Raw genomic sequence first — 72,089 nt, forward strand, 5'->3', positions numbered from 1 at the left:
TTTTACTAACTATAAATCCAGTGAGACAAAAAGATAATTACATATAGTTAATGTTAAAGACTTTTAGGCTGTGGTTTAAGTTCAAAAGATTAAGGATTTTGCAAAAAGATAACATGTGATGGTTAACTACATATAAAGAGTATTTGATTAGATACAGAAAATATTAACAAGTATGGTTGTCTTCTTTTTGAAAACTAGCTTTACAAAATACCAACTCAAGTTAAATTTTGACCTACTTTAATTCCTCATCAATGACACCATCATCTGGAACACTGCAAGTAAACCAGTTACTCTGCCACCAAATTATTTGTTTCTAAAGTAATTTATCCAGGATACAATGGAGTAGCCTATATTTAATTATTGTGTATTATTTGTGCAAACTCAAGTTTTTTTTTTTTTTTAAACAGAGTCTCACTATGTTGCCCTTGGTAGAGTGCCGTAGTGTCACAGCTCACAGCAACCTCAAACGCTTGGGCTTAAGCGATTCTCTTGCCTCATCCTCCCAAATAGATGGGATGACAGTCACCTGTCACAATGCCTGGCTATTTTTTTGTTGCTATTGTCACTGTTGTTTAGCAGGCCCAGGCTGGATTTGAACCCTCCAGCCTTGGTGTATGTGGCTGGCACTGTAATCACTGTGCTACAGGCGTCGAGCCCAAACTCAGTTTTAAAAAACATTTCCGGCTGGGTGCGGGTGGCTCATGCCTGCAATCCTAGCATTCTGGGAGGCCAAGGCAGGTGGACTGCCTGAGGTCAGGATTCCAACCCTTTTTCTAAAAATAGCTGAGTATTGTGGTGGGCACCTTTAGTTCCAGCCACGTGGGAGGCTGAGGCAAGAGGATCACTTGAGCCCAAGAGCTGGAGGTTGCTGGGAGCCATGAAACCATGGCACTCTACTAAGGGTGATAAAGTGAGACTCTGTCTCAAAAAAAATTTCCTAAATTTTTTCCAAAGTTCTGTTTCCCAGGACTTTGTTCATTAAGTATGACTACCACTGGGTTCCAAACACTATGTTTCTTATGATAACAAGTAGGGTAAAACCGTTCTCTTTCATGTGACAAGCTACATTCTAAGAGAAGATCCCAAACCTAGTATGTCAGAACAGGGTTATAGATACCATTTGAAAATCTGAGAGATGTTCGGAGGCCTGACTCCAGACAAAGAATTCAACAAGCTTTTACTTTTTTAAGAGAAACATTATGAGAAGGGAAAAAGTGTTCTATAATCTAGGATATGTTCAAGACCCCTTGTTCTCGTAGCCAAATATACGAAAACAGTTTTCCTTAAAGAAATAGCAGTCTACGAGCCAAGGCAAGCTTTGGCTAAATGATTGGTTAGCTTTGTTTGGCTCTGGAGGTTTCCATGGGAACAGCCTGAGAGACAGAAAAGGCAGCGTTATCATTTTTATCCATAATGCCATCTGATAAAACTGCACACGGATTCGTTCCTGCTGTCCAGAGAAGATGTATTACTTCTGATAAGCCTGGACAAAGACAGGTCTGAGTTCCATCTGGTCACACTTTGAATTTGTTGTCTTCCTGTTTGAAACCTTAAATTGCCGATAAAACCTCCCCTGAACATTTCCTTCAGGAGCCTCTAGTTCAAGTAATGCTTCAATAATCAGAAGTCAAATGAAGAAATTTAAAGTCCCAATGGAGCTCCACTGCCAAGTTCTAAAAATTGTATGGCACCAAGCTTTCTGTAGCTGAAAAAAATGTTGTGATGAGTATTTACAATTCCATTATATTAGATCTCAGACAGGCAAGAAATGCCATCTTAAGTGTTTATTTGGTGCATCTTCATCATTTTCCTCCTTCCTTATGTCTAGATCATAGGGGGATCGTAGTGGCAGTAGTGTGTGTGTGTGTGTGTGTGTGTGCATGTGTGTGTGTTTTAATACAGTAACTACTATACCCTCATAATTACCTAATCTTATTTCAGGTAAGTGCTTCTCAGAAAGACCACAAAAGTAGCCCTAGTTTAGAACTATGTTCTGAAATACACAAAAACAAAAACAAAAAACCTCAACAAAATATAAACACAACAAATAACATTAGGAGGCATGCAACCTTTAGCACCATATTTAAGACCACAGAGAGTTAACAGAGTTGATAGAGGTCTAAAGAGGACTCAAGCTCTGGGTCTAATCCTAGAATGCTTTCCTAACCATAGAATCTACTTGTAGAGTCCAGTACTTTTAAGACAGGAACTCCTGAGAAAGTCTATTAACAGATATATCAAAATCCATGATTTGTCAGCGAGAGATAATCAGATATTGTTCTTATTCTAAACACACCAAAGGCAACAAATTGCTCACTTATCAGGAGATAAGTTGGGAAATCACTGTCAGCCTCAACGAACTAAATAACATCTCAGTAAGTCAGTGATTTTCAACGGGTATGCTGTGGCAACAATGGTGTCCTGTGAAAGGATGTTAGGTGTGTCATGAAAATTTTTTTTTGCAGTTTTTGGCTGGGGCTGGGTCTGAACCCGCGACCTCTGGTATATGGGGCTGGCACCCTACTCCTTTGAGTCATAGGAGCTGCCCTGTCATGAAACTTTTTAAAGATTAAATTATTTTTGAAAGAAGTTCAAAGCACAGTGAACATATCCTTTTTTTTTTGTCAACATAATTTAAGTGTGCTATAGGTTCAAGTGTGCCATGAGATAAAAAAGCTTGAAAAACACTGTAGTAAGTTGAAAAGATACGATATATCCCAAGAAGGACTAATTTACTCATGGAAAGTAGTATATATAAAATAGCAGTTAGCCCTCTGATATCTGTGCTTCTGTATCAGTATAACAAGATAGATACTGAAGAGATTCAACCTAGCACATATCATTGATGTGTACCTTCCACAAGGCGAAACATCTGAAATACACTTATGCCTCTGAGCATTATGACAATGATGTGGAAACCTGTTATCACTGAATAGTCTCAGCTTGATTCTCTTCAAAAAGAGGGACTAAAAATGTAGGGAAAGGTTTACTTGGAGATTTGTTGATGATTTTGGTGGTTTAAAGCTGTTGGGTAAGAAGCTTTAGGGCTAGAAACAACTTCAGATCCCATTTAATACAAATCCCCTATCTTACTCATGGGAAAACTGAAGCCTCAAGATAAGGGTCAGACCTACCATCGGAACAATCTGTGACCAGAAACCCTGGGATTCTTAGTTCAGTACTTTTCCCATCATGTTTATCTCTTAGGTTCCTTTAAATCTTAATATGCATTGTTTAATCAAGGTGAAGGAATATGACTAAGAAATAGCAAATAGGAAAAGCACTGAATTTTTACAAAGGTTTTGGCAATTCATGTTCTGATATGCTTAATATTAACCCCAGTTATCTTTTGGTAAAAATGTTGTTTTTTTTCCCAAGAAACAAGTTTTTTATCTGGGAGCCATTTTTGTAGGTATTGGGATAGCCTATAGCTGACAGTTTTCATATGTCCCGTCTTTGTTAGATTCAGCAGATCCGATATCATCAGGTGGGCTGAAATGACTGCTGTCTTGAGAATCTGTATCAATACTTTTTGTCTCTGACTGAAGGTGGACAGAAACCTGAACTGCTATCTCCTGGCCTTGTTCATTCAGAGAGCCATCATCTGAATCTCCTCCTGGTGAATTACTCCGCCCCATCTCTGGGTTAATGACAAATATGCCACTTTGAGCATTCAAGGCAGGTCTCTCTTTAATTCTTTCTCCTATGTCATCAGGGTCATCTACTCGCACAGCCTCAAACATTTCCTCAACAAAGGCGCGGCAGTTCAGAATAAGGGGTGGAAGAGGAACGCTTCTTGCTAGTTCTTCAATATAACGTGCAAACTCCATGGTCTTAAATTGTGTGACTTTGGCGAGCTCCAGAGTTTTGGCTGAGGTGATGATGGGGATTCGTTTTGCAATCTCAAAGGCCTTCTGAAGTTTCTCAGCCCCTTCAGTTCTAAAGAATTCATTGATGGCCTTCTCGGTCTTGCGAAGATGGCTGCTCATCATGCATAGCCTTGTGACGTTCAAGATGAGAGTGATCGTAAAGGCAATCAGGCAAACAATCATGTAATAGACACTCATGTCTCCCGAGGTGAAGATAACACGTAGGGTGACAGAGTAGGAGGCACGAGTTGGAGAAGTGATGAAACACGTATAGAGCCCCCGGTCATCAAAGGCTATGTTGGTGATGTTTAGGAAGTTATCAGAAACCAACCATTTTCCACCTGATAATCCAATAGAAACAAAAAAAGAAATTACAGCATAAAGAATATTATTAATGAATATGCCAGATGCCTTGTCAATATTCTACCTTTTCATGAGAGTACCTTAACTCATGTGTTAGATTCTACTGTTTTTTTTCAATTAGGTGAAAAAGTCTAGATTGTTATAAAGGGTCAGAATTTAATTGGTCTGGAACTTAAAAAGGAAATAAAGGTCTTCTCTCCTGATGTTAATAATTACCACACCCTCCTTTTTACTGCTAGGCATAAAAAGCCTTTTCGTGAGAAAGGTATGTCTATATAATGCTAAATGACTAATCTTAAAAGAAAGTTTATATGTGTATGCATGTTTACATCAGAGTCTCTTCCTATACATTTTCATATACTAGAAAAATGTCTCAGAAATATATGACAATGGTTTAAAATAATGGTATTTTCACTTGTTATAATTTTCATTTTCTCCCTTTAACTGTGTTTGCTCACTTTCCATAGTGAACTTATATATAGCAAGAAAAAAAGCTGTTTTTTTAAAAAAAAAATCTAGTAAATGCATGCATTTGTTTAATTACTAATTGGCTAATCTCATACGCCTTGCACTTATTAATTTTGTTAGGACAGGTTAGCTGATGATGGTATCTTGATTTCCTGACCACAGTAACTGAAGCATAAGCCAAAAGATACATCTCACAAGTTAGTATAAATAAACAGCTTGGCAAAGAGAACAGAGTTGCCCTTAAGATGGCTAGGCTTATTTTGAACCTAAAACATGCTACCTCTCTTTCATATGCAAAGGTTATCTTGATTCAGGGAACACATATGTAGGACTACACTGCATTTAGGAGTATGAAAAGAACAGAATATTGACTGCTCACCTTGATTCAACATTCTTCAATAACTTGGCTCTGCCTACTTAATTCTTACCTTTGTGGCAAATTCCCAAAGCACTCTGTGCTTTAACTAGGGAGCCATCTGAGGATGGGATGGATGGGCTAACCTGGGGTGTGGGTGTGTGTTCTACTGACTAGGGGTGGTATCCTAGGAAAGGGTGAGTTACTATTAGTTAAGCATCACCTAAATGCCAACTCTTCAAAATCTCTTTCATCCTTGACAGTCTATGGTTCTGGATTATTTTAGTAGCACATAAATTGATGAGCATTGTAGACTATGACCATTTTTTATCATCAAACCTTCTGTAGCTACATTTATTTTTAAGAGCCATCACTTCCCTAATGCAAAAAGAAGAGGAAACTATGCAGTTATGAATATAGCCATTATACCCTAAGCTTCTCTTCTACAACTTAAAGCTATGAAAAGGACACCCTTTGAAACCAAGCTATGATGAACTACACAGACTCCATTCATCAACCACTGCCCTACAACCAAAATCTAAACCCTCTAGCTCACTTGCTGATAATAGCTCAAGATTTATGAACCTTATACTAGACTGACATGCTCTTTAAACTCTTCTCACTTGAGATTCATAAAATTTAATACAATTTTACAGAGCTGTTGCTGAAAGCATCAATGATAAATGTTAGTGGGTTTCAAAGCAAAGGCAAAATGGGAAAATAAAACTGCCATTCCACTTGGCTGGTCTTATCCTAACATAAGGCTTTGTTTATACAGTCAGTCCATGATGATTGCACAGACTGAATAATTCAAATCTCAGATGTGTTGGTCAGTATATCCTATAAAAGTCAGAGGAGATAGAATTTAGTTCTGTGGGTTCAAATAAGGAAGCCCAAATCATGTTGAAAATACACACTCCAGGTACCACTCTGAAGATTCTGATTCAACAGGTTTGTATTTTTACAAGCTAATTAAAAATACTTTGTTCTTTCTGATAATTCGAATTCTTTAATCCCTTGGTGACCAGTTCTACTCACTCTGTAGAAGTTAATACATTTAGCATGTTATTCTGAAGAAAATAACACCTGTGTAATTTTCTATTTTCCATTCTAATATGAATAACCATATCCTTTATATTTCAAGAGGTTACATTATCTAGCAAAAAAAAGATAAGGTAGTCTTTCCTGAAAGTAGAATTTGTGAGGATCTCAGAGTATTATCTACAGTGCTTTGGCTTCTCATGGTAATTTCTTTTTGAGATACATTATAACTAAAGAATTACTCATCAAAAAGATCTCTATAATACAACAATAGTTGAATAAATAGTACTCTGGATTAAGATGAGTTCACAGGTCCAGAAATAAAACAAAAATTAAACGAAAATCTGTCAAAAAGTAGGCCTTGATCACATTATCACTACATCTCTGTAATTTTTAAGACTGAAAAACAAAAAATAAATGCAAGAGAAACTTTCCTTTTTTTTCATATGAATTAAGGTATAGAATAGAAAAAAAATGAACTTAAGTAGTTACAGAGTTCCATAATACCCTTTTAATTCTCAAAGACCAGACATCAAAGTTTTATGCACAGATTAATACTCATTTTTAAAAATGCTGTAGATTTCCTAGTAACTCATTTCAGAACAAAACAAATTTTATTCATAACAAATTTTCTTAAGTCTAGCCAAGACCTTTCTAGATGCATTCACACAGGGCCACCACACTGTACTGTTCAATAGCAGTCTTGGTGAATGGTGCCCCTGGAGTTGTGCAGTGGACTACCTGCACAGCTGTATGAAACAGGCCTGATTTAGTCTACCGTCAGGAGAGAAGGGAACCAACTCATGAGGAGGAAAGAAAATAGCTCGCTGTCATGTAAACACTTTTAAAATTTCTAGAAGTTTCAAAAATTTTTTCCTTCTTGTTAAATAATTACTATATATTTTCTGATAGGTCTAATACTCTAGGCCTTTCAGATGTTTTAAACCATTCACCTTGACACCTTATCTTTGAGATTTCTTGTATATCTTAAAAACCAAAAAATCAGAATAGGAAATGAGTAACCTTGATTCATTACACCTCGACACAGTTACCTTTGCTTCTGCCATCCAGTTGCTGTCCTTTTGAGTTGTACCAATGGACATCTTCATAGTGACCAGCTGTGAGAAGACACTCCATTGAAACACTAGTTCCCTCTTTGGCTATGATGACATCATCACCTGAGTGGGAACTTGGTGAGGGTTCAAAGGTTGGGGGAAATGATGCATTGTAAGAACTGTGATTTTCTCCCCAGGGAGCCATTTGGTTGAAGTCCACATCTTCAAAAACAAAAGCAGCAGGCACAGTAACACTCACCACTAAAGTGAATAAACAACAATGTGGCTTCATGGGAAAATAGAAGGAAATCTTGTTTAGATTTGGAGAACTCAAAACCTTCTATACTGTAAGGACACAGTGGGTAATTTATTGCTTAGTAGAGAAACTTTCCAAAAAAGTGATAGATCCAAGTATATTTTGTCTTCAAAGTTAAAAGATGCAAGTAGAGACCAACCTAAAAGAAAGTCAGAAATAAAAGTTTAACCAGCTGAGACTCATAATGGGGTGAAACTCTGTATATTCCAGAAAAGAAGAGATGTGACAACAATTAGAATAACTGGTGCTGACATCAGGGCATAAATAAATAAAATACCACCTAAAAATCTCACATAGAGACAGCAGAAAATGCATTGAATGGGGAAATGGCCGACCTAGATTCTGGGTTAGCTTCACTACTGACTAGCTGTACGACCTTGGCAAGTAGCATTCTCTCTGGGCTTCTGTTTTCTCATCTGTCAAATGAAGCACTGGATGAGATAATCTCTAAGGACTCTTCCAGTTTGGAAATGCTATGATTCTATTTCACTCTGACAAATTCTATACAACAGGGAGCCAATGAAGGCTAAAATATTTAGCTTAATGATCTTTTATTTCAACCTGCACCATTACCATCTGTTGTTTTATCAATAATGTAAATCAGCTACTACATCATAACCATAACCATGGAGATCAAAATTTGAGTAATTCAAGTACACAGATATATAAACAATGCAGGGATGTTTAAGGTAGTTTTATTTGTCTTAATACTAGAAAGAAAACTGTACTTACTACAGATTATAAATAGAATTATTGACTTCTCAGGTTACAGACCTTCCCTCTTGGGCAAGCATGTCAGACAAAAGAATTTTCCTTTAATAGTCTCTTCAATTTCAAGAGACAAAATACAGTATATTTAACAGTTTGTAAGCATACCAAATTTCTAGCTTAAATTATGTGAAATTAGCTAAGGGAAGAAATAACATCTGAAGTGTCTAGTTGGCAGAAAGGCAAATATAAAACTAGAGGGAAAGACTGTTAGACAAATTTAAAGAAAACCCAGGAAAATATCATGAATAAAAAGCAAAGTAACATCCCAATCTAAGGAGCTGTGTGTTTATGATCATCTTCCTGGTAATGTCCCTCTTTCCTCAAAGAAAAGTTTCAATCTATGTCAATAAATAGTAAATGAAACACCTACCTTTATTTCTTGTAAAGGCCCAAGATAATTACTTTTGGAAATGACATTTACTCTCCTTTATACTTAAATGAAGGCAGCATGATTACAGAACATAAAAAGAAATGAATCATGATATTTTGCCATTAAACTTCTCAAAGTCTGAATTACAATAAGATGTAAATGTCATTTAATTTTCATTAGATCCTGAAAGGATGGTTGAATAGTGATAATAAATAATTTTCTAAATCTTTAAAATTCAAAGATGGACTATTTAAAGTAAAACCAAAAAATTCATATTTGGGCTATATATGACAGCTCAAACATGTGTATATTTCCATTTCTTCATAAAACTCCACTGAAGTCAGAGTAAAGGAAAACAAAGACATGGGCACTGATGAGGATTTTAGAAATGATGTAATCTAATCTATTCACTTCATAGTGACTTACTCCTTAACAATTATGCTAGAAGTTAGTAGTAGAATCCAGATTAAAAGTTGGTCTTTTTCAGGAGAGAGTGATGGGTGGAAACAATGAAAATAACATTGAGTGAATAACTGCCAGAAGCCAGGCATTATATTAGGGGCTTGACTTGTAAGCTTCCAAGTTTCACTATAAGATACACAACAATTAGTAGATAGGATTTTTCCTTTATTCTAGACTAGTGAGTCTGAATGGCAATAGGCTATGAGTATACTGAAAAAAATGCTCCAGGTTTCCCCCAGGTCTTTGATAAAGAGTTTCTTCATCCAACTCAGCATTTTCTACACTTCATTCATTCCTTTGCTGTCATGACTTTTTTTCTATATTCATATGTCAAATTATTATCATTTATGGTTTCCTTTAAGTCAACTCATTATTTTATCTTCATACATTTATTTTAAAACTCTGTATCACTTCTATGGATAAATGTAACTGTACACATAAACACAATGAAAACAAAGCAGTGTTGTTAATTTCCAGAGATACTGCCAATTGCTTAAGGCTCTGAGCTAGAGGCTTGCTCTTTTATACAGGGAAAGCAAAACAAAAAGCCCTTACGACTGGTTTATTCTAACATAGCCTTATCTCTTATCCTGTCACCTACTTCTCATCCCTCCCCACCACTAAGCTTTAGATTAGAAGTATACATTTTCATATTCAACAGTATCTATTGAGCACCTGCTATGTGCCAACCTACAGTTATATGGATACTGTCTGTCTTCATTTTTTTTTTTTTTGAAGACAGAATCTCACTATGCCGCCCTCAGTAGAGTGCTGTAGTGTCACAGCTCATAGCAACCTCAAACTCTTGGGCATAAGTGATTCTCTTGCCTCAGCCTCCCAGAGAGCTGGGACTACAGAAGCCTGCCACAATGCCTGGCTATTTTTTTGGTTACAGTTGTCATTGTTGTTTCAGCAGGCCCAGGCTGAGTTCAAACCCGCCAGCCTGGGTGTATATGGCTGGCGCCCTACCCACTGAGCTACTAGCACCACCTGTCTCTGCCTTCATGAAGCTATCAGGCAGAGGCTACAGATATTAACTAAATACATACAAAATACCCAATGCTATCCCAGGGAAAATACAGGATGCTACAAGAAGACGCACCCATGGGTAGCTAACCTTGTTGCAGAAAGCCTCCCTGAGAAAGTAAGGAGTGCAGCAGGACCTGAAGGATAAACAGAAATCAAAACTAGAAGGGAAATGCTCCAGGTAGAGGGCCAGAAGACAGTGAAAAAGCAAGGAAGTCACTGGTCAAGAGGCATCCAAGAAAAAGAATTGTAAGTTGTGGTAATGAGATGTGGTGGTAAGAGAATGCTGGGTTTGAGTCCTGATTCTGGATGGAATCTCCTGGGCCAGTGGAGAAATTAGAGATGGACTCTGGGAATTGTAGAGGGTGAAGTTAATGAAGTGTAAGATGAAGAGGTCAAAGAACAGAGGCTCAGGAGTGGGACAGAGCAGCTGTGGGTATGGTCATGTTCCCCCAGGAGCAGGGCAATTACTGAGATTCAGGAGCTTTGAGAGGATGGACGGCTTCCACAGAGGGTTGCAGAGCAAACAGTGTCTTTACAAACACAAGGCTTAGCATAGTTCCATACGGCTACATGGAACTTCTTCCTGCTTCCTGAGCCTCTCTTCAAGGTCTGGTGCTTCCTCCCACAGAGATCCAGATATCTCTGACCCCCTGGAGCCTGCACCACTCATTTGGCTCTGGTATATGCTGCTTTATACTGCTATGCAGTCTACCACAGTTCACCTATGAGCCCCTCAAGCATAAGGGACTATATTTTTTATTGCTATACGTTACAACTAGCACATGCTCAATAAATAATTTATTGACAAAGATTAGTTTAATTTGATAAAATATGTGATGGGTCTTTATAAACTGAATGTTATATAACAAGGATAATAATTATTCAAATTGGCATACTTTTATTAGCACCTATTACATTCTATGAGACAAAACCAGACAACGCTAATCATCTCAAAAGATCTGAAAGGTACGTACCTAAAGGAATTCATGACTTTCAACCCCTGAAGTCTTCATTTACCATTTTGTATTAGAAAATACTGTAAGAATAAAAGATTATCAAGTCCAGAATTTCCAAACCAAGTTGAATCTCACAATCACCTAGAGAGCTTCTTAAAAATACATTCGTGGGTCCAACCCCAGACCTAGAAAGGGTTTGGGTCTTGGAATTTATGGCTTTTAATTAGCTCCCTGGGTGATTCTAAGGCAGTGGGTCCATGGACCACTAATCTAATTCCTCATTTCCTCTACAAGAACCCTGGCTAATGGTGCTCCAGACTGAACACTTCCCATAAAAGAGAACTAATCACTCACATTCCATTCTGGATTTAGATCACTCTTCATCAGCATAATTGAAGGTCTCTGATAAGGAAGAGTAGCAGAGAGGTTCAAAGTATAGGCAGTGGTGCCAGAGACACAGTCTGGCAACAGTAAACACTGAATAAGCTCAAGTAATTAATTATTCTTTTAGACACTGTGCTAAACCATATACCTGATAGTTAAGCCATTATAAAACACCTTAACTTAGAACACCACACAGCCATTTAAAAATCTTAGAGGGGGGTCACCGTTATGCAATTTTAATGTTTAAAATTTCACATTTTTCTCATTGTAAATAAATATTTTATAATGCAGATCAAACAGCAAGTATAAACTGAGCTTGAATCCCAACCATGATATATCACATTGTTTTTTTGTGTCTTGAGTTTGTGGTATAGAACCACTGCTGTCATCTACTCAGCCCTGCCTTTATCTTCTTGGGCCTAGGAGGAAGTCAAAATACTGGCTGACTAAGCTACTCAGAATGTTAAGTCATGGAATTTGGAACTGAGACACTTGTGGGATAGAGCCACTTGAGGAAGAGAAGGCACATGAGGGCTTAGGCAGTCAGGTTTGGGCCACAGATAAGAAGCAGCTGTGAGAAAGCACAAGCAGGATGAAGAAAGAGCAGGAAGAGGGGAGAGAGAAGGGAAGAGGGAGAGAAGCAGGGGACAGGAGAGAAGACTGAGACATGCTGCTCTGGCTCCTGACAGAATTCTACTTCCTGGCTCCAATATGACTGTGTGTGTTTTAAAAATAAATATCTTTATTCAGTTTAATTCAAAATTAAAACCATGAAAACAAAGTCTGAACATGCAAACAAATGTAGCAAATGGGGAAATGATTAGGCAGGAGAAAAAAAGACTAAGTTCGCAACAAGTGACTGAACGGTGGCTGTGGCTCACCATCCATCTCTATTCTCCATGTCATGCGCTGGACTGTGGCAAGCAAACTGCCCACATGGCCAAAATCCATAGCTCCTGCTTTGTACAGACACAGCCATTTGTCTCTATTGGTTTAGAGAAATCTGTAAGACATGGTTGAGAAAAATACTACCAGCACCCTTAAACTGCTTGTAGGCCAAAGACGGCAGAAGTAGCCTGGCACATGATTTCACGCCAGGAGAGAAGTGTCTTATATATCCAGGCAATACCGAACACTTCATACTCATACCCTGGATATTGTGAACACAAAGGATTTCTGATCCGAGCTACGAAGAGATACAACCCATTTGTGGATAAGAGGTTGCTGAACAGTTTCTCGCTCCTGTTCAAGAAAGTGACAGAAGCAGAAAACAGAATGAGGGAGCAAATTACCCTTGGGATGGGATATACTTATTTCCTTATAGTAAATCTCCTTTTAATTAAGTCAGCTCTGATGGGTTTCTGCTACTTGCAACACAAACTGCACCAACTATGATCGTTCTCCTCATTCTCACCTAATGACTCTGAAATAGCTCATCTAAGCCAAGGGCCCATCATGTGCAAGATGAAGTAGTAGGGGCTGCAAGGGTATTTAGGTGCATTAAGGCAGAGTCTCAGGCTCTCAGGGATTTACAAACTAGCTTGAAGGCAGATGCAGAAACAGCTATTCAAATACAAGACAGTATGAAAAATACTGAAGAGAAGTACAATTATGCCATGAATGTAAAAGAGAAATTTATCAATTTTAGAAAGGCAATTCACTTGTATGTTTGAGACTTACTGTAATAATACCATGTCTGCTAATTCTCAATGAGGCAGCTGACATTTGAAGCCAAGGAACAGAGTTCAAAAAAGGAAAATCAAAGTGTTTACTTTCCTGTAAACAGTTAAAACAGCTGTAGTATGCTTGTGGCTGAAGTTACTTGGTAGAATTTTTTATTACCTTTCTCTCACCATTAATAAGAATGCAACAGATAAGAGTGATTCTCAAGCTTAATCCAACTTCTTTTTCATCTTTTAAGTATACAGAAAGTAAGCTTTGCTAGGATCATGAATAATCATAAATGTAGATGATTTTACCCTAGAAAACCATTCTGAATATCGACTATATATTTTTTTTTAAGGGAAAGAAAAGAGCCTATAGCTGTCATGCCTAACAGATTGCCCTGTTGCTGCTCCTGCCAACTTCTGAGAGAAGAAATATTTCCATTCTGTTCCATTTCTCAACATAAGTAAATAAGGAAGTAATATGGCTGATTTCCGTTCTGGTGGCTCAATATTAAGCTGGCTGAGGAAATGGCTGTTTGCAGAAATAATTCTGACATAATGAAAAGGGGGAAAAACACTGGTGCGCAGATGGCATTTTTTTCACTCTAATTATATTGGGATATTAATGCTTCATTCTCCATAATTAAATGTATTCTAGGCTGTATTTATAGCTCGTCTACTCTTCTCTGCCTGCACTGTCACATTTGGAAAATGGAGGAGTTCCTATACCCTGAACAGGAATTGATAAAGTGGCATTCTGAATTGGCAAGAGGGAGAAAAAGCAAAGGAAGAGCAGATTATTAGAATTACTCTATCCTTTGCAAAGAACAAACACAAAGTTGTTCTGCTTAAACTCAAGCATTATTATAAGGATATGCAACATAAAATAAGTCAGCAATATGTGAATAGAAATGACTATTTTGAGGGCCATTTACTTAAAAGGTTCTAATTAAATTAAATCCAGTATTGCCTGGACATATAAGGTAATTCTCTCCTGGCATGAAATCCTGTGCCAGGCTTCCAATAGTTTCTCAACGATATTACACACCTCATCACTGGCATTTGGTCAGCCTCAGTTCAAACTTTAACATATTTTCTGGCATAGTGAGAAACATTTCTGTATTTATCTTTATTGGAGCTTCGCTTTAAACTCAGGATTAGTTCAGTTATATGTACAACTTTTGTCCTTTTGCCATAAGCATTTGCTGAATAGCTACTGAATGCAAATGACAAAAACAATGACCAAATAGGCTTAGATTTATAATCCCCCCACCATTTTTTCCCTCTAGTTTAAAACATTCTTCAGTATCTTAAATGCAGTATAACTAAAAAAGAGCTCTTCACTCTCACCCACAGATATACTTGCCTAGGATATGCATTTCCAGTTTTGCAGTATCAAAATTTTAGGATTATCATGGCTTAGTGGTTAGGAGGACAGGTTCTGGAGGTAGACTGCCTGATCCTACCCCTGAGTAAACCCATGGGCTTACCAAACCTTAGTTCTCACATGTATCGAATAAGGTTATTAACAGTAACTACCTCATGGGGTAGTTGTGAGGATCAGATAACTAATGTGTGTAAATTATAAACACACGCTTCTGTTATTATTCTTCTACCACTTGGCTATTTTCCAATTAAGTCCTATTGTCCCTAAGTCATAGTCCTTTTATTTCACTGGGGTCTCACACTATCCTTCTAATTTCTAAATGGGTATCCTTACCTCCAATCCTACCCCTTGGATATATCCAAACACTGCCTCTTTCAGACTTAGTCCTAACCATAAACCCATCTCTTGGTGATTTTTCCACTGACTATTAGATAAGCTTAAAATTCCAGGGTGGCATCCATAATTCTCCAAGAACAGATTCAGGTGGTTAGAGCAGAAGTCATGAGAAGGAGCCCAGCAGTGCCTATATGTACAATAATTGCTAGTTGAAGGAATGAATGGATTTAGAAGTTAAGTCTGGTTTTAGTTGTACCTCTATCACTAATTAGCTATCATGTACTCTAGTGGTCTCAGTTTCCTCATTTGTAGGCTGATTATTGTTATCACTCCTTTTTTTAAAAAAAATAGGCCAAATGAGAGATTATAGCTAATTATCACTCCTTTCTTTGCTCATTTCCTATATACCTTCCCAGCTTTCCTGACATGGGACAAAGCCTCAATTATGCTTGTTTCACTCTTAATTCTCTCCAAATAACTTTTCACCTTGAAGTTCTAGTTCTAATTGTTCCTTCTGCTTAAAACTTTCTGCCCCATCCCCATCATTATATTCCTCTGGAAATTCTACCCTCTCTGTAATATCCGACTATATTTCACCTTATTCAGGAAGCTCTCTCAACTCTCAAACCTCTTAATTTCAGATGAAGTTCTTTCGCTTTGTTAGTCCCCTAGTACAATGAGAATACTCTATGTAAGATTCAGCAGTGCCCCTCTTACCAGTTAGCTATCTGTTCAAAGGACTGTAAGCTTATGAATAATAGTCTAAAAACCTTCTCAGTCCTTGGCATAGAGACACTTCATCAACTTGGTAGTGAGAAAGTTGCCTACTACAAACTTTTTATTAAGTTTCTAGAGTGTCAGTCTCAGGAAACTGTTAATGGAGAGATTTGAAGGTAAGCAAACAGGCCTATTTTGATTTTAGTAGGCATAATACTCAAGAGTGGAGAATTTTAACTGGTCAAATTATACAACAGGTTTTCTCAAACTGTAACTCTCAGACCTTTTTACATCAAACTAATCTGTGGTGCTTGCTAAAGAGTCAGATTTCTTGGCGCCACTCAGACTTCCTGACTGGGCATCTTTGGGGGAAGGCCTGGACATCTATATTTTTAGTGTGCTTAATTTTGCTATTTACAAATAAAGCCCACATTCCTCGATTGTCATGACAATATTGTAGTTCAGTGATTCTCCAAGTGTGGTGCAGGAATTCCTGGTTGTCCCTGAGACTTTTCCAAAACTATCTTTACGTTAATACTAGGATGTCTGCCTTTTTCACTCTCATTCTCACACAATATTGTGCGATTTTCTACAGGCTATATGATGAGAATGATATAGTAATGAATTAATGCAAGAGATATGAGAATCTAGATGTCTTCTATTAAGTGGGACATTAAAGATATTTATAAAAATGAAAAACAACGCCATTCTCAATAATTTTTTGTTTGGAAAACATTCTTTATGAAAATGCTATTTATGTTAATATATAATGAGTTTATTACTATCTTTTAAAATGAATAACTTCTTTGACATTACTTCTAAAATAGCAAATATTGATAGCAATAACCCACAAAAACTCTGAAATCTTCAGTAAGTCTTAAAAAGCATAAAAGGATTAAGACCAAAAGTGTGCTGCTATGATTATCAGCAACATTTAAAAAATCAGATTAAAATAGTTAACTGATTTAACAAGATTTTATACTTAAGCCTTAAATTTTATTCTTATTACAAAAGAAAATCACAGAAAACTATTCATTTTATATAGGTTTTAAAAAATTTTTTCTTGGAGTAGACATTTTTAACAAGCTCCCAAGTTATATTAATACACCTAAATTTAAAGAATGACAATTGATAGCAAAGGAACATATCTGGAGGGTTATGAAAGTGACAATTACTACATCTGGGCATTAAGATGGTAATTCTGATGGCATTAAATGTAGACGGAAGGCCTGGGTTCTTAAAGGACCAAGTCCCTTCACCTCTCTGGGATTTCTTCAAATCTATGCAATAAGGTTGTGTTTAATGCCTTTCTGGCTCTGGGTTTCACTCATTCCCACTGCTCAAGAGCAACAAAAGGGATTCATCTTTCTGGGTAAACTTAAAGTCATAAACCAGAGCATGTTACTCATTGACTTAGAAGCCTTCAAACGTTTTCCACCGAGTTCGAATTAAAAATCCTTACCCTGGCTCACAAGGCTTAACAGAATTGGTACTTAAGTCCCTGGCTTCCCCTCCTTCTATTTCCACCTTGCCTTTTTAGCTGCAACCACGGTGGAACTTTTTTCTTTTTCTTGACCTTGTTAAATTTGTTCCCACTATACATGGCCTTTGCACTTGCTATCCCCTCTGCCTGGAATACTCTCTTCCAGATCTTCCTAAGGCTTATTACACCCTCAGTTCCTTCTCCCACATTATCCTGTCCAAATTCCTTTAAAGCACGTACTATCACCTTAGAGGATGCCATCTGTTTACTTGACTACCACCTTACAGGATGCCATCTGTTTACCTGATTATGGTCTGCTTCGCACACCAGAATGTCAGCTACTTAGAAAGCAGGACCTTTGGGTGCTAATTCAGATACGTTCCTGGAGCCCCCGGTAGTGCTTAGCAAGTATTTGTCACTCGGTAAATATTCTACGACAGCGAAGTCCTGTACCCTGGCCAGGGCTCCAAAAGGATGGCGGACATTGTACCTCCCACTACCCACGCCTCGGCGGCCTCTAACCTCCCTAGCTGAGACCCCAGCCGAGCCCTCACTCACCCAACTGGGACCAAGCAGCTTCTTCCGGCCCAAGAGGATGCTTGACCCGGAAGTTTTTTCCGGCAGGCGAGCCCGACTCCGCGTTGACGGAGTGCTTCCGGGACAGCGGGCGCCGCGAGTCGGCGGCAGTGGCTGTGGTGAGATTCGCGGCCAGCTGGGTGCGGGGCTTCTTGGGACCAAGCAGGCGGGGTGCTAGGCCTGTCCGACAGCCGGGGTCTCGGAGGAGGGGAAGGAGGCGACCTGACAGTGGGCGGCGGGCACCTCACGGCAGGGCTGGGATAGCGCTTTCATTAGTGGAGCGCTACGTTTGTGTGAGGAATTCGCGTTGTCGTCAGCGCCCCGGAATTTAGGAGCGCATGGTTTACACCCCATCTCCCGTTTGGGACCTGTTCTTGGATATGGGAAGATTTGGGAGTGCACGTTTGTCTGCTTGGGGACAGCATGTTAATAACGATCGCAGGGACACAAACCACCGCCGCCACAAGTACTGTAATAATTGCGGCTGTTAACCTGGGAGCACTTAACGTGCTGGTCACCGTCCCACGTCCTCACTTATGTCACTTACTGGATCTTTACAGGAACCCATAGTCCCGTTTACTATTCCTGCGGGACAGAAAGAGGTCTGACTCCAGAGCTGCTGCTTTCTGGACAAAGCGTACTGCTCTCCATTTTGGTAAATGAGGGAAAGTATTTGTTTGTATGTAAGCGTATGTGTTTTTATTTCTTAAAAATATGGGTCAGCCATTTAGGTCTATTGATCCAGTTGTTAGAGTCTTTCTCTTGCAGTTATGAAAATAACAGGCACCACAGAATATCTAGAAAACTTACAAAAACATTAAATAGCGCAATACCAAGTATCTGATATTTATTCCCCACCCTCCCTTTTGTGTCTTCTTGCTAGATATGAATCCATCGAGAACAGAGGTGGTATAGCCATTCCAATAATGATGATGCGGTAATGACAGTGTAAATAGCCTTTACCACAAAAAGTTATGTTCCTACTTAGCTCAGATGTGTAACAGATTTTGGCTGCTCATTAAATCTTTGAACCTATGTTTCATTTGTTGCATAAATAAAAATAGTAATAACCAGGATAACGAATGTTTAATCTTTTGGAGTATGTCCTTCCAATCTTTTATAGGCTTATATGAATTATATTTAGGTAATGTGTATTTTCTATATGCCATACTACATATAGTATGCTATGTATAATATTTGTGGTGGTAGTGATGGTGATGTGTTGTAACCTGGAGAGGGCATAAGGAACTGATAGTGGAAAAGTATTTATTCATATATGAGAGCTGTCCAGAAAGTATCCAGCTATGTAATAGGAAAATTAGAGACATACGTGGCTGAATATGTTCCAGACAGTCTGTTACACAAACATTAATTGAACTTTGTACAAGAACTGTCTAGTCTTTCCTAATAGATAGTACCTTGGAGTGAGTGGGACAGAAATCATGTCTTACATTAGTTCTCTGTCTCCAGAAGTACAAGATACCTCTGTGTATGTAATAGGTACTCAGAAAATCTTTGCAAACTTCATAAATGAATACTTGTAAGTTGATTTGTGCATCAGTGAGTGGGTGGTTGTATCTGGATTTTTTTTCTCTGTGTTTTGGGAATGTACAATGTATGTATATCATACACCCATATAGTCTAGGCTCAATGGTATGTCTTAATTTGCCTTCCTGGCCTGACCTCAGGCCCCCCCATCATTCTTCTCTCTACTTTATTAACTACTGTTAACTTTCCATATTCCCTACTGTCACTCTTCAGTCCTTTGAACATTCCCCTGTATTGTTTCCATATCATTAAATTTTCTCGTTGGCATCTTTATCTGTCCACATTCTAAGTACTTTTAAAGGCAGATGTTGCAGACTCAAATGGCTGCAGGGGTTAATTAGGTAACATAAATGAGTGAAGTGGATTTGGGTGGAGATTATAGGGAACCGGAGCACTGCTCTTTCTAACCAGTAACTAACCAAGTCAAATGTGGGTCCAGCATTGCCATATCTTTCAATTTTACAAGAGAGAGTGTTGGAAAGTTTTTTATGAAGTCTGATTTTTAAATGTTAATAACTAATTTCTGAAAAAAAGCTTAAATACTGTGAGAAAAGTAAACACGTAGATGGGATTTGGCTCCCACATTCCCAATTTGTGAACCCTGCTCTAGGCTTATTTAAGGTACCTTTTTTATAAATTATGTTGTCTCATGATTCTGATGGACGTCTTCCTTTCTGTTCTTTTATCATTTTGAATGTACTTCTATTATAATGCTGCATCCATCCATCAGCCTTAGTCTCTCTAATACATTAGAAACATTTAGATGAAATGGATTGGGTCTAATTCTGCTCTTAGTACATAACTATAAAAATGTGTTTACATATCTAAAACATGCCCACATGTATCTAAAGTATATTTATTTGTCCCTTGATGATACTTGGTTATTCTGGAAACAGAAATACCAATAGTATCTTGGTTTTATTGGCCAAAGAGCTCTACTTCAGAAGGAATTAAATTGGGTAACGTTGGTATTCAAAAGTTGATCTGACATAAATCCAATCTGATATCTTAAATTTCATGATGTTTCTCAAAAACTGAGGTAGAAATGATTAATAACTAAAACAATTTTAAGATCAATAAAAGAACAGATCAATAAATTGGCCCTTTTTGAAATGAAAATCTTTTGCTTGTGAAAGATTCTGTGAAGACCTTTAAAAGATAAGCTGCAGACTGATTTGCAAGTTTGTAAGTCACAGATTCCACAGGGGACTGGAATCTAGAATACATAAAGAGAAGCAGGCACAGTGGCATGTGCCTTTAGTCCCACCTACTCTGGAAGCTGAGGGGGGAGAATCACTTGAGCCCAGGCATTCGAGGCTGCACATGAGCTATGATTGTGCTTGTGACTAGTCACTGTACTCTAGCCTGGGACACATGGGAGAACTCATCTTTAAAAAATACATATATATATTTTTAGGTGTTACAGATTCAAATGGCTGCATATATACATATATATGTACATATATGCATGTATGCATATATATTAATATTTCAATTAAGTTTTAAAAAGTCTTTACATGTGTACATATATGCATATGTACATTTATAAAATCTTTACATATGTAAAGACTTCGCAAAACTTAATAGAAAAAACTCATTAGAAAAATGGGCAAAAGATACAAAGATATTTCACTGAGGCGATAGATAGCAAATAAGCACATGAAAAGAAAAAATAAGCACAGCATCATTAGCTGTTAGAGAAATGCAACTTAAAGCCACCCAGCCATCAGAATGGTGCAAGTAAAATGCAGAGACAATACCAAATGCTGGTGAGAATGCAGAACAACTTGATCACTCCATTGCTTGTAGGAATGTAAAATGGCACAGCTACTTTGGAATAGAATATGGTAGTTTCTTATGAAACAGAATAGATACTTACTATATGCCCCAGCAATTGTACTTTTGGTCATTTATCCCAGAGACACGAAAGCTTATGTTCCCACAAAAACGTGTATTTGAACTTTTATAGTACTTCAGTCCCAAACTGAATACAGCCCAGATAATCTTCAGTGGGTAAATAGATACATTTTGATACATGCATAACATGGAATACAACTCAGAAATAAAAAGGGAGGGACTATCCATGCACACAACTTAAATGGATCTCCAGGGACTTATGCTGAGTTAAAGTCAGTCTCAAAATTAACATAGCCTATCATTCCATTATATATCAGTGGCTATTGCAAAAAAAGGATAGCACGGGATTCCTCAGATTGAACCATTCTATATACTAATTGCGGTGATGATCACACAAATCTACACATGTGATAAAATTTACAAAACTAAGTACACACAGATGAGTGAGTGCATGTAACATTGGTGTGAAATCTTAAGACTAGTAGATTGATATCAATTGTGATATTATACTATAGTTATGCAAATTATTAGTATTGGGAGAAATTAGGTGAAGATGTATGGGATCTGTATATTATTCCTTATACTTCATGTGAATCTATCATAATTCCAACCTAAAAAGTATAAATAAATAATTTATACCAAAAAGCCTATATAATTTTTTCTTGGGCTTTTATTTTACCAGGCAATGTTCTAATCATGTCAGATAAAGATGACACTGAGACTCCAGTGCTAACTGAAACTGTCCCCGATGGAAACTGTGAGCCGGCCAAGAATTCTGAGTGTGTTGACCAAAATGCCAAGCCAGGGAGTAAATCAGAACCTGTAGGTTCCACTCGGAAAAGACCAGAGGCCAAACCTTCCAGTGACCTTGAGACTTCAAAAGTTCTCCCTGTTCAGGTATCACAGGCTACAACCTAAACCGAGTATTAAAATGCTGGGATTTAAAAATATTGTTGTTAAAAAGGAATTTGGAATTAATACCAGTTTAGGATTGCAGCTATGAAATGCAGTTCTCAGTTCTGTAAATGCCTTTATGAGTAGTTTGAGCCTTTGCTGTGTGGTACTTAAACATGCTGATAGCATACTTGTATATCTTCATTCAAGCAATACATTTCCTTAGGGAAATAGTATGTATTTGTTCACTCATACTTTTGGCTCATAATTAGATACTTGTCTATATATTCTGATTCTCTAATTTTTCCATTTCCTTTTTCTTTTTGGTTTTCTGCTCACTGGGAAATTAGGAGACTACATCCAAAGATGTACCCCAGACGGGATGGGGCTATTGGGGCAGCTGGGGCAAGTCCTTACTCTCCTCAGCCTCAGCTACAGTGGCCACAGTAGGTAAGGTCATCAGTCACTTAGTTATTTTTTGTGTATATTTTGCTATGTGTATTTGTATCTGTGTTACAAATGACATTGCTAATAATTCTTTTGTTTTTATTCAAAGATTTTATAGTTCGATGGTGCATTGGTAAAGATAGGCTGATGTATATTTCCTCTAGAGTTTGTAGCATTTTTTATTAAGAGTTTGAAATCTGGGAATTATCAATGTAAACCTATTTGGTGATAGTCTCATTTTTTTATAAGGAGATAGTCCTTACAAATTAGTTATTTATTTTCAAAATAACATGTCTTCTGGTCATAAATGATTCAAATTATCTGTAAGTTTGATTTCTGGTTTGTTTGGTGACTAATAGCCAAAAAATGTTATCATTTTTCTCATTAGGGCAAGGTATTTCAACTGTCATTGAGAAGGCAGAGACTTCCCTTGGAATCCCTAGCCCCAGTGAAATTTCAACTGAAAAGTATGCCCCAGGTCAGTATATGGAAGCATCAAGATCTAGAATTATGGATTGAAATGGAGCAGTTGAGTTCATTTTTCAGTAACTATCAAACATCTGATACTCAGGGCATCATGGGGCTATAGTGAGAAAAAGCATTTGGAATCTTTAGATGCTGTTAGACATCTGTGTCCATTAACTACCCAGTGTCTCTCTTTACTTCTCTTTTCATATCTATGAAATGGGATGATATTTTATTTCTCAAATAAGCCTATGAATATAGAATGTAAAAATTGTTTAGCATTTTGTTTGGCATAATTGAGTAAGAGACAATAAATGAATCTCTTACAGGCACAAAAAAATTTTGTCACATTTTAGCTTTGAGAGTGTATTTTTTTGTGTATTCACACTTTCACGAAGTTATTCTAGAGATTTGTCTTGATCAAACAGAAACCTACTCTCATATAAACCATAAAGGATAGAATTATAACCAGAGATCAAAGGGCCTGCAACTATAAAATAGAAAGTTTTGCAGGTTCTGGTTTGCTCTGTTTCTTAAAGTTTTATTATCTCTCAGTCTTGATTCTTTAGGGTGATCTAAGTGTAATTTTTTTTTTCTTGAAGCTGACTGACTTTCTCTGCTTATCTTCCCATCTTTTTAAGTGCTCTCTTAGAGACTGTCAGGCATCAGAAACTGATGCTTGTTAGTATCTGAGAGGGCACTTTAAAAAATGGAAAGAGAATTAGGTTGTCAAGAGTTCATGGGTTGAGTATTGCTAGGAGTCAGGATCACATTATTTAAACATGGCTGTGAAGAACTATGTAAATAAATTGGGGACATTGTTCTTAGTGATGCCTGCACTCTAGAACAATGCAAATTATAGAATATATGACTAGGCTCGGCACCTATAGCTCAACCGGCTAAAGTACCAGCCACGTACACCTAAGGTGGCGGGTTCGAATCCCCAGCCCGGACCCGCCAAACAACAATGACAGCTGCAACCAAAAAAAAAAAAAATAGCCAGGCGTTGTGGCGGGCGCCTGTGGTCCCAGCTACTTGGGAGGCGGAGGCAGGAGACTCGCTTGAGCCCAGGAGTTGGAGGTTGCTGTGAGCTGTAATGCCACGGCACTCTACCCAGGGGGACAGCTTGAGGCTCTGTCAAAAAAAAAAAAAAATATATATATATATATGACTAAAAGTGAATTTATTTTTCTCATTTAAGAGCACTAGAGGTAGTCTAATACAGAATTAGTTTAGTGGCTGAATGGTTCTTTGCTGGCTTCTCAACAGTTTTCTTTCTTGGTTTCTTTATGGTTGCCAGATAATACTGCAACTACAAATATCATGTTCTAAAACAACTGTCCTCAAAGTCAGGATTTCAGTTGATAGGGAAGTGTCATTTCTCCTCCTGTATCTTTTTTTAAAGAGAGGAACGTTTTTTTCAGCAATCCCCAGCATGGCATATTTCTTCTCTAGCTGTTACATTATAAATAGGATCTCATGTTCTTGAGGTAGCAGGTAGAGGTGATGGGAGAATAAATTTGGGGCATTATCAGGAACTTTCAGATTAGGAAATGTGTTTGGCAGGCAAGGAAAAAGAGGGTTAAAAGAGGCTTTGAATACGGAAACAGCATCATCTTCATAACACCTAAAGATGACTACCACACAGGACACTGTTTTAAGATTTCTTAACCTAATTAGGTTTCTACCTAATTTTCAGGTATTTAATGAAGTCTGTCTACTTTGGTTGGTAGGAAGTCAAATGTTGTCCAGGCTAACATGAGCTTTGGGGCTTGTTTAGCCTACAGGTCCTTGGTAGTTCTTTGCTTAGACTTGTGGAGTCTTCAGTGCCTCAGCAATGTTGTATTTAGGGAAAGACAGAAGGGGATGCCTATGAAAGTTCTTACAACTTTTTAACCAACAGAGTTTGACAGTTAAATTCATGAACTCATCCTAGAAAAAGTGCCTCAGACCTCATTGCCGAGTATCACTATGGTTGCCTTTGAAATATTCCCTTTGGGAGGCTATGCACTGATGCCAGTGCCTAATTCCCCCTTCAAAGCAATTTTGGAACTCTTTTTCTGAAATGACCATCAGAGTTGTTGTGGAATGAGATCTTCCAATTAAGTTTGTGAACTTGCCACCATGTACTTACGTTGGTAGCACCATACAAGCAACTTACTAAGTTTTCATAGCCTCGGTTCATATATCAGTGTCTTATAGCTGTGTTTATGTTGACCTGTGGCGGTGTCTTGCTGAGTGGTATTTCATTGTTGTGAGTTTTTGTGTATCATATGATAGCTCTGATGGTCATTCCAGGCAAAGAGTTCCAAAATTGCTTTGAAAGATAGACTAGGCACTGGCATTGGTCGTAGCTTCTCAGGGGGAGTACTTTACATGTGACCATAGTGATATTTAGCAATGAGATGTGTAGGACTTTGTTTAGGACAAGTTTGTGAACTTAATTGTCAGCCTTTGTTTGTAGCTGTCTCATCTCTAGTCTTCTGACATGCAGATTCCAGCTGGACTTGAGTCTCTGTTTCCTCCACTCATTGTGGTTGCTATTTCCTGTTTGGGTTTCCTTCCCTATGTTGTGGTCTAGAAACCTCTTCTAGACAGAATGCCAAGGCAGTTGTAGGGTTCACTTTGTTATCCTTCTTGCATGGACCAAAGTCTTATACTGTCCATAATGTCCAAAGATAGTTGTTTTTTATATGTTGTACAGTTTTTTAGTTTCTGTGGTAGGAAGGCAAGTCTAATACCAGTTAGTCCATAATGGCTAGAAGCAGAAGTCCTTTCTCTAATAGAGTATTTGATATAATTTAGTTGAGGCTATTTGGCATAATAGTGTTCTCCTATAAGATATTTTTAAAGTTAATAGAATAAATTATTTTTTGAAACATATCTTTGTTTAATAATGTATGTCTATTTGGTTTCTACTAATAAGCATAATTTTCTAGTATAAAATTTAAAATAGACTGGATTTTATTCCCCCCTACCCCCCCACCCCACCCCTGAGATAGAGTCTTGCTCTGTTGCCAATACTGGATTGCAGTGGCCCAATCATAGCTCACTGTAATGTTAAATTCCTGGGCTCAAGTGATCCTTTTGCCTCAGCCTCCTGAGTAGCTGGGATTACAGGCGTGAGCTACCACAACTTGCTAATTAAAAAAAAAAAGAATTATAGAGACAGCGTCAGGGTTTTTAACCTACATGATTTGACAATTAAGTTCCTGAAATTATCCTAGAAGTTCATTTTTGAATATCATGATTGGTTGCCTTTGAAGTACTGTGTTGCCCAGCTATGTTTCCCTGACTGGTCTAGAACTCCTGTCCTAAGTGATCGTCTGGTCTTAGCTTCCCACAGTGTTGGGATTATAGACATGAGCCACTGTGGTTGTCCTTAAAATAGGCTAGATTTCAAAATAAGAGGTTTATCAAGTTATAACTTAAATACAGTAAAATTTGTTCCTTTTAGGTATACAGTTTTATGTGTTTCGATAAATGTGTACAGTTATTTTTTTGTTTCTTTAGAGACAAGGTCTTGCTTTATCACCCACGTACTATGTATAGTTGTAGTACATAGTGATTATGTAGGTATAGAATATTTCCTACATCTATATAGGCAATTGAGATATATGAGTATTGTTATTACCCCAACAAAGTTCCCTCATGCCCCTCTGTAGTCATTTCATTCTACCTGTTACCTGCTCTTGTTGATCACTGATTTGTTTTCTGACTATGGTTTTACCCGGTCCAGAAGATCATAAAATTGGAATCATTCATTATATAGTTTATCGTTGTGTCTATTGGTAGTTTGTTCAAGACTGGATTTTACTTTCCAAATGATATGAAAAGAAAAAGCTCCCTATCTTAGCTTTCATTTTAAAATAAGCAAATGGTTTAAAATAATAAAAGAAAGGGCTAAGGCTTTGTGTTTAGGAAGTTGGATCCAATTTTTAAAAATTTACATAGATGTAAATAAAGCAAAACAATTAATGGACCTTCCCTTTATGTCAACACATCCCTTCCCTCTTGTAGGAGAGACAAATGCCAAAGAGAATGAAAACTCTTCCCCAGTGGCTGGGCCATTTGGTGTATTCTCGACCATCTCTACTGCAGTTCAGAGCACAGTGAGTAAGAAATACAAGGTGGCCTGCTCCTTTTCGTTATTATAATGGGTTTGTGTATCTTTCTCCCTCTTTTTGTTTGAAAAGCCCTGGGGATTGATTAAGGGAGTTCAAATCACTGAAAATTAATCACTTTGATCTTAAGGATAGAGTGAGAACTGTTTGAAAACTTTCTTTAAAACAATAAAGAAGAGAATAGGAGATGAAGAGTTACAGGGAGGCAATGTACATATTTTATGGACTAGAAATTCTTAGTTTGATGGCTCTAGAATATGTCTCAGCCCTGCAAAAATATTTTTCTCATAATTATATCTTTTAGACAAAGGGGAAATGTGATCTTTGTATTAGATACTTATAAAACTATAGATGATCAGAAACATTTTTAAAAGGATTATATAGGAAGCTTAGTATCTTCCCTACATGAGGATAGCTAATACTTTCATTTTGAGACAGAGTCACACTCTGTTGCCACATGCTAGAGTGCTGTGGCATTGTAACTCACAGCAACCTCAAACTCCTGGGTTCAGGTGATTTTCCTGCTTCAGTACCCCAAGTAGTTGGAACTATAGGTGCCTGCCACAAAGCCTGGCTAGTTTTTCTATTTTTAGCAGAGATGGGGTCCCCCTCTTGCTCAGGGTGGTCTTGAATTTGTGAGCTCAAGCAGTTCACCCACCTCGGCCTCCCAGAGTGCTAGGATTATGGGTGTGAGCCACCATACCTGGGCTCTAATGCTTATTTTATTTTAATTTTTTGTTGAAATACAACATCCATACAGAAAAATGAAATCGTAAGTGTCCCATTTGAATTTTCATAGTGTGAACACACCTAGACTAAGAAACATTGTAATACATCAGATGCCCCCCTTGTGTCCTCTCCTACTCTTCTGTACCTCTCCCTCTTCCGCACTGAGATAATCACAATCCTGACTTCTGCTATCATAGATTAATTTTGCTTGCTTTTAAGTTTTATATAAATGGACTCACAGTGTATATACTCTTTTGTTTCTGGCTTCTTTCTTTGTCACATTTTATTTTTTCATGCCAGTTATTGAGCATCGGGGGTCGTTTCCAGTTTATAGCTCTTACAAACCCATGTAGTACTGTGAACATTTTTGTAGTCTTCTAATGAGCCTCTGTATACATTTCTGTTTGATGTGTAACCTTGAATGGATTGCTGGGTCATACAGCTGTGGTAGATAGTGACAGTTTTCCAAAGTGGCTATGCCTATTTATGTTCCTACAACTAGTATATGATTGTTCTGGTTACTCTACATTTTTGTCAGTGCTTGACATTGTTAGCCACTACTTTTATATAATAAAGACGTGCAGGTTGGTTTTCTCAATATTGTTGTAATGAGGTTGCATGTGTTTTCCAGGGAAAGAGTGTTATCAGTGGAGGTTTGGATGCCCTGGAGTTCATTGGGAAAAAGACAATGGATGTAATAGCAGAAGGGGATCCTGGATTTAAAAGAACCAAGGGTCTGATGAACCGAAATTCTACACTGTCTCAGGTACTGATTGTCTTACCTTTTTACTTCCTGTCTCTGTTCTGATCTGTATTTTTGCTTATGTTAACTTGGGACCTTGTTAGTGTTTCTTTTTCAAGGATTTTCAGTGATTTTTTGTTTTCAATTAATGCTTTTTTGAGGGGAGGAAGTGTGATGAGAGCTCTAATGGTTAGAAAAAATGCTGAGACTTTTTTTTTCTTCCTCTTTCTTTTCAACAAGAGCCTCTGTCAGTGCACTGCAAAGTGCTGAACTCTGTCAGAGTTGTTTATTAGGTTAATGTTCAAATCACTTTCAGAGAAATACCTGGCTTCTTGAGTGTTATTTACACTGTCTAGGATCAAATTATGTGGTGTGATCATTTTTTTTTCCTGAAGCTCCTGAGCTATCAGATTTGAATTACAATGCCAAGAAAGAAAGGATAGTCCTCTGTAACATAATCTGTCTCAGCTTTGCTTTCTTCAACTCTCAAAACTCACCCTTGAGCTCTCATTACTAGCTACAGTATAACACTTCTATCTCATTTTAGGTTTTACGAGAGGCGAAGGAGAAAGAAGCGGTAAGGACCGCCAGTGAGGTTACCATGGAAACAGACAAGAAAACTCATTATGGGCTACTCTTTGATGAATTTCAAGGCCTTTCACATCTAGAAGCTCTGGAGATGCTTTCCCGAGAAAGTGAAATAAAGGTAATTCCAAACCTAATCCCAAGTGGAAAAAGACTTCGAGTGAAAGAATGCTGCATATTTTCTTTTCTCTTTGAAATACATTTCATTGAGATATGAAATGTATTTTAGATGGAGGCTTGAGAGACTCTTCTGGAAACACTACTCTAAAACACTAAGACTAATGTTTAATTGAACTAGTGGCTAAAAATAGAATGAGTCAAGTATTATTTCTTAATATTTAAACAGAAAAGGACCGTAACAAAGAGGTCTTAGTAGCATGTCTGTTATTTTTTTTCACCTTCGTCTTTTTTTATTATTATTTTTTATTTCTTTGGCTTAAGCTACCAAGAAATCTGTTGACTTAAACTGCCAATTTCTTTGCAGTTACTTCGTACCTTTTAATTGATTCAAGATTATTTTATCTTTTTCTAATTTTTAAGCCATTATTAAACTCTAATAATTTCCAAACATCTCTGGCTTATATTATTTTAGAAAGTACAAATTCTACCTACATTTCTATAACTAGTCTCTTGTGTTAAGGTTCTTAAGGAATAGCTTCCTAGCTGCTGAGCTCATTATTTTGACTTCAATTTGATCTGTAATCGCTTCTCCATTTGAGAATGTTTTTCTTGTTTTTTTCATACATCCACAACTTTTTTATTATTGTCTTATATTCATTTAGGTGAAATCTGTCCTTAATTCTCTGAGTGGAGAAGAATTAGAGACTCTAAAACTTGAATTACAGCAACTCAAAGAAACATTTTCCCTAGCAGAGTTTTGTGATGAAGAGGAAGAAGAGAAAAAAGGTAATATGAAAATTTAGCATCTGAGTAGAGAGGAAATATAGTGTTCTTATGCAGTGCATGGTGTTTAGTAAATTTGCTCTTTATTTTCTTTTTTTGTCAATGAGAATTTCTGTGCAAAGTTCTCTGTAGCTTTGCTCTTGACTAGACATTGTCAGGGGCAGTTGGCCTTATGCCCATGTCCTCTCAACTCCTCTAGGCCAAACTCTTTGTAGCTTCTCCAAGTCTAATCTTAAGATTCACATCTCTACCTATTTTTGCAGTTATAGAACTACTCTTGTCAAATTCTTGCCTCAGTTTGGTCATCTTTATAAGCTTTTATATCCCCGGATACTTTACCTGTGCTTGTCTGACTCTGATGACCCCTGCCTCCATCTTGAATTGAGCCATGCAGGGTAGTACTTACCCAAAACTTCATTTTCACAAGTTCTTTTATCCTACAATCTTAGAAAATGTAAATGGAGAGCTATTTTTTAAAATTATCAGGAAATGAAGTAGCTTATATATACAGAATAACTTCTGGGCAACTAAATCTTAAGTTCTGAGACTTGTTTTAACATCTTGGCTGGAAATATTTCTAAGATACTAACTGAATTTTTTAAAAGGTAGAATTTAATGAATACAGTTTTGCTTTTTCTTGATAAATGATCAGTTACAAACATTAAAAATAAGTGGAAAAGTTCCTTCAGTTTCCATCAAGATACAGGACTAATCACCCATGTGGTAGATTAAATCAATAGTCAACAAAGTGTGGTGTGCAGACCCTTTGAGTTTGTCAAAACACTACAAAATAATACCAAGATATTATTTACTTAAAATTTTTTAAAAATATATTCTTTACTGTTTGACATTGTATCATTTTCATTTAACCTTGTCCTTGATGAAGCAGTAAAAATTACTTATTTTATATCTTGAGCCTTGAACATACATTGTTTAAATGTACTGTGTAATGCATACTGAAGTAAGATGGTTGTCTCAGGGAAAAGCATCTATATAGTTTGAGTTTTTTATTCTTACCTTTTTATGGGACACCATTTTCACTTTAAGGATAATATTCAGAATAGGATATTTGCATACTTTTTTTTTTTTTTTTTTTGCAGTTTTTGGCCGGGGCTGGGCTTGAACCCACAACCTCCGGCATATGGGGCTGGCGCCCTACTCCTTTGAGCCACAGGTGCCGCCTGGTATACATTTTTTTAAAAATAAAGGAAGTGAGTTTTTAACTTCATGGAAAGCAATTAACTGGATTTGTGACTTATGATACAAATTAAAGCTAAATGAAAGTTAGAATTTGTAAAACATATTTGCTACTGTGGTAAGTAAGCCTGATAGCTTCCCAGTGCTTACAGACTCTTCTAATGAAATCAGTGGTGGTAGGAACAAATATGATTTTTGATGTTTTACAGTGAAATTTGTCAGCATTTCGGAGGTCTGCATAACTCAAGAGAACCAATATTTTCCAAATGACTAGTACATGATGTTATCAAATCATGCACAAGTAAAAGTTAGACTAATGGATTTTAATTTAATGTAATTCAGTACAAAATTTTATGATAGTGTAATTCATTGCAACTAAACATTAAAAAATGACCACTTTTTGAATTTTGGCATAGTATTAAACAATATTCACAATTATCCAAAAAGGCTATTAAAATACTTTGTCACTTTCCAACTATGTATTTTTGTAAGGCTGGATTTTCTTCATGTACTTAAGACAACATATCACAAGAGATGAATATAAAAGCAGATAAGAAAATTTGTCTATTTCCTATTATGCTAGATATTAAAGAGATTTAACAAAGATAGAAAATAGTGGCACTGTTCTCACTAAAATTTTTATAGAAAATACAGGTATTTTTTCTCAAAAGTATGTTATATTAATAGACAGTGGTTTCTAAATAAATACTTTAAACATTTTTAAAATTTTCAAATATTTATCATATTTTATACGTATATATGTAACTCATGTATATGTACACACATGCACACACATAGAGGGTGCCAAAAATACGTGTACACATTTTAAGCAGAAAAGCTGTCTTATTCATACCTATCGAATGGTGATTCATTTGATTAATGCCATCCTTTGAGGGAACTTCATACTACATATTGCTATTATAATTCAATTCAACTTCAAAAAGTAATACATAGATAACACCTCTTAAAATATGTGTACATTTTTTGGTACCTCTGGTGTATAAAACTTATATTCTAAAAGCTCTTTGGAGTTCTCAAATAGTTTTAAGAGTATGAATAGGTTCTGAGACTCAAATATCTAAGAACTGGTAGATTAAATTATCTTAAAGTACAATGCTTTTAAAAATGTCTCTGATTGCTTTTTAGAATTATTTCCTTCTGTGCATTTATCTGTCCATCTTTGACTTTTCTTCACTATCAGTGAACTTGTTTCTGATATCCCCTGAATCACTTCTGTTTTTCTATTCCTGATCTGCTGTAGATGGGAAACCAGATAACTAGTATTCATTCGGGTTGTCTATTAAAGCAAAAAGCTCTGAGTGAGGGTGTTAGGGTCCTTCCAGGAGAGAAAAGTATCAATTTGAATGTGTGGATGCTGCATAGATAGCAATTTCTTCTTTTTTTTTTTTCTATTGGTGTTTTGCATTATGTCCTAAGAAGTCAGAATGGCTGATTGTGTAACATCTTGCTAAATGACATCTTATTCTATGTGAAGGTACTGGTCCTGATTAGAAAATGGCTCTTAAATGTTTACATTTTTAAAGCTGTCGGAGAAGGTAGCACAGCATGGTGAAAAAAAGAATGGATTTTGGAGTTAGACTTGGATTCAAAATCAAGATCTGCCATTTACTAAGCCATATGACCCTGTGTAGTTACTTAACACTAAGCTTCTGTTTCCTTATCTGTAAGAATGGTGTGCCAATTCCTTTCAGGTTGTTGTAGAACTAAATGAAATATTGAATGTGTGGCACATAGTAAATACTCAACAAATGCTGGCTATTATTATTTTCATTATTAGAAAGGCAGACGTAAATAGATAAAATTCCACATTTTAAAAGTTTCACTTAGGAGGAAACCTAGAAATTAATTTTGACTTCCTTAAGTTGCCCTGTTCTTCTAAGGAAGTCCTGGTATGACAGTCCCATTATTTATGAACTTAATTTATTTGTACATAGTGCCGTTAAGAGTATTTGTTCAATTTACTTAACATTTGGTTTTTCATATTAATAGCAGTTAAAAGTCCCAATCTTTAAATATTATTTAGGAGACTAAGGATTTTTCTAAACACATGGATTTGTGTCTTTGATACTTTTTTTCTCCTACATGTTCAGCAGAGATCAGAACTTTGAAAAGATAGCACTGAATTTACCCCAGCCCTTTTTCAGTAGTTTTGGTTGAAAATACAACCTGACTTTGGTGTTTAAATACATCTTAATTAAGATGTTTTAAAAATAGCAGTGGTAGCAGAGGAGAGAGAAAACCCATCTTCAGTTTCCATCAGCATCCTCAGACTTTGCCCCTTTTATACACTTGATGCCTTACCTCAGAAGGAGTCTTCCTGCTTGTGGAATCCTTCCAGTGCACTAGCCCTATCTCCTTTCCATCTTTACATACTTTTATTCTAATACAACTACTTTTTATACTCCTTTCTGTGGAAAGTATATGACAGTGATTGCCAGACATTTCTGATAATGATCCTTAGCAGTAAAAGTTTTTTGAGTACTCACACATGATGTATGGATATTTGAACAATTATAAATTATATACATGTGCTAACATAAAAGCATATTATTTACATTTTAAAATATACTCTGCAATATAATTTCTAATAGACTGAGATAAATACAAATAAAAGGTACATTATTTTTTTCCTGCACTCCGTTGGATAATTTTTGTAACCCATTTGTGTACATGCATCCCTTTATGGATTCAGATTCAACCCTTGTGCCCAAGTAACTTTTTTTTTTTCTGAGACAGAGTCTTACTCTGTTGCTCAGGCTGGTGCATGAGCAACAGAGTGCCAGGCATTAGCCTAGCTCATAGCAACCTCAGATTCCTGGATTCAAGCAGTGCTCCTGCCTCAGCCTCCCAAGTAGCTGGGATTAAAAGAGGTGGGGATCTTGCTTTTGCTCAGGCTGGTCTCAAACTTCTGAGCTCAAGTGATCCTTGGGTTTCGACCTCCCAGAATGCTAGGAAAATAAGCATAAATCACTGTGCCTGGCTCTTAGATCTTATTTGGGAAAACGATCTAAAAGTCAAGTTTTATATTTCAGATTGTAGGATATTATTAGGAATTGTTTAGATGAGTTATGTTGGTCAGAGTTGTATCAGTGAGTGAGATCAGCTTTTCTAAAACCCTATTATATAATACCTGAGATCACTAAACCATTTTTGTCTTAAACAAAAAGGATATGGATATAGAGAGAAGAGCCAAAATACACTTATTTTTTCTTGGGGATATTGGGAGGGATACCAAGCATGAAGCAGGAATAATTTGCCTTTGCAAGCCATGGACTGGTGAATTAAGAAATATTTGTAGAGATTGTACATATTTGAAGGTTTCTATGTACAGGAATTTTCCTGGATTCCATGTTACAAAGGAGCCTTGGATTGGGCCTCAAAGGAGGAAATGGGTAGGATTTAGATGAATGGAGAGGGAAAGGGAACATTTCCTGACATTAGTTTGGATGTGTTAATTGTTTTGTGAACTTGACTTAATCATTTGCTTGTATGTTTCTCAAGTATTTTGGAAGTTCTATGTTCCCTATCGTCTCTTACCAGGGTAACTCTTTACAGCTTCTTTATCATCCTTTCAGCATGATAGGAATTCCTTTTCCTTTTCTTTTCTTTTCTTTCTATCCATGATTATCTCTTATTTGGATTCTAGATTATTGTCATAGCCTTCTGCCTCCTTTCTTGTTCCCTTTCTAATTCATTCTCCACCCAGAAGCCAAAATGATCTTTTTAAAATTTAAATTTGATCATGTCTATCTTGGCTTGAAAACATTCAGTGGCTCTTTACTCCCATAAAGTTTGAATTACTCAGTATGGTTTATAAGGCCCTTTATGATCTGGACCTTATCTTTCTAGCTTCAATTCACCCGTTTCTCCGCCCTTACCTCAGACATTCTCAACCATGTTGAATGTCTTGCCACGCTTTCGTCTACCTCTGGTTCCTTAAACAATTTTTCTCTACCAGAAACTTCCCATTCTTCTGGTTAACTTGTACTCATCTTTCATGTTCCAACTTAATTCTGCTTCTTAGAAGCACATGCGCAGTACCGGCTTAGTAGTCTGCCATCATTGCTTGTCCATTCATACTCTGCGATGCACTGCAAAAAGTGTAGGATTTGGACTAGGAGTAGAAGGGCCAAGGTTTGTCTCTGTCTTTGCTATGAGATCTTGGGGTGGTCACTTAACATCTTCAGAGTCTCATTTTTTCATCTCTGAACTGGGATAATGACACTTTTCTCACACATTCAAGCAGTTATTGATATAATATACACAAATGGGTTCTGAAAGCACCATGCTCATGTAAATTATTGTTGTTATTGTTCTTACTGCTCCTGTGCTCCTACTGCAGCTCCTGTACTCTTTCTCCCTGCCCTCTTCCTTGTGGTCCTCAGCAGTCTTTCTTGAGTGTTTTATATGAGACTTGGTTTTTTAGGGGATGAAGATTTTACCAAAGAGATAACAGAGCTGTTTTCCCAGCTGCATGTCTCCTCCAAACCAGAGAAACTTGCCAAGGTAAGTTATTATATTTTGGTGATATCCATTTCTTTACTTGTAAGAATTTAGTGGAATTAGAGCATAAGACTGTAAATTCTTGGCAGTGGTCACCTAAAAATCAAGGGTGTATTCTTAGTATACCCAGAAGGGGTTCTATACCTTCTACTTGCCTCCTGCTCCCTTAGCTTAGTGTGTTGAAGCCACATCTGCTCTCTAGCACTTGTTCCATCCTCACCTGTTTTCATTTGGAATGCTTTGCATGTCTAAAAACTTACTTTAGGCCACAGTGTTGGTAAAGTTGGCAGTGCTGACCAACCTCATGATATCAGTGGGCAACTCTGAGTCTTAGAGGTCTGAATGGTCCAGAGATGTGGCCCTTGCCCATGTGAATTGGAGGTTGTCATTTCTTATAGCCACCTGACTCAAATAATGATCACTTAGCATTTGGAAATGAGGGAGTACTATGGCCAAGGCCTTCATCTTTGGTGGTGACTTTTGAATTATCTTCACACATCTGGAACCTGGAGGAACTTTACTCAAAGTGGGTTGGGAAGTCCATTTCCAGAGTAATACCAACGTAACACACATGTCAATACCTGTGTATGGGACAGTATTCACTGGGCCATGGACTATTTTCTGTCTCTTCACCAGCATCTCCCAATCTTGAGAAACATTTCAGGACCATTAGCAGCAGATGCACGTTGCTTCTTGGCTGACAGCTGTTGTACAGTCAGCCCAGTCCCCATACCCCAGGACAAGGAACATGATGCTTCGTGTGTTATCCACTCTTCAGTCTTAGCAAAAATGCTACATTCTCTAAGAAAGCTTATCAAATCACCCCAGGCAGTGTATCTCCCTTATGTCAAATGCAGCCTTTCACTATAGCACTTTCCATCTTGTATCATAGTGTTTTTGTTTTGGAAATGATATCAAATTTAGAAAAAGTTGCAAGAATAGTATAAACAACCTTCATATACCTTTTATACAAACTAAAGGTTGTTAACTTCATTTATTTAATCATTTGTGCTTGCTAATATGTTCTCTCTCTCCACCCCACATAATCACTTATATACATGTATCATTATTTTTGTAATCATTTAAGAGTAACTTCATAGCTCTTTACTCCTGAATATTTCAATGTATATCTCCTAAGGATAATGATATTCCCTTACATAACCATACTATGGTTATCAATTTCAGTAAATTTAACATTGATATCATATTTTTTGTTTAATCTATTGTCCATATTCCAGTGTTGTCAATTGACCCAATAATGTCCTTCATGTCAAATTTTTTTCATTTGACACTGGAGCCAGCACATAATCATGAATTGTATTTTTAGTCTCCTTTAATATCTAATAGTTTCTCAGCCTTTCTTTGTTTTTTTATGACATTGACATTTTTGGAAATTATAAGCTCCCTCTGCTCCTTTAGAAAAACAGAGCATTCCTCATTTGGGGGTTTTATATGATGGTTTCTCACAGTTAAGGTCAGATTAAACATTCCTGGACAGAATATAAATGATGGGGTATCTTGCCCAGGATATCACATCTAAAGGCACATAATATCCATCTGCCCCTTGCTGTAGTAATGTAGTGTCTGATTTCTCACTTTGGAGTTAGGATTTATTTTCCTGTGCTACTAATAAACTTTTGACCTGTACCATAAAAGCAATCTGCAAAAACAATTTATAATTTTATTTTCTGCTCCTCTAATTTAATTTTTGAATATATAGGATATATATAATATATATTATATAATACTCTCTAAAAGTCAAACTCTACAAAAAATGTACTTGGAGAAGTGTTAGTCTCTTTCAGTGTCCTTCTAATGCATTCTCCTCTCTCCTTTTAGCTTTTTCACTTTGTTTTCTGGCTTATCCTTCTGTGTTTCTTTTTGTAAAGATAAGCAGTTGTATTTCCTTATCTTTTTCTCACACAAAAGTTAACATATTTGTTCTTTAGCACTTTTTTCCCTCAACCTTGTGCATGTGTATTTTCATAAATTTATTACAGTTTTGGCTCGGCGCCTGTGGCTCAAGCGGCTAAGGCGCCAGCCACATACACCTAAGGTGGCGGGTTCGAATCCCCAGCCCGGGCCCGCCAAATAACAATGATGGCTGCAACCAAAAAATGGCCAGGTGCTGTGGCGGGCGCCTGTAGTCCCAGCTACTTGGGAGGCTGAGGCAGGAGACTCGCTTGAGCCCAGGAGTTGGAGGTTGCTGTGAGCATGATGCCATGACACTCTACCCAGGGGGATAGCTTGAGGCTCCATCTCAAAACAAAACAAAACAAAAATTTATTACAGTTTTAAAAAACATTTGTATCTTACCTCCTGTTCGAAATCTTAGATTTCTTCAAGGCAGAATCTATGCATAATTTGTCCTTAAAATCCTAATTCTATTACTTTTTACTTCCTATGTGGCCTTGAGCAAGTTGTTTAACCTTTTTGTGCCTCAACTTCTCTTTCTTTGGGATGGGAGTAATGTAGGATTTCTGTAAGAATTAAATGTATTCATACACATAAAGCTCTTAGAAAGTACCTGGCTCATAGTCAATAAATGCTCACTGTTGATGTCTTCACAGAAATTACCTTGATGTCCTATATATTTAGGTGTTCAGTAAACCTTTATTAGGTAGCTAGGTAACTTGTTAGGTGCTATTAAAAAGATAGAGTTTCCATGCCTAAAGGAGATTATGAAATAAATATGTTTAAAAGACCAGTAGCTCCTTATCTGTCTGGTAGTTCTAGTGATTCTCTGAAAGCAGTCTTTTTATTTAAATTTCAGGCATTAAGACTTATTATGTAGAATAGTTAAGGAGCAAAGCCTTAACTATCAATTCCCTAAGAGTTTATGTAGGAGGCTGTGATGTAGGAGAAAGAACACTGAAGTGAGATTGTGGAAATAAGATTTTTATTCTGACACATGTGGTATGATCTTGGGTAAATCCCATTCCTTATTATCTTTCAGGCCTTATTATTTTTCAAATCAAAAAAATAAGTAGTTATAGAAGCTAAGCTCTCTTAAAGGTACCTTTTAATGTCCAAGTCTCCAGGTCTCACTAATGCGCCGTTCCAGATTGAACAATGGGGGCAGGAGACTAGGAAAGGATAATAAATTACCTTGAGCTGGCAATATGGTTCATGATGATTTCACTTTGGATAGGCACTATGCCTAGTAAAATAACTCCTTCAAATATATTAAATTTACTATATTAGTTTTTTTCTTTTATGTGGCTATATCACTCTTTTTTTCTTTCTTTCTTTTGCATTTTTTGCTGGGGCCTGGCTTGAACCCGCCACCCCCGATATATGGGACTGGCGCCCTACTCCTTGAGTCACAGGCCCTCCCTCTCATTTTTTTTTTCCATTTTAATCTCAGATAAGTTAATCCTTAGTTTTTCTCTCATTTTGTCTCTTCAAAGAAATTGCCAAGAATTTAACATACGGTTTGGATTATTAGTCACTTATTAGGATTTTTTTTTAAAGACAGTTTTACTTTGTCACCCTCTATAGAGTGCTATGACTTTATACCTCACAGTAATCTCAAACTCTTGGGCTCAAGCAATCAATCCTCTTACCTCAGCCTCCCGAGTAGCTGAGACCACAGATACCTGCCACAACACCCAGCTTTTTTTTTTTTTTTTTTTGAGATAGGGTGGGGGTAGGGGAGGTGCTCACTTTTGCTCAGGCTGGTTTTGGACTCCTACGTTCAAGCAGTCTGCCTACTGCGGTGTCCCAGAGAGCTAGGATTACAGGTGTGAGCCACCGCACCCAGCCTCCCTGTAAGGATTCTTCCCAACCTCATCTCTTAATATTCTCTCCAATAAATCTCACTATTCCAATATCATTTATCATGCTTCCCCATCCTTTATATTTTTTCCCATACTGGCCTTTGTTCTGTTCCTCAAATACACTAAGCTGATTTCCCTGTACTTAAAACTCCCTTTGTGTAGATGTTTATATGGCCAACTCCTTGTTATCTTTCAGATTTCAGCTCAAATCTCACCCTTCAGAGACCATTTCTGTCTACCCAAACTCTAGCCACCTTCTACCCACTCAGCCCATATTCTCTGTTACCCCGTTTTATTTTCTTCACACATGCATTTGTTTGTTACTTCTCTTTCTTCACTAGCATAGAGAAGATCAGATTCTGACCTTTTCTATGTCTTGACAGTAGATGACACATCTGTAATAAATGAATGAATTTTTCTTTTATTTTGAGCCGAGGTCTTGTCCCATCACCCAGGCTGAAGTACAGTGATTGATCATAGTTCACTAAACCCTCAAACTCCTGGGCTTTAGGCAATCCTTCTATCTTAGCCTCCTAAGTAGCTATGACAGCAAGCATATACCACCACGCCTGGCTATGTTTTAAAGTTGTTCATAGGGATGAAGTCTGGCTGTGTTGCCCAGGCTGGTCATAAATTCCTGGTCTCAAGCAGTCCTCTTCCTGTGGCCTCCCACAGTGTTGGGATTATAGGCATGAACCACTACATCGACTAGTGAATGAACAAATAAATGCCTTTACCCTGTACTCTGATCTTACTAGATATTTAAGTATTTTGCTCAACACACTTTGTGTTTTTCTGGTTCCCATCTTTATTTAGTTCATTCTTACTGGTTCTTTGAATTTGGAAGGTTAATGCTTAAGAAGTAATGAGAAGATACAGATCAGAGCCAGATTGTTCCTAAAAGTTTTTGAGAGATTGTATAGGGAAAAGAACCCAGAAATGAATGTCTTGGAACACAGGTTCTGTGTTTAGCTCATCTGTATTGTAGCCTTGGGTGTAGCAGCAAGTAGTAATACTTAAAGGGCCAAGTCCGATTACTATATCTGTAATAAAAACTGATTTCCTTAATTTGAGACTGTTAAGAACTTCTCTGGATTTCTAATACTTTGTTACTAAGTTCAAGTAGATGCCTTCATTTATAGCAATAAATATTTCTTGAAAAGCCAGGATTCTCTTATGAAAGACAGAAACTCAAATCAGACTTGCTTAAGTAAAGAGAAGAACTGAGTAGCTCAAGAAACTAGAAAAACAGTGGGCAGGACTCACTCCACATATGGGTCTCTAGGAACTATCCTTCTCCATCTCTTGGCTCCACTTTCTTTTGTTTTGGCTTCATTCTTAGGGAAGCTTTTTTTTCCATGACAACTCTCAGTTTAGGATGGCTTTTTTTTTTTGGTTGAATAACTTCTATAGAAAGACTGCTTCCTTTTCCTAATAAATTTACCGGATGTCCAGGGCTGATGCTAATTGACCAGACTTTGGTCACTTTTCTATACATGAACTAATTACTATGTGAACAGGGAGATTAATATTCTTAGTGGCTATACTTGAATCATGTGCCAATCCTTGGAATCAGAGGATTGAAACAGCTCTACACAAATCACATGAACTAAGAAGAGTCTAGAATCTACTGCCAAAAGAAAGATAGGGATGCTGGCCTGGTAAAAACAGTAGATGTTCTACAGTGTACCAGACGCTGGTGTGCAAAGCCAAATGAGACACTCTCTAATTAAATTCCTATCATATGGAGTTTAGTTAGAAAATAGAGATACAGTTAATCCAGTATGTTTTGATAAGTACTAAATTCAAGAAGTGGCCAATAAATTTGGTAAGTACTAAATTAAAAGTGTAAGCAACGAGGTTAAAGAAGTAGGTAGAATCTATGCCATGTAGTTATATCACGAGAAAGAGTGTGATCTAGTTGATGAGGGGCCATTGAAGGAAACAAGAATAGTCAGCTCTGGGCTTGAGATAGATAACTAACTGGCAGCATTATGGAAGATGGATTTAAGATGAACCAGATCAGAAACAGGGAAACAGTCATAATGTGGACCTAAACTCACATGATGGTAGTAGGGAGGTACCGCCTGGTAGGAGGGGAAAGAAGAGAAAGAAGGGGGTACAGATTGGAGAAATTATCTTGGGTAAGATCAGACCATCTTGGTGATTGATTAGGTAGGAAAAAAATTCTAAGATGGCTCTTACATTTTGTCTCAGGTGACTGGTATATGATAACACTTCTAAAACTTTGGGAAGTAAAAGAGGATGAAATCTTTGGGGGTGGGAAGAGAAGGATGACAAGTTCAGATTTTATGTGCAGTGCATGTAGAATATCATAGCACATATGTCCAGTAAGCATTTGGGATAAATTGTTTTTAGAAGCGATCAGGGCTAGAAACTAGGATCTAGGAGTTAGCAGCAGGTCAGGGATAGTTAAAAATGACTGGAATAGGTTGGATAAAGGTTCTAAAGGGGAGAGGTGTAGAGTGAGTGAAGTCAGGAGTCAGGACTGGAAATTCATATAATACTGATGTTTAAGGGATTGGCTGAGTAAGATCAGACATGCAAGAGATTGAGGAAGAATGATCATGAAGATAGGGGAAGAACCAGAAGAGAGTGGTATTACAAAGCCAAAGAAAACTAGAAACAACACAAAGATTCATTGTCAGGAAGATGGATCAGTCGCAGTATATACTGACATGCATTGTTTAATGATGGGCATGTATTCTGAGAAATGCATCATTAGGTGATTTTATCATTATTAAAACATCATAGAGTGTACTTACATAAACCTAGATGGTATAGCCTACTACACACCTAGGATATAAATACAGGCTACAAACCTGTACATGATATGACTGTACTGAACTCTGTAAGTATTTGTGAATCTAAACATATCTAAATGTAGAAAAGGTACAGTAAAAATATGGTATTATAATCGTAGGGGGTCACTTTTATATATGTGGTCCATTGTTGACTAAGACATTGTAGGGTGCATGGCTGTTTATAAAATGAAATACTACACAGCAGTCAATAAGAATGAACTATTAATACATCTAATAACAACATAAATCTAACAGGCATTATGTTGTGCGTAAAAAGCTAGACACAAATTAGAGTGAACTTATGGTTCCATTTGTATGCATTTTAAGAAAAGGTAAGATTAATTTATAGTGAGCAGTAGAGTGCTTGTCTTTGGGCAAGAGAAAGGGGACATGGTTTGAGCTATATTGACTAGGAAAGGGCATGAAGGGGCCTTATGGAAGGGAAGGTAATGGTCTATACGAGGGCTGTCCCAAAAGTATCCAGCCTTGTACTGCGAAAAAAACTATTAACATGGCAATGATGTTGGTGAGCTAAATTGAATTGTTGCTGGACAATAATCTTTTTCTTATTTAGGCAAGAAATACTGCCCACGAATGGATCAGAAAATCTCTGACTAAGCCATTAGCAGAGAAAGGAGAAGAAAAACAGTCGGAAGCAGAAAATAATGAACGAGTCAATGAAAATTCAGTAGAGGTAGGCAAAGCAACTAAGTTGTTTTTCTTTTTTTAATTTCAAAATATTAAGGGGGTATAAATGTTTTTAGTTACATGGATCGCTTTTGTAATACCTAAATTACAGGCTTTTAATTTCGAGATGTGGGCGTCACAACCAGGGACCCAGGCTCCTTCTATTATATTGCACTGCTGCTCATAATTTCAACCTTGTGATCCATGATTGCAGCATCTTAAATCCAGACTTTAAGATTAAAGGAGTGAAGAAAAAAGAGAAAGGGTGTTGCATGTATGCTGTGTCATGGGGAAGGTTCCTAGAAGCTGTTACCAGGCACTTTTTATCTAAACCCCAAAGTTAGTCACATGGCATATCTGACCTTAGGGGAGCCTTTATTTTTGTAGTTGTGAGAGCAGCTGCATGGAAGAAAACAATGCTTATTGAAGGGCAGCTATTTGTTTTTCCTATTTTCAAAATATTCATCCTTCAGTGTGAGAGAAGCAAGCTGGTATTTCCACTGGAAGAAAAAAAGAAAACATGTTTTATTATGCTTTGTTTTGTTTTTCTACCCAGGATATCCATGCATTTGCAATCCGGAGCCTAGCAGAACTGACTGCCTGCTCAATTGAATTGTTCCACAAAACAGCAGCCTTGTTGCTACATGGCAGGAAGCAGGAAGTGATGGCCATAGAAAGGAGCCAAACTCTTTCTCAGTGAGTGTATGAGTAGCCCTTTAAGTAATATAACATGTTGAAAGAGTTATCTCAGCTTATTTCTAAGGTTTTAGAAATTTGCCTTTCAACAGGAAGGATACCATTCACATTGTACCCATTCACATATTAGAAGTTTGTTCATTTTTCTTTTCCTTGAGCCATACGTCTGTATTATTAACTTAACCTTTCGATTAACCAGCTTATGCTTTAAAAATTATTTCCTCATAGATTGTTAGTTTTAATAGGAATGGGATTTGGTATGAGTAAAAGTAGAAAACAGTTCTAAGAATCTCAAATCTTTGTAATGGTTATTAGTTCCTGAGTGCTAATTGTATGCCAGGCACTGTGCTAAGGAATTTACATGTGTCATTTCTAATTTTTTTTAACAATGTTAAAGGTGAGTTATTTCGTCCAACTTTAATAATGAGGAAACACAGACAAGAGAAGTTTAAGTAATATGCCCAGATTTTGTGGCTAGGGATTTAGACCTAGGTCTGATGAAGTCACAAACTTACCCTTTTTCCTTACCTTATTACTGATTTTGAACAAAAATATTGACAAATAGTAGAATGTAGGTAATGACAGAAGGGAAAAATAACAGTCAAGTAGTTTTAGCAAATCTCTTTATTGAAATAAGGGGAATTTGTATTGGGAAAACAAAAGTGTGTGAGAGTGTGTTAGGAGTGGGAGGAGCTGTTGATGTGCTCAGGACCTCCTCTTCACTGTGGCATTACTGCCCTGCAGCATCCCAGAGAGGGGAGCCTAGTTTTGTCTTCTTGAACACATTTAAGGATGAGACACTCATAACCCCAAAGCCACCTGTTCTGCGGAAAAGTGGCTATTCCTGCTGTTTTCAGTGCTTTTCGAGTTGTGGCTCATTCCCTCACAGAATTCAGGTCTTTACTCAAATGCTGATTTTTCAGAGAGGCCTTTTTTCCCCTTATCTAATTTGTTATCCTTCTTCGTTTTCTTAGTTCATATCACCACCTAGTGCTTATGTGTGTATTTGAATATGTGTATATATTTATATGTGCATATTTGTGTGTGTGTGTGTACTTATAGTCTTCCCCTAATTTAGCATGTAAGTTAGAATTCATGAAAATTTGGACTTTGCTTATTCACCTATATGTCCCCAGTGCTTCAAACAGTGGCTGATAGAAGACTTTAAGTAAACATTTGCTGAATGAAGGCATACATGTTTCATTTATATTTCTGAATGGAATGTAGGATCTTTTAAGTACTATGCTGTCACCTTAAAATGTATTTTAATTATTTCTTTTGATTTAACTTGGAAGTATAGTACTTTCTAGATGATTTTACAGAAAAGTATTTTTCTAAGGACTGAACTTCCTTTTCCTGCTGCATGAATGCCTACTTAAATGGGTCCCCAGATATTAATACGTTAGGTAGCTGATTTAGGCAGACCGTAAGTCTCCCTTACCCACAGAGGATTCATTCCAGGTTCCCAGTAGATATTTGAAACTATATAATACTGAACCTGGTTGCCATCAATCAGAACACATTTCTGTTCATGTTTTTCACTCACAAATTTAGTGCCTTTTACATCTTAACTAAGCACTTATCAGACACTGTGACTATAACTTTTGTAGTTTGTAGTACAATGAAAAAATAGCATGAATTTCTTTTTTCCTTATTCACAGTTTCATGGATAGAATAGTCATTCTTACTGTAGATCTTACTGTAGATCTTAGCAACCTCAGAATATTTTTAAGAAAGCACTTTATGGCTTCTCTTTGGCAAGTTCAAATTGTCAACATCACTGCTTTTGAGCTGTCTTAGTCTGTTTGATGTTGCTGTAACAGAATATCTGAGGCTAGGTAATTTTTAAAGAAAAGATGTTTATTTGGCTCATGATCTGGTGACTGGAAACTCCAAGAGCATGGCATAGAATCTGTTTGGCTTCAGGTGGGGACCAGGTGCTGCTTCACAATATGACAGAAGTAGACAGGTGAGTGGGTGTTTGCAAAGAGACATGCACTAGAGGTGGGCTTGCTAACAACCAACCCTTGTGGCAACTCATACATTTCCATGAGCATAGGACCTCACTCGCTCTCTAGAGATAGCCATTAATCTATGAAGGTAGTGCTTCCATGATCCAGATATTTCCCACTATTCCCCATCTTCCAACACTGTCATACTGGGAATCAAATTTCAACAAGAGTTTTGGAGGGGATATACCCAAACCACACCAGAATCCCTTATTAAGTAACATAAGAGTTACTTGAACGTGTGTGCTATGATACCATGATAGTCAGTCTGGTAACTGAGATGGCTACTAAGTTACTAATGAGTAAGTAGTGCATTCAGTGTGGACATGCTCAAAATAGGGATAATTCATGCCCTATGTATGACTATGTGAGATTTCATCATGCTACTGAGAATGGTGTGAAAATGTAAAACTTTTATGAATTATTTCTTAAATTTTCTATTGAAAATTTTCAGATTGCAGTTGACCACAGGTAACTGAAACTGCGGAAAGAGCAACTGTGGATAAGGGGGGACTATTGTATTACTCCCTTTAAAAGCTTTCTTCTTTTACATTTATTATAGTAATAGGAATGATTGGTTTTCTTTTGATACTTTATATAACTTATAAAAAGGAGAGAACTTTCCTGACTTAGTTTTCTTTCCTAGGATGACAGTTATGTTGTGTAAAGAGTTATCCTTTCTGTCTAAAGAGTTCACCACCTGTCTAACAACAGCTGGGGTAAGAATTCATGCTTCTTAATGGACTAATGTCTGTTTTGGTGCTTTTTAGCAGCTTGATTTTTTTTATAATAGCAGTTTATATACCATAAAATTTACCTATTTCAGTTGTTCAGTTCCCTAATGGCAAAGGATGTTGAGCATCCTTTCATGTAATTCTTGTCCATTTGTATAGCTTCTTTGGAGAAACCTCTATTCAAGTACTTTGCCTATTTTTTGAATTGGATTATTGTTTTATTAATGACTTACAGGAATTCTTTGTACCTTCTAGGTACAAATCTGTTTCAGATACAAGATGTACACAAATTTCCTCCCAGTCTATGAGTTGTCATCTCACTTTCTTGGTGGTACATAAGTTTTAAAATAATGACAAGATATATCTTGTCAATATTCTCTTTTATCACTTGTGCTTTTGATGCTGCTTTATCTAAGAAATCATTCCCTGCCCCCAAATCATGATTTTCTCCTGTGTTTTTGTCTGAAGTTTGTTTTAGTTCTTACATTTATGTCTGTGATCTTTTTTGAGTTAAATTTAGGGCTATGGTGTAAGGTAGGGGTGCCTGCCACAACGGCTGGCTATTTTTTATTGCAGTTTGGTTGGGGCTGGCGCCCTACTCACTGAGCCATAGGCGCCGCCCATTAAAGTTTACTTTATGAGGTCCAGCTTTATTCTTTTGCATGTGTTTATCTAGTTGTCCCAGCACCATTTGTTGAAAAGACTGCTTTTTCCTCATCACATTGTTTTGGTCCCTTTGTAAAAAATCAGTTGACCATAGATACAGGTTTATTTCTAGACTCCTATTTCTAATCTATTGATCTGTATGTTTGTCCTTATGCCAATACCATATTGTCTTGACTACTGTAGTTTTGTAAGTGGTTTTGAATCAAGAAGTGATTACTTGAACTTAGTTCTTATTTTCAAGATTTTTTTACTATTTTGGGCCCTGTGCATTTTTACATGAATTTTAGGATTAGCTTATCTATGTTTTAACAGATTTTTACAGCTCATTTTTATTCTCTTTTTATGAAGTCTCCGGTTTTCTTTAGGCTGCCCTGTGGGACCTATAATGGAAATGTAGACCTTGATAAAATTAAACTTCCAAATTTTGATGCTAGTTTTAAGGAGCTGCTGCTAACTTAGATTATTAGACTGTGGTAATATGTCTTTGCTGGACAGTTAAGGAGCTGTAAAGTGTGTTTTTCTTTTTTTAATTAGAGTTGTAAAAATTTAGAGAAAGTGTGTCAACTATGGAAGATGATTGAGAAACCAGTAATGAGTTAGGATAAAATCCAGGGAATTTTAAATAGGCAATGAGAATTACTTTATAGTAAGTATATCAGTGTCAGTGTGACAGCACAGTTACTGTGGGTTCTTAAATTTATTTTAATTAGGACCCTGGCCCAAGTTTATTTTTAAAAATTTGAGTGTAGACTTAGTGCCTGTAGCTCAGTGATTAGGGTGCTGCCCACATATACTGAGGCTGGCAGGTTCAAACCCAGCCTGAGCCTAAACAACAATGACAACTGCAATAGCAAAAAAAATAGCCCCACATTGTGGGTGCCTGTAGTCCTAGCTACTTGGGAGGCTGAGACAAGAGAATTACTTAAGCTCAATAGTTTGAGGTTGCTGTGAGCTGTGATGCCATGACACTCTACCTGGGGTGAAATAGTGAGACTCTGTCTTAAAAAAAAAAAATTGAGTTTATATTTTTTTTTTTTTTGCAGTTTTTGGGTGGGGCTGGGTTTGAACCCTCCACCTCCAGCATATGGGGCTGACGCCCTACTCCTTTGAGCCACAGATGCTGCCCTAGATTATTTTTATTTTTATTTTAATAATGTTTTTGAGACAGAGTGTCACTATGTCACCCTTGGTAGAGTGCTGTGGCATCACAGCTCACTGTAACCTCAAACTCTTGGGCTTAAACAATTCTCTTGCCTCAACCTCCCAAGTAACTGGACTATAGGCACCTGCCAAAACGCCCAGCTATTTTTTGTTGGAGCTGCCTGGGTCCGGTTTGGGTCCTGTTACCCTTGGTGTATGTGGCTGGCGCTGAGCCTTGAGTTTTTTGTTGCAGTTTGGCTGGGGCTGGCGCCCTACCCACTAAGCCATAGGTGCTGCCCATTAAAGTTTACTTTATGAGGTCAAATCTTTTTTTTTTTTTTTTTTATTAAATCATAGCTGTGTACATTAATACTGTCCTAGGGTACAGTGTGCTGTTTTTATATACAATTTGAAATATTTTCATAAATCTGGTTAACATAGCCTTCATGGCATTTTCTTAGTTATTGTGTTAAGACATTTATATTCTTGGCTCGGTGCCTATAGCTCAACCGGCTAAGGCGCCAGCCATGTACACCTAAGGTGGCGGGTTTGAATCCGCAGCCCAGACCCGCCAAACAACAATGACGGCTGCAACCAAAAAATAGCCGGGCGTTGTGGCAGGCGCCTGTGGTCCCAGCTACTTGGGAGGCGGAGGCAGGAGACTCGCTTGAGCCCAGGAGTTGGAGGTTGCTGTGAGCTGTAATGCCACGGCACTCTACCCAGGGGGACAGCTTGAGGCTCTGTCTCCAAAAAAAAAAAAAAAAAAAGACATTTATATTCTTCAATTAGAAAAATTCACATGTACCCTTATAAGATGAACCATAGATGTGATCCCACCAATCACCCTCCCTCCACCCATCCTCCCCCTTCCCCTCCTCGCTCCCTTTCCCCATATTCTTTTATAGTTTTTCTTCCATTCTTGAGATACTTTGCTAAGAAGAATATTTTCCAGGTCCATCCATGTAAACATGAAGGAGGTAAAGTCTCCATCCTTCTTTAGGGCTGCATAGTATTCCATGGTGTATATATACCACAATTTATTAATCCATTTGTGGGTCAGTAGGCACTTGAGCTTCTTCCATGACCTAGCAATTATGAATTGGGCTGCAATATATGAGGCCAAATCTTTCCATATGTTCCATAAAGATATTTTAAGCTGGCAAATCAACTACAGGGTACCAAATATGTGGATATTAAATTTGCATTGTTTATTTCCATGAAATAAGACTTTTCTAAAAAACAGCCTGTCCAAAACTATTTTTTGAACACATGTTTCTTATCTTCATATTTTGTTTAAAATGATTATGTTTTGTGATCACATATACTTTTCCCATCCCCCTCTTCCAGAATGGGGATACCTTTTAAAGTTAATAAAAAACTATAAAGCAGTATACTCTCAATATGGATAGCAAGAAAGGTATAAAGAAGGAAGTTTAAAGCATGTAAATTTTACCTTCTAGGGATGGCATTTTGCTCTCAGTCCACATTTGCTGTGCTTATATTTATATGTGGAAGTATATATGTTTCAAAGAGGGGTTATATTCATTTATTGTTTTTAATCTGCTCTGTTCACTTTTGAAGATTTTTTTAATCTTTGTATCCTTTATTCCAGGTCAAAGAAAAGGCAGATATCCTTAACCCATTAATCACTGCAGTATTTCTAGAGGTAAGTCATAATTGTTTTAAGTCTCGGTAATAAGACTCTTATTAATTAACCCTTCTTAAGTCTTTAGCTTTTGGCTTTTTGTTTTGTTTTGTTTTACCAGATAAGTAGTTTAGTCATGTTGCTGCAGATGTGACCAAAATAGTGTATATTTAATGTGCATATCCTGCTCATTAATTACAAAGCATTAAGTTGAAGCTGTAGGATAAAGTAGAGTGGAAGAAACATAGACTGTCATTACTTAGTACTGCCTCTTGCCAGCTTAATGGACAATTCTCAGTAATGAAACACCTTCTAGATACCAACTGGTAAATGTGAAGGGCTAAAATTTCAATTATAAACAAGGAAGCACTCCTTCCTGAAGAAGAGGAGATTTGTAACAAAACAAAACATTTTGTCATTTTCTTGCCAAAAAATCTTGCTTTGTTTTTTCAAAAAGGTACCTGTGTTCCTGTGTTCTCATAATCTTCATTATTCCGTTAGAAGGAGGTATTTGGTTTAAGTCCATGGAAAGAAGGTGTAAGAACATCCTATGATTGATTATATTACTTATGTAATGCTTTCTTGATTATATTTTTTAAGAATTCTATCTTGTAAATTAATTTTGCAAACAGACTTTTGATGATCTGTTTAAAACATCTTTATGTAAGTCTGGGGGAGAAAATATATTTGATACTTAGGTTTTAAATATGAATTGAAAAAAATTTTAACTGCTAGATAGTTCTTTAATTTTAAATTCTTTTAAAATTAACTTGAAGTAAATAATCTTAATTCCTTAACCACATAGTTTTTTTTCAATAGTCAGGGATTATTTGAACAATTTAAAAAAATGTAAGTTTGTGTTGATAAATGGCAGAATGGTATATTTGAAAGAACTTTGCAAACCAGGAGCTTAATCCTTCCCTGAATCTTCCTTGACTTGTAATATGACTGTGGGCCAGGAATTACCTTCTTGACAAACTCATTATTATTTTTATGTCTATAATAACAGTTTTAACTAGATGATATCTGAGATTTCTTCTAGCTTGAAAACTTAGTGTCAAATGTCACCCTAAGAGCAGTGCCTCAGGGTGGCTCAGTGGGTAGAGTGCTGGCCCCATATACTGAGGGTACTGGGTTCAAACCCAGTAGCTGGGCATTGTGGCGGGCACCTGTAGTCCCAACTACTTGGGAGGCTGAGGCAAGAGAATTGCCTAAGCCCAGGCGTTGGAGGTTGCTGTGAGCTGTGTGACCTATGGAATTCTACCAAGGGTGATAAAATGAGACTCTGTCTCTACAAAAAAAAAAAAAACAACAAAAAACAAATGTCACCCTGAGGTTTAAATGGTAATACTTGCCATTGATAAATTCAAAACAGGTAGTATCATTTCATATTGGTTTCTTATTGAGATGGAAGTATATCTAGACTGTGTCATCTTTGAATGCAGGGTTCCCTATTAATATTTGCAAGTAGATATCTTGTGTTCACTGACTGCATTTAGTCCATGGAAGAAGAGCTGTTAAAATGGGTTGGATATCTTATAGATGCAGGATTTATAGCCTTCTGAAAGCCTCTTGCAATAATTGACCGCAATACTACAGCAGAATCTACCCACTCAGTCAAGGAATAAATAAGCTTTGAATGCCAAATTTGAGCAGTTACCAAAGAACAGTTGTCATTTTTGATAGGCAAGTTAAACAAAATGCTGATGTTCTTTTTTGGTGCTATTGTATTAACTTAGGAACTAGATTCTTCTTCTGCCTATAATAGAGTTTACCAAAATGGCCAAGTCTGTGTTTTTATTTGCCAAGCTAAAAATTCAGTGTTAGAGTGCAGAGATTAGTCTGTTCTTTTGTCGTCTTGCACTATATTTTAAGTGACTGTGATTTTTTCTTGTTTTTCCAAACCTAGGCATCAAATAGTGCCTCCTACATCCAGGATGCCTTTCAGTTACTCTTACCTGTACTACAGATCTCTCTCATTGAGAACAAAATGGAATCATCTAGACATGAGCAGCAGAGCCAGAGGCCTTTGTCTGAAGAGTGAAGAATAGAGAGAATCCACTTGGGACTTGTGATAGTCAAGAAGTGCTACTTTCTTCTGGGTACCTACAGAAATAAAGGCATAGAGTTATTTCAGTATATAAAGGTTTAGGAAGGAGAGCGGGTTTAAAGAGAAGGTTTATTGCCTTCACCACTTGGGTGAAGTATTCAGGCCCTCTCACTATTATTCTCAGTTGTTTTAATTAATAAATTATTGGAAAAGAAACTTTTGTACAAAGTCCAATAATGGCTGTAGATAAAGATTAGTGGGACACTCAGGCAAAAATGTTGGTCTTACCTTGAACTGTTACAAACCACTAACAGTTTAGTTATGGATTTAATAGCCCATGGATATAATTAGATGTTGAGCAAGGAGACAATTTACTATTCCAGAATTCATGACATGCTTGGTCTATTAATGTCATATACTTCTTTTGAGAATAAAATTTATGGCTTTAAGAAAACTGGGCATATATAAACTCTGTAATGATTTCATTTATCACATGAATTCTTGAAAACGGGTAGAAGGTTTCTTCTGCTCTTTAAATCTCAGTAGATATTTGGAATTGAGAAGAAACTTGATCCTTGTAGCCACATAAATTAACTATAGCAAAGTGCCCTGTAGCTTCAGATTTCTCCCTCACCCCGGGATAACAAGTTTCAAATTGTAGCTGACCCTCTCAGCTGGATCCAAGACCATGAAGTGCAATTTAGGAAAATGGTGTCATGATTTGCCGATATTCTGAATCTCTCAAGGATGTTTTTCATGCCTACTCTATCTTCAGGATACATTTCTTAAAACAGCCAACTCCAAAGGAGTGTTGAAGCTCTTTTTAGTAATGGGATGTTTGTTATTTGAGTATTGTTGAAGTGGACTGTACACTCCTAAGGAAATGATGTTCATTTATAACAAGATTTAACCTCTAAGATACAATGCATTTTTTCCTTATACTTTTATGTTTGTTTTTATGTATTCTTTGGTATGTTTTAAAATACAACTTTTATCTTCCAGATCTTCTTTTGTTGTCTTCAACAACTTATGAGACTATTAAGATGTCATCTTCCTAAAAGCTATTTTGGTATGCACTTTTAAAGAAAGTTCTACAACTTTGTGGTTTTTAATGATTAAGGTAACTTTTGTGAGCTCTTTCCCTCATCTTCTAAAACCTTTAAAATAAAATGTAATGATTGTGTTAATTTATTTTTTCATTTACTTTTCTAAACATGAGTCCCAATATCTTTCTCAAATCAAAAAAATAGCAAAGTGAAGCAATAGCATAGATTGGTATCAAGACTGTTCCTGTGTAATCTTCTTTGGGATAGAGGCAGTTAGTAAGCGAAAAAGAAAATAAGTAGATTTGGATTTAAAAGGTATACCAACAACACTAAAATGTTGTTCTGCTTATCTTCTGTTTTAATATGATGAGAAAATTTCTGAGTATTTCTTTTTAGAGACAAATTTCACCCTTCACAACTTAAATAATTCTGAAATTTCAGAAAAACAGTTGCATTATGGTTATTAAAGCTGGTCTCTCTAGTCCTAAATTGTTACCTCAAGCTGAATTACTGTGTCTGAATCTGTTTCTCTTGAGCAAAGTTTAGAAACTGGACAATTGCCTATTACCTTTTAGGCTCTTGTGCAATGACAGTTTGTCAGCTTTAACTCTAATATAGAAACACGTATTTCAGGTTTTTCTTTAAAGAAGTGAAATATAGATACAAGGTAGAGAGCAGTGACTGATGACTGTTTTTACGTACTTTCCCAGATTTCAGTTCTGAATTTGTCCCATTTTATTTTATTTTTTAATTTCTGATTAATTTGAGGGTACAAATACTTCGGTTATATTGTTAGTGCTTGTTAGGTAAAGTTCAAATTGTAGTTGAGTCCTTTATCCAGGTGGTGTGCTGTAGTGCCCTTAACATTGTACCCATTAGGTGAGAGAACTTTCTTCAGAGAAGGTTCTGTTTACATCTCTTGTCCACTTATAAATGGGATTTTTAGAGTTCTCTGTAGATTCTAGTTATCAGCCCTTTGTCAGATTCATAGCTTGCTTTAGTTGTGCTGACCCTCTCTCAGCTGAGTCCTGGATCCAAGTTTTTAGCTTGGTCATGTCCCATTTATTTATTTTTGATGCTGCTACAATTGCCAAAGGGGTCTTACTCATAAAATCTTTGCCCAGGCTGATATTGCCAGGACTTTTCCCCACATTTTCTTCTACAGTTTTATTGTTTCATGTCTTAAATTTAAATTTTTTATCCAGAACTTGGCCAATTTTAGGCTTCATAAAATTAGGTAAATGTGACTCACTGCCTCTTTTTTTTTTCTTTTTATCTTTCCCATCAGTTTGCCCCATCTATCCAGATTATTATTTTTTGGCCAGAGCTGGGTTTGAACCCACCACCTCCAGCATGAGGCTGGTGACCTACCCTTTGAGCCACAGGCACTGCCCTATCCAGATTCTTTAATGAATTTGGGGATTACTAGTGAAATGATGAAAGGGCCACTTAACAATTGCCTGCTCTTTACCTAGAATATAATAAAAAATTCAAGGGTTTTGATTTAGTAGAGATAGGTATACACATTTATGGACAGGTGAATAGGTATGATTTTGGAACCTACGGGATGATGGTGATGGTTTTTGGATGACACATACTTCATTATTCCATTTGGAATGTGTACATGATGTAGTTTCTTGATGATACCCAACTCTTTTTGTACTAGTTTACTTTTAATTTTCTGGTGTCTTAAGATTTATCACTAATGACTAATGCCTAATGAATAATCACTAATGACTAATGCCTAAGGAATTAGGCATTCCTAATGCCTCCTAATGCTGCAACCCTTTAATATAGTTCCTCATGTTGTGGTGACCCCCAACCATAAAATTATTTTTGTTGCTATTTCATAAGTAGCCACTCCCCTTTATAATCACTTAATCCCTTGATAGATGAAATGTTCAGTTATTCCTGTGGTAAATGCTTCCTACTTTTAAGATCTTAAAAGGCTGTGATTATAAGAGACTTCACTAACTTGATCTAAAAGAAATATAAACTTCTATGAACTATTAATAATTCTCGTTTTCCTTTATATCATACCTTAGAAATATATTAAAGGCAAACTATATTTTCCTTACTTGCTTTTGATAGTTGTTTATTTTTTTTCTAAAGCATAGGTACCTAGATTGACAGGCCTGTGAAATGTGAAATTATAATTCATTAGGTTTCGTTACCACAATCTGAAATCAGTGCTGGGGGCGTAAATGTGAATTTTCCAATCCTATAATCAGAAAATAAGGTCTTGTGGGTTTACTGCTAAAAGAAGATCCTCTTTTTTGTATTTATTTTTAGGACCTTTTTGAGGGAGAGGTGTTTTCTAGGTAGTTGCTATTGATGTCCCCATTTGAGAAATAAATAGTTTACTATATTTCTAGATGTGTTCTGATTTTTAAACCCAAAATCTTCAACTTGGAAAAACCTAGAATAAAATTGTACCCACAGTGGGCTCTCATATTTCACAAATGTCAAAGATTAAAATCTTTTATTATGTCTTTAACATGTCTGTTTTCATAAAATGCTTAAAAATGAAGCATTTGAGAAATGAAGTCTAAAAATAACAATATGTCTTCTCAGATCACTGTGGAATAAAACTAGAAATCAGTTTTAAGTTATAAGAGGAACTCTCAAAACTACACAAATATGTGGAAATTAAACCTACTGAATGATCCTTAGATCAATGATAAAATCAAGATGGAAATTAAAAGAATTTTCAAATTGAATGAAAAAAATAATACAAACTTATAAAAACTCAGATATAGCAAAAGCAGTGCTAAGAAGGAAAAAAGACAGAATGATTACAAATTAACATACTAATATCACACCTCAAGGAACTATTAATAGGAAAAGAAGAAGAAACCAAACCCAAAGGTAGCAGAAGAAAAGAAATAACAAAAATCAGAGCAGAATGAAGTGAAATGGAAACAAAAAGAAAATACACAAGATCAAAGAAACAAAAAGTTGGTTCTCTGAGAAGATAAAATCAATGTATCACTAGGTAGATTTAACCAGAAATAGAAGAGAAAGGACTCAAAACAGCTCAATCAGAAATGAAAAAGGTACACCACCAAAATACAAAATATCATCCGTGACTACTGTGACAACCTCTACAACCAGTGGTTCCCAACCTTCCTAATGCCTCCTAATGCTGCAACCCTTTAATATAGTTCCTCATGTTGTGGTGACCCCCAACCATAAAATTATTTTTGTTGCTATTTCATAACTAATTTTGCTACTGTTATGAATTGTAATGTAAATATCTGATATGCAGAATGTATTTTCATTGTTACAAAGGGGTTGTGACCCACAGGTTGAGAGTTGCTGCTCTAAACACACAGGTCAGAAAATCTAGGGGAAATAGATAAATTTTTGGAAGTATGCAACCTCCCAAGTTTGAATCAGGAAGAAACAGAAATCCTGGACTGACCAATTATGAGTGATAAGATTGGGATAGTAATTAAAACAAAAAAATCTCAAGAAAAATAAAAGCCTTGCAACAGATTTACAGCCAAATAGTATCAGGCCTATAAAGAAGAACTGGTATCTATCCTATTGAATGTTCCATACCAGCAAGAAGGAGTGAATCCTCCCTGACTCATTCTGTGAAGCCAGTATTACCCTGATACTAAAGCCAGGAAAGGACACAATAAAACGAACAACTATACACCAATATAACTCATGAACATACATGTAAAAATTTTCAACAAAATCCTATCAAACCATATCCAACAGCACCTCAAAAAGATAATTCACCATGATCAAGTAAGTTTCATCTGAGGGATGCAATGATGGTGGTTTAACATAATAGCATTTTTAAGAGATGCAGAAAAAGCATTTGATAAAATCCAGTACCCTTCATAATAAAAACCCTCAATCAACTAGGCATAAAAGGAATATACCTTGAAATAATAAAAGCCACATATGACAAACCCACTGCCAATGTCATACTGAATAAAGATAAGTTGAAAGTATTTTCCCTAAGAACCAGAACAAGCTAAGGATGCCCACTGTCACCACTGCTGTTCAACATAGTACTGGAACTCCCAGCCAGAGAATTCAGGCAAAAGAAAGAAAGAAAGAACATATCAGCAAAAAGGAGATCAAACTATCTCTGGTTGCTAAAAATAAGATCTTATATCTAAAAAACCCTAAAGACTCCTGGAATTGATGACTTCAACAAAATCTCAGTAGCATTTCTATTTCTGTTTCTACTAGTAACAGTCAAGGACTCGATACCATTCAAAATAGGTACAGAGATAATAAAACACCTAGGATTATACTTAACCAAGGAAGTGAAAGATCTCTACAAGGAGAGCTACAAAGCATTGATGAAAGAAATGAAAGATTACACTAACAAATGAAAAAACATCCTTTGCTCATCGATTGGTAGAATCAACATCATTAAAATGTCCATACAGGCCAAAGTGATTTACAGGTTAAATGCAATCACCATCAATATCATTTCACAGAGATAAAAAAATCAAATCCCAAACATTTGGAACCAAGAAAGAGCCCAAATAGCCAAAGCAATTTTAAACAAGAAGAATGAATCTGGAGGTATTGCATTACTTAACTTCAAATTATACTATAGGGTTACAGTAACCACAACAGGATGGTATTGGTATAAATACAGACATACAGACCAATGGAACAGAATAGAGAACTTTGAAATAAGCCATATGTCTGACAAAGACAAAAACACACTGGGGAAAGGAGGCCTTATTTGAAAAATGGTGCAGAGAAATTGGATAGCTGCATGCACAGAAATGAAACTGGATCCCCAGCACTCACCATATAAAAAGTTAACTCAAGATGGATTAAAGACTTAAATGTAAGACCTGAAACCGTAATCTAAACAAACAACAACAACAAAAAACAAGGTGAAAAACTCTTCCAGACATGCCTAGGCAAAAATTTATGACAAAGACTTCAAAATCAAATATGGCAGCAATGAAAAGAAATCAGATTTAATTAAATCAAGAGTTTATGTGTAGCAAAGGAAATAACAGAGTAAATAGCCCAAGTACTGCATGGGAGAAAATATTCACGAAGTATACATCTGACAAAGGTCTAATGTCCAGAATCTACAAAGAACTCAAACAAATCAGCATGATAAAATAACTCTGTCAAAAAGTGGACAAAATGTGTAAATCAATTTTTTTTTCAAAGATGATAGACAAAAGGCTAACAAACATACAAATAAATGATCAACATCACTAATCATCCGGAAAATGACACAACCAAGATAAAATACCATCTTGCCCCTGTAAGAATGGTCATTACTAGAAAGTAAAAAAACTGTAGATGTTGGCACAGTTGCAGTGAAAAAAGATCACTTATACACTGCTGGTGGAAATGCAAACTAGTACAGCCCCTAGGAAAACAGTATGGAGATTCCTCAAAGAACTAAAACTAGTCCTACTGTTCAATCCAGCAATTCCACTGCTAGGTGTTTACTTAAAGGAAAAGAAGTTATTTTATTAAAAAGACAACTATATCTGAATATTTAAAACAGTACAATTCACAATTATAAAGATAATGGAATCAACCTAAGTGCCCATCAACTGCTGAGTGGATAAAGAAAATGTGATATGTTCATGTGTACACCATGGAGTATTACTCATAAAAAGGAATGAAATAATGTCTTTGGCAGCAACTCAAATGGGACTAGAGACCATTATCCTAAGTGAAATATGTCAGGATTTGGAATGTAAATACTATATATTCTCATAAGTGTGAGCTTAATGAGGGATACATATAGTCATAAAGTCGTATATTGGACATTGAGAAGGAGGAGGAGGTTGGTATTGGGGATGAGGGATAAAGATCTAACTATTGGGTACAATGTACACTCTTTGTGATGGATACACTAAAAGCCCTGATTTCAGCATTATACAATTAATCTATATAACAAAAACATACTTTGTATCACCTAAATCTATTGAAATAAGCTGGAGGGTAAATTGGACTAGCATGATAGTTTGGGGGGCAGAGAAAGGAGTCTAACTGAAGTTTGAGGTTTATATGAACCTTTATATGAGCAGTTCTTGGGAGAAGCTGGCTGGACCACTGAAGCAGAGATGTTTGAGGACGTGGAAGGTCCCTCTAGGACAGTGGCATGAGAGGATCGTAGGTGTGCTATTGCAACCACATAAATGATCATGCGAGACATGGATTGACAGTACATACTGCAAGAGGTAAGGCTAATCATAGGTGCAGGATAGCACTGAGCACTTCTCGCAGAGTCCTTTTATTGAGAAGATACATCATAGGCAGAAAGATTACTAAGCAAAGACATGCAGGGGCTGCATCTCAGGGAAATGATCTCATAGGTGCCAACGGAGTATGTGCTCAAGGAAATGATCTTCAAAATACTAAATGCAAATTTTCCCCACTAATCCTTTAAGGAACTGTCATAAAATGCTTAATGTTTAACAATAGCCGTACTACTACAGGATTGAACTTTGCTCCTCCAAGATTACTGAGTTTTTTGGTGGCTTGTCTTCCAAGTCACAAGAGATTTCCAGGCTTGCCAGGAGAATGTCTTGTTCTCAGTAATTCCTCAGATGAGTTATAATATTGGTGACTGTTGTAGTAAGTGTGATGTTTAATCCTCTATAGTGTGCCACAAAACTTTTTATAGATCATTAATTATTTTAGAAAGAAGTTCTAAGTACAGTAAATATATTCTTTTTTTGCTCTCTTTTTTTAATAAACATAATTTAGGTGTGCTGTAGAACTATGGGTTCAAGTATGCCATGAAATAAAAAAGGTATAAAAATACTGCTCTAGGACAGTGCTTCAGTGACTATAGCCAAAGCTAACAGGATGTCACTGTGCCACAGCCTAAGCTCTCAAGCTATCTGTCAAATTCGAGTTTATATGTATTTTTGAAATCTAGTAGGTGAGTCATTTACCCTTATACCTACTCAGATATAGGGGTATCTGATGAGATTTTGAGGTAATATTCCTGAGGGGAGAGGGATTTGTTCCAAGTTCTCACGTATGGGATCTAATATGGCGTTACACTTTTGAAGGAAGAGGGAGTTCACTCCAAAGCATCAAACCATGTGTCTGAAATCATTTCAAAGATACATTACAGAAGTGGTAGTCTATTTATTTATTTATTTATTTATTTAATTTTTTTGCAGTTTTTGACCAGAGCTGGGTTTGAATCTGCCACCTCCGGCATATGGTGCCCCACTCCTTTGAGCCACAGGCACCGCCTGGAAATCTTTATTTTTAAGATAGGGTCTCAGTGGGCTAGAGTGCATTATCGTAGCTCACTCCAGGACTCAAGTGGTCTCTTCTGCATCAACTTCCTGAGAGGCCGGGACTATAAGGTCTACACCAGCGCACCCAGCTAATTTTTAATTTTTTTGTAGAGATGGGGGTCTCAGTTTATTGCCCAGGTTGAGCTTGAACTTCCAGCTTCAAGTGAGAATTCCAAAGTGCTAGAATTACAGGCATGAACCACTGTTCCGGGCCTGGAAGACATTTTTTAAAAACACATTTTAAAATTGGAATAGAGGTAATTTGTCATAGAGTTTCTGCTGGCCAATCTCAGTTGGGTAACTATTGTATTGGACCTTGGTAATTCTGGTTTAAAACTGAATTTAAACCATAATCATTAGCTATTTATGTCAGAATTGAAAAACTAAGGTGTTTGGCATAACTGGATATTCTTTTATCCCTTCTAGGCATATCATTGAGAGTAATAAAAATAGCATAGTTAGCTTGTATGTTGAAGCAAGTTTTCAAAATAAGAATAGAATATTGTGCCTTTATACTATTCAGTAAGTCAATAAACACGTGCCTTTTTTCTTCATTTATCTTGTTCACCATTGAGTTCCCAGCTTCTGACATAGTATCTGGCACATAGTAGGGAATATTTGTTTGCTAACTGAAAGAAAAAAGGAGAAAGGAAGAAAGGAGGCAGGGTAAAAGGGTGATAAGAGAGACTTTACCTAATGGATGTAAGCAGTGTAACCTGGTTCTTTGTACTCTTAATGATTCCTCAACAATTAAAAAGAAAAATGGGTGGCCTGGTGCTTTGCCACCAGTGGAGAATATAGAAGTAGAAAGACTAGGGTGTATATGATTGAAACCCCTAGTTTCAAAGCTGGAGACAGTCTCATAGAGGAGGAAGTGACACCCCCAAAGACACACAGCTAGTAGGAGGCTCACAGAGTTCTGATAGGTCTTCTGATCACTGGCCTAGGGCTTTCTTTGTTACACCAGTTATCTCACTGGGGTTCTGTACAGTTTTACTGAGTGTCTACTCCTTTCTTACACTGTGTTAAATGCTGAGGGAACTAAATGAAGAATGTGTGGCCCCTATCCCATAGGAGCTCACACTGGTGCCACTGGCTGAGCAATCTCTACATTGTAGCTGCAAAGGTCTCTGAAAAGGGAGTGAGGCAACTGCTCTGTTGTAACAAATTATGGTTGCGATAGATGGACTTGTCCAAAATCTGGCTGTGATTATTTAATCAAGTCAGCATTGCAAATGTTTGCAGGTGCATTCATCAATACCTTTAAATTGCTGCCTTTATTTTGGTGGTTTGTATCTTAAAGGGGCCAATTTCTGCTATATATAGAACTACAAAATCATCTACTGTTCATCAACCACTGGTAGATAAAAGAGGAAACTAACATATGAAATAGTTTGAATACTAAACATTATGGAACATATTTTTCTCTGAAATCCTCAAAATCCTTGCTCTGTGAGGCCAGGAAATGGTACTTCCAATTTATGAGTTGCAGGATAGTGTAGAAGATTAGAACAAAGATAGGTTTGAATGAATCTGAGCTCCCTCATCTTCCAGCCCAATGACAATGGAGCAAGTGACATATGCCCTTAAATTTAATTTTTTATCTATTAAGTCAGCCTATAGGATTAAATAAAATAATTTGTGTAAGTGCTTAGAACAGGGCCTGCCACATAGCAAGATGAGCTAATGTTCACGAGCTCATAAATACTATGAACCAGATACTGTTCTGAACATGCATTACATATGTTACTTACATGTGTTAATTTAATCCTCACAAAATCCCACAAGATAGGTACTGTTAACATGTCATTTACAGATGGAAAAACTGAGGCACAGAGAGGGTAACTAACTTGCCTGAGGTAACAGAACCAAGTGGTAGAGCCAGGACTCAAAGTCAGGCAACTTGGTACCAGAGTTCCACCTTCAAACCATTTCATTATACTATCATCATAAGCTGTTAGTAAGGAAACTAACAACTATTAGTTACTTTATTATAGTGAGTATGAAACAGATTTAGAGGGTCAAGTGACTTGCTCAAGATTCCATATGCTTTCCTAGCTCATATCTATTCAATTTTGTTTCTTTTTTCGGAATTTATTTAATTGTTTGGGATCTGTTGGGGGTACAAAGAATTAGGTTACACTCATTGCATTTGTTAGGTAAAGTTCCTTTTATAATTGTGTCCTGCCCCCAACAGGTGTGCCATACACTGTCACCCTCCATCTTCCTCCCTCCTCCCCTACCCCTACTCCCTCATTTCCCTACCCCACCCCTTGCATTAGATCATCTACTGCCTTCATATTAGAATTGAATAAATTGGATTCTTGCTTCTCCATTCTTGTGATGATTTACTAAGAAGAATGTGTTCCAGCTCAATCCAGGTTAATACAAAAGATATAAAGTCTCCATCTTTTTTAATGGCTGGATAGTATTCCATGGTATACATAAATCACAGCTTGTTAATCCCTTCCTGGGTTGGTGGGCATTTAGGCTGTTTACGCATTTTGGTTGTTGTAAATTGAGCTGTGATAAACGGTCTAGTGCAAATGTCCTTATGATAAAAGGCTTTTTTTTCTTCGGGATAGATGCCTATTAATGGGATTGCAGGATCAAATGAGAGGTCTAACTTGAGTTCTCTGAGGATTCTCAATACTTCCTTCCAAAAAGGTTGTATTAGTTTGTAGTCCTACCCGCAGGGTAAAAGTGTTCCCCTTCTCTCCACATCCACACCAGCATCTGCAGCTTTGAGTCTTTGTGATGTGGCCATTTTCACTGGGGTTAGGTGATATTTCAGGGTAGTTTTGATTTGCATTTCTCTGATGATTAGGGACAATGAGCATTTTTTCATGTTTGTTAACCATTCATCTGTCTTCTTTTTTTTTTTTTTGCAGTTTTGGCCGGGGTCAGGCTTGAGTTGTCCAATTCATAGTATGCAAATATCTTTTCCCATTCTGCAGGTTGTCTATTTGCTTTGGTTATATTGCCTTAGCTGTACAGCTTTTCAGTTTAATTAAGTCCCATTTGTTTATTATTGTTGTTATTGCAATTTCCACAGAATTCTTCTTAATAAAATCTTTTTCCAGGTTGATATCTTCATTTCCTCGAGGATTTTTATTGTTTCATGCCTTAGGCTTAAATCTTTTATCCATCTTGAATCAATTTTTATAAGTGGTGAGAGGTATGGGTACAGTTTCAATCTTTTATGTGTGGTTATCCAGTTCTTCCAACACCATTTATTGAATAGGGATTTTCCCCAGCATATGTACTTGTTTGGTTTATCAAAGATCAGGTGGCTGTAAGATGTGGGTTTCATCTCATGGTTTTCTATTTGGTACCAAATGTTAATGTCCCTATTTTTGTGCCAATATCATGCTGTTTTGATCACTATGGCCTTGAAGTCTGGTAGGGAGATGCTCCTGGCTTTGTTTTTATTACTAAGAATTGCCTTGGCTATATGGGGTTTCTTCTGGTTCCATACCAAATGAAGAATTGTTTTTTCCAATCTTGAAAGTATAATGATGGTATTATAATGGAGATTGCATTGAATCTGTAGATTGCTTTGGGTAGTATAGACATTTTCACAATGTTCTTCCCCACCGTGAGCATGGTATGTTCTTCCATTTGTTAATATCTCCTGCTATTTCTTTTCTTAGGGTTTTGTAATTGTCTTTGTAGAGGTCCTTCACTTCTTTTGTTAGTTATATTCCTAGGTATTTCATTTTTTTTTTTTTGAAGTTACTATGAAGGGAATTGTGTCTTTGATTAACTTCTTATCTTGGCTGTTATTGGCATATACAAAGACTACTGATGTTATATCCTTAGACATTACAGTACTTTTTGATCACTTCCAGGAGTCTGGTGGTTGAGTCTTTGGGGTTAAGTATAACATCATATCATCAGCAAAGAATGAGAGTTCGACCTCACATAATTGTGAGGATGCCCTTTGGATGCCCTTTGTTTCCTTCTCTTGCCTGATGGTATTGGCAAGAACTTCCAGCACTATGTTGAATAGTAGTAGTGATAGAGGATAACCTTATTTGGTTCCAGTTCTAAGTGGAAAAGCTTTCAGTTTTACTCCATTCAGTATGATATTAGCTGTAAGTTTGTTATAGATGTTTTGATCAGTTTAAGAAATGTGCCACCTATGCCAATATTTTTAAGTGTTCTAATTAGAAAAGGATACTGAATTTTATCCAGTGCTTTTTCTGCATCTATTAAGAGGATTATATGGTCTTTGTTTTTGCTTCTGTTGATATGGTGAATTACGTTTATAGACTTGCATATGTTAAACCAGCCTTGCATACCTGGGATGAAACCTACTTGATCGTGATGAATGATTTTTTTAATGTACAGATGTAATCCATTGGCTAGGATTTTATTGAGAATTTTTGCATCTATATTCATTAGTGAAATTAGTCTGAAGGTCTCCTTTTTAGTTGGGTCTTTTCCTGGTTTTTGTATCAGGGTGATGTTTGCTTTGTCAAACATATTGGGGAAGATTATTTCCTTCTGAGTTTTTTGGAATAATTTCTGCAGCATGGGTATTAACTCTTCTTTGATGGTTTGAAAGAATTCTGGTGTGAAGCCATCTGGACCAGGACTTTTTTTGTTGAGAGATCTTTTATTGTTTCTTTGATCTCAGTTCTTAAATTTGGTCAGTTCGAGAGATCTATTTCTTTTTGGTTAAGTCTAGGGAGAGGGTGCAGATCCATTTCCTCCACATTGTCAAATTTCTGGGCATAGAGTTTCTTATAATACTCAGAGATGATCTCTTGTATCTCTGTGGTATCTGTTGTTATTTCCCCTTTATCATTTCTGATTGAGGTTATTAGGGATTTTACTTTCTGTTTCTAGTTAATCTGGCCAAAGGTTTATTAATTTTATTTATTTTTTCAAAAAACCAAATTGTTGTCTCATTAATTTTCAGAAAGATTCTTTAATTTTTAATTTCATTAATTTCTGATTTAATTTTGGTTCTTTCTTTTCTTCTGTTGGGTTTGGGATTAGATTTTTCTTCTTTTTCCAATTCCATAAGAGAGTTCAGAGTTTGTTGATGTGCTCTTTTTCTGTTTTTTGAATGTAGGTTGTTAATGTGATAAATTTTCCTCTTAAGACTGCTTTCACTGTATCCCACAAGTTTTGGTAACTTGTGTCTTCATTGTTGTTATGTTTGAGGAATTTAACAATTTTCTCTTTTATCTCTTCCTGAACCCAACTATCATTCAGCATAAGGTTGTTACTTTCTGTGTCTTTGTGTGGAGATGAATGTTTTTGTTGGAGTTGAATTCTACCTTTATTGCCTTGTAGTCTGAGAAGATATAAAGTATAATTTCTATTATTTTAATTTTGTTGAGATTTGATTTGTTTTCTAGGATGTGACCTATTTTGGAGTATATTCCATGGGCTGACAAAAAATATGTATATTCTTTAGCTTTGGGATGGTGTATGTATATATTCTTTAGCTTTGGGAGCATTTATGTTGGGTGGATAAATATTTAAAATTGAAATGTCCTTTTTTCGTATTGTTCCCTTGACCAGTATGAATTGTCCATCTTTGTCTTGTATCTTAAAATAAGATTGCAACCCCTCCTTTCTTTTGATTTCCATTTGCTTGAAAAGCTGTTTTTTATCCCTTAACCCTGAGTCTTTATTTGTTCTTCAAGGGTAGGGGCATTTCCTGGAGACAGTATATGGATGGTTTGTACTTTCTTCTTCTTCTTTTTTTTTTTTTTTTGGTTTGTACTTTCTTATCCAATCAGCCAGCCTGTGCCTCTTCACTATGGAATTAAAGCCATTAACATTTATGGAGAGAATTGATAAGTGTGGTGGAATTCTTTTTATTTTATTTTGTAAAAATCCATTGTATACTTTTATCCTTTGTGCCATTGTTGAAGCTAAGTTTTGACCTTTAGCTTCTCTATATTCACTTTTTTGGTGGTCTGTTGTGATGGTCAGTGTTGAGAATAAGTCAAAGTATTTTCTATAGAGCTGGTCTTGTTGTCATGAATTTCCTCAGTGTTTGTATATCTGCAAAATATTTGATTTCTCTATCAGTTTGAAGCTTAGTTTTGCAGGATACAGAATTTTGGGATGAAAATTATTTTAAGAATGTTGAAGGTGGATGACCATTTTCCTTTGGCTTGGAAAGTTTCAGTTGAAAAGCCTGCTGTCATCCTAATGGCTCTGCCTCTGTAGGTCACTTGGTGCTTACTCCTGGCTGCATGTACAATTTTTTCTTTCATCTTGACTTTGGACAGGTTCATTACAATGTGTCTTGGAGAGGCTTTAGTTGAGTTGAGATGACTCAGGGTTCGATATCCATCTGAAAGGAGGCTGTCAGGGTCTCTAGTAAAATTTGGGAAGTTTTCATTTATCACAGTCTCCAGTAGGGCTTCCATTCCTTCGGGACAATCTTCTTTCCCTTCAGGGATCCCTATTATTCATGTGCGTGAATGCTTCCTGAAGTCTTGTAGTTCTCTAAGCAACTCTTTGGCTTGCCCTCTCTTCTTTTATGCCTCTTTAACTACCTGGGTTAACTCAAGAACGTTATCCTCTAGTTCTGAGGTTCTTTTTTCTCTGTGGTCTAATGTACTTTTGATACTACTGCATCTTTGTATTTCCTGATTGTCTCCTTCATTTCCTTAAGGTCTGCCATATTCTTTCTATATTCTACATATTGCTCATCCCTCTTTTTGTTCTGTCTTTCCATTTTCTTGTCCATTCGCTTTATTGTCTTTATCATCCATATTTTAAATTCTCTTTTTGTTAAATCCATTAATTCTTTATAGGTGGTGTCTTCTGTAGTAGTTGCCTCATGGTCCTTCAGGGGACTTGCTCTCTTGATTTTTCATGTTGCCCAAATTTTTCTATTGGTTCTTCCTCATGTGTGCTTTCTTCTTGTTCACTTCTGTTTTCTCCTTATTTCTTCTCATTTCCTCCTTTGCTTTAAATTACCTTGTCTCACAGCTTAGGTGTTGAAGAGGCCTCTTGGTGTAAGGCCAAAGGAAGAGAAGTGAAGAATAAGCAGGGAGAAACAATAGGAAAAGAAAGAAAGAAGAAAAAAGAAGGAACAAGAAAAAGAAGAGAAAAAGAATAAAATTAAGGGGGAATGATAGAAAAGAATTGACAAAGAGGAGAGAAAGAGGACAGGAAATGAGAATGGTAAGAGAAATGGTATTGATCAGAATGGTGCTAAGGCCATACCGGCAGCTCAAGAATTTTGAGCCATTCCTAGTATGGCTGTCTTACCAGCCACCAAAGTAATAGTAAATTGACTCCACCTAGTATTCAAATCTGGTTGCTGTATACTATTCCAGTCCACCCACTTTTCCAAGCTTTCCACTCAGAGTGCAGCTTCCACCTCAAACTGAAAACTGGAGATAGGCTTCCTCCTGTCCTAGACCTTCGCTGGGGGGAGGGTGACTGGCTCCCAATCACTTGGCTACTGAGTCAGATCTCCACAGCTCTGGATCACATGTTGTCTCCTACACACCATCACCTCATTGTGTTCCCTGAGCTCTACAACTCCAGGTAAGGTCCTCATGACAGGTATGGCTGAGTTCTCTTTTTTTCTCCAGTTGTACTAAGAGAGTTCAGCCAAATGATTCTTTTGGTTAACCATCTTATGATTATATTTGTTATTTTATTTCTATAAGGATAGGGCTGAGAGGCATCTACCTCATGATAAATATCTGTAGGAGAGCATCTGGACATATTCAGAGCTGCTAGGAGTTGGCATAGAAAGGATGGTGTAAGGATAAGTTATATTTGCCACAGCAGAAAAAAAAGACCTCAGCAAGGTAGGAACATCAGTATATGAAAGAAATTAGTGATTGGAAAGGAAAGAGGACTACATGAATGTTCTTAGCAACTTATGTATAATAAATAAAATATGTTTTAATAAAAGGTGCTTTATTTGTAATAGCCTCAAACTGTAAATAACATGGTTATCCTTTAAAGGACAAAAGAGAAAACAAACTAATATCCATGGATTACTTGCAATAATTAAAAGAACAAAGTATTGATATATGTAAGAATTAAGGTGAATCTCAAGGGATTAATGCTAAGTGAACAGATCCAAGATTATGTACTGTATAATTCCATTTACATGACATTAAAATGAAGAGATTTATAGAAATGGAGACTAGATTATTAGTTGCCTAAGATAGGGGATAGGAATAGGGGAGATGGCAGGTAGGTGTGTTTTAACAGGGCAGCAGGAGGGATTCTTGTAGTGAGGGAGTATCTCGACTAGTGTGGCAACATGAACATGCACATGTGGTGAAGTGTATAGGAATAAGTGCACTCACACATGTGTACACATAAAATACAAGTACAGGGAAAACTGAGATGTCTGAATGACTTTGGTGGATTACATCAATGTCAGCATCCCAGTTGTGAAATTGTACTTTAGTACTAAATTGTACTTCTATCTAAAGGGGAAACTAGGTGAAGGGTTCACAGGATTTATCTGTCTCTCTTTACTGCATGTAAATCTACAATTATTCCAACAAATATTTCAATATAAAAAAAGGAGGAGGACTTTGTGCCAAGGGAGACCAAGAGTCAATGTGGCCCACTCCCTGAGAGTGGCAAAAAAGACCCAGTAGGTCCTCTCGCCCTGTGAATGTTCTTATCATGGGCACTTGGAAGCAGGAATGGTGGCAGAGGTGGCTCAGTCTGGCTCCCCTCTATATAAGTGGGTACTTTTGTAGCAGGATTCAAAGTGGCAGGAGAGGAGTGCAGGAGGAGATTGCCTGGGGGATTCTGGTCCATCATTCTTCTTTGAAATCCACCAATTTAGAGGAAAAGATGCTTATGGAATTCTGCTTCCAACATCACTAGAACCATATCCTGCATTAAACAGGTGAAGGAAACTCTACAAATAAAATGAAAGTCATATGTAAACAATGGTTTGGACAGCAGCTACCCAGAACAGTTGAGGTTTAACTCTGGCTTGGCTCCTACCTCATAGGATGTATATGGAGACACTTTTTATCTATTAATCTTAATCATTTTAATGGCTAATATTAACTGAGTAGTTGCTATGTGTCAGGCCATTGTGCTGAAGATTTTAAATACATTATCCCATTTGTCTTCACAACAGCCCTACAAAGCCAGAGCTGTTCTTATCTTTGGACACCTGTGGTTTATAAAAGTTAAGAGGTTAAAACATCAACCACATGGCGTGAGAGTGGTAGAGTGGGTTTAACCCTACAACCACTGCACTACTTCTCAGTTCTCAGCCGTAAAAATAAGAGATCGGATCAAGGGGGTTGATCTCTCCATGGCTTGAATGGATGTTAGCCAATTAGCTAACAAGGGATGGTAAAGAAATAATTTAAGAAATGCCAATCTTGGCCCTATAGGAAAGGATATAAACTCCGGCAGGTTGAGGGACAGAGGAAGCCAGAACAGAGAGGGTAATGGAATGATTTGTCACCCTTTGAAGAGAATGTGACTTACTTAGCATTTCCTGGTATATCCTGATTGAATATGAAAAACAAGCCCCTTTTCTCCAGTAGAGGTTACATTCTCTGAAAAGTCCTGTTAGTTGAATGCAAGTTACAGCCTATCTCTTTTGATTCCCTAAAAGCAGGCAGTAGGAAGATAAAATATCTGTATACTGGCTCATTCACACAAAGAGCCCACCTCAAAAAGCAACTATCTCTGTTAAGAAAACAGAGAAAGGAAATCAGGACAGGATGCACTAAAGGCAGAAGTGGGTAGAAGACCAATGCCAAGACCTGAGGTAAGAGGAGAGAGACTACAAACTAGGTCAAACACAAACAATATTGCTGAGTAGTTTTTTTTTACCCTGCACCTCATAGCTCCTTAAAATCCACTTGAGTTTGCAAGCCTTTCCCTGCTCATCGTCTTAGGAGGGAGAATAGCAACATGTTTGAGAGCAAGAGTGCACTCTGGAACCAGATACCCTCAGTTCAAGTCCCAGCTCCTCCTCTTACCAGCTGTGAGACTGAATGTCCAGCCTCTCTGCACCCTGTGCTTGGGACAGTGCCTGGCCATAGGGATCAATCAACCAAAGTTAGCTACGGTGATTATGACTATGAGATGACAGGATATTCTGAGACTCGAAAAGCTTTCTGATATTCCTCCAGCCAGATTTGTTTCTGTCTTAATTGTGTGGCTCTGGGACTTCCTGGAGGCTGAGAATGGGGAAGCTTCTTGTATTATTACTTAAGTTTTCCTTTCTGAGCCTCAGTTTACTTACCTATAAGATGGGTATAATAACATCTACCTCTGTTTGCCTCATGACATCTTGCACATCTCTTAAGATAATGTATATAGAAACACTTTAAGGAAAATAAGCCTCCCTAAGGACTAAATGTGATAATTTACCACTCTGAGACTGTGCTCTCCATTATAAAATGTCAATAGTAATACCTGCCTCCTGGAGTGAGGATTAAGAAGCTGAAGTCATTAGAACACAATACCAGCCCAGAACCTGCTCTTCCAATCCCTTGCTGTCCCCATCTGTGGACATGTTTTCTAGATAAGGAACCCTAACTCTCCAGTTTGAGAGCATGAGAGAGGAGCATGCTCACCAGAGGAGGCAAGACCCTGACCAAGCTTCATTCTGGCCACCCAGCCAGTTTAAACCTGCTAAATTCTGGTTATTTTATCCTGAAGTCAGAGCTACTGTTTGTATCTCATTATCTACCACCATTTTATCCATATCTCCCCTCCTTTGTGAGTTTTGATTTGGAGCATAGAAGGAAGGGATCTGGGATCTTTATCAAAACTTTTGGGGCTCAGTAAGTACATGGTAGAGAGAGCCTTGGAACATTGGGCTTCTCTCAAGGCCCTTTCTTGCTGTCTCTGCACAGAAAATGCAGTTGCTTGTACTTCCAGTCTCCAGAGCATCCACTCTTGTGCAGACAAATCACAAGTACAGTAAAAACAGCCAACATTCGGCCAATCCTTGCTGATGCAGGTGAAGTCAGATGGTTTCTAGCAGCCACAGTACCATGTTCCATTTGTATCAGATTTGTAAACAATTTTCCACATAAGCATTTCCACTTTTATTTTAAGAGCTCTGGGATCAAACTGACCTGGGTTAAAACCACCTAGCTACTCTCAGCACTGTTACCTTGGGTAACATACTTTCTAAGCTCCACTTTCTCACTTATAAAATGGAAAAAGGTAAACACATGTGTTAGGGGGATGTTGCAGAAGTTCTATGCCCCATCTGTGTACTGGCTACTCAATTTAGGCTCTAGTGAAAAATGAAAAATATGGAGTTCCTTGTTCAAAAAGAAGAGAAAAGATTTTTCATTTTATCCATATTTCCCCAGCCTGTCATTGTGTTTTAATTTGGTATTAATGTTATGCACTCAGGCAGGAAGCTACTTTCCTGGTAAGTACAGACCCTTACAGGTGCCTGGACCCTACCTTGAGACTAAGTGCACCAGGGTTTCATTAGTAACCCTGGAAGTACTTAGCATGTGTTTAATTGTCCCATTGGATTTCACTTACAAAATCTAAATCCAAAGATAGAATCATTAAACATTTTAAGATGAGACAATAGACTGAACCCCCTACTATAGGCCTTTCTGAGTGTGGGCTGTGTGTTTGTACTGGTTGCACAGCCACAAAGCTGGCCTTTGAATGTGCCTGCAAAGCATTTAGCACAGTCTCTGGCCCATTCAAATGTTCCATTTGTGAGTCAGAATCTTATATCAAAATCACCTGGGTGCTTAAAAAGGTAGATTGCTGGGCCCAAACTAGAGTCTGATTCAAGGACCTAGGTGAGTCCAAGGAATCTTTCCCTTTATGAATTCTCCCAAAGCTCCTTCTCAGCCTAGTGTCGTGAATCTTTCCTGGGAACACTGACACCTCCCTCTTGCCACCTCCAACAGAAAAACAGAGTAACAAAGAGAAAATTAGATCAGAGAACATGG

General features: G+C 37.0%; 2 protein-coding genes across 3 annotated transcripts; one reads left to right on the forward strand and one right to left on the reverse strand.

Annotated features, from left to right (window-relative positions):
- Positions 1-2,665: 2,665 nt before the first annotated feature.
- Positions 2,666-11,110, reverse strand: MFAP3 (microfibril associated protein 3). Of its 2 annotated transcripts, XM_023515439.1 has the most exons (3): positions 11,074-11,110; positions 7,149-7,606; positions 3,426-4,210 (listed from the first exon to the last, which is right to left on the reverse strand). In XM_023515439.1, the coding sequence occupies exons 2-3, from the start codon at positions 7,441-7,443 to the stop codon at positions 3,426-3,428; spliced, it is 1,080 nt and encodes a 359-aa protein (XP_023371207.1). In that variant the 5' UTR covers positions 7,444-7,606; positions 11,074-11,110. The 2 variants fall into 2 exon arrangements, with proteins under 2 accessions (XP_003782068.1, XP_023371207.1); XM_003782020.3 differs by lacking the exon at positions 11,074-11,110 and having other exon boundaries at positions 2,666-4,210; positions 7,149-7,680.
- A 7,060-nt stretch (positions 11,111-18,170) lies between these two features.
- FAM114A2 (family with sequence similarity 114 member A2) lies at positions 18,171-52,847 on the forward strand. Its single transcript, XM_023515445.1, has 14 exons — positions 18,171-18,260; positions 21,693-21,907; positions 22,255-22,354; positions 22,740-22,829; positions 26,837-26,928; positions 28,301-28,435; positions 28,959-29,117; positions 29,779-29,902; positions 35,544-35,623; positions 42,799-42,918; positions 43,468-43,607; positions 46,263-46,335; positions 49,769-49,822; positions 51,711-52,847. The coding sequence occupies exons 2-14, from the start codon at positions 21,707-21,709 to the stop codon at positions 51,843-51,845; spliced, it is 1,503 nt and encodes a 500-aa protein (XP_023371213.1). The 5' UTR covers positions 18,171-18,260; positions 21,693-21,706; the 3' UTR covers positions 51,846-52,847.
- Positions 52,848-72,089: the final 19,242 nt, after the last annotated feature.

This window comes from Otolemur garnettii, unplaced genomic scaffold, assembly GCF_000181295.1.
Source record: "Otolemur garnettii isolate 467f Iridium unplaced genomic scaffold, OtoGar3 scaffold00003, whole genome shotgun sequence".
In the NCBI taxonomy this organism is placed as follows: Eukaryota; Metazoa; Chordata; class Mammalia; order Primates; family Galagidae; genus Otolemur; species Otolemur garnettii.

What these genes read in the sequence shown, in the direction of transcription:
- MFAP3 (XM_003782020.3), bottom strand. Translation starts at nt 7,443, where the DNA reads ATGAAGCCACATTGTTGTTTATTCACTTTAGTGGTGAGTGTTACTGTG. An exon ending in ACTGGATGGCAGAAGCAAAG is followed by an intron (nt 4,211 to 7,148) that starts GTAACTGTGTCG and finishes TTGGATTATCAG; the next exon opens with GTGGAAAATGGTTGGTTTCT.
- FAM114A2 (XM_023515445.1), top strand. Translation starts at nt 21,707, where the DNA reads ATGTCAGATAAAGATGACACTGAGACTCCAGTGCTAACTGAAACTGTC. An exon ending in AGAGGAAGAAGAGAAAAAAG is followed by an intron (nt 29,903 to 35,543) that starts GTAATATGAAAA and finishes TTGGTTTTTTAG; the next exon opens with GGGATGAAGATTTTACCAAA. An exon ending in AGGAGCCAAACTCTTTCTCA is followed by an intron (nt 43,608 to 46,262) that starts GTGAGTGTATGA and finishes TTTCTTTCCTAG; the next exon opens with GATGACAGTTATGTTGTGTA.